The sequence below is a fragment of the Phaseolus vulgaris genome, chromosome 4, assembly GCF_000499845.2.
Source record: "Phaseolus vulgaris cultivar G19833 chromosome 4, P. vulgaris v2.0, whole genome shotgun sequence".
In the NCBI taxonomy this organism is placed as follows: Eukaryota; Viridiplantae; Streptophyta; class Magnoliopsida; order Fabales; family Fabaceae; genus Phaseolus; species Phaseolus vulgaris.
The window spans coordinates 5,319,171-5,387,779 of record NC_023756.2 but is presented as its reverse complement, the minus strand read 5'-3'; the positions used below and the strand labels follow the sequence as shown (position 1 = coordinate 5,387,779).

Sequence of the window (68,609 nt, the reverse complement as noted above, 5' to 3'; positions counted from 1 at the left end):
TATTTTTTCCTATTTAAATTTTATTAAATTTGTAAGACTTTAGTAAAATGTAATTTTTAAATAGTTAAAGAATATAAAGTGAATAAAATAAGTTATAGACACTTTATTTTATTTTAAATTTTTATAATTTTTTTTCTTAGATAATCAAATTACTATTGTACTTTGCTAGTAGAATAAACTCCGAAAAAGTAGCAAGATGAAGAACCAATAAAGTCTTCCTCTATTTAAGGAAATAAAGTTTCTCACGCGAAATGAGTTTGCTTAAACGACCCATATTTGGTGATGAGATGATGTTGATGATGAACATGTGATGATGTTTATACATGAGAATAGTATATTGATATGCATATGTGGTATGGTTATTAATAATGATTAAATGTATGTTAGTATTTGATATACATTGTGTTTTATATTGTATGTGATATATGTATGATATGATATCCTTTTAAGGATATATTGCCTTTTATGATTCTGACCCCTATGAGTGTGTTGCTCTTTGTGGTGTGTTATAGCCCTTTATAGGTGTGTGGTAACGAATACCTCAAATGATATTGTGACCCTAATGATTATAATATTGAGCACACAATTCACTAGAGAAAGAAAATATCCTATGCATAATTAATTATTCAATCATCGATAAGACAATAGGTGGTGAGAAGTTGAAGGAGATTTTGTCTTAACACTTTTTTATAACATATGCAAAGAATCACCCTAACATAAGAAACTTTGGTTGTTTTTTATCAATGGTATTTTCGATGGGTCAAATGTTAGTCTCTGCTAAGATGATAAGTGTCATATTTCAGTAATATTTTACATTAAAAGACAGACACTAATGAATATTTATTGATAAAATAACTATAATTTAACCCTTAATTTATGAATTTAAACCTTTTTTACATATTTTGTGATTATAATATGAATAAGAACGATTTATTCTCAAATTTGTGTTAAAGAGCTAAAGGAGAAAAGACAAGATGAAAAGGGAAAGTTGGAATGCTCAAAACTCGCCTAACCATATCACTTTAGAGGAACTCGCCCAAGCGAGCCCAATCTCGCCCAAGCGAGATCACTCCAAAGAAGTTGGGCTTTTTCTCGTCCAACTTGCCCAAGCAAGCTATAGCTCGCCTAAGCAAGAAGTCACTTAGCTAAAGCCCAACTAGGTTAAATATGAGGCGTGAGATACAACCCTAGACATCATTGAAATCATTGGGAGAATAAAAGAAGATAGAAAATCCTAAAGGAGACAACTGTTAAGGAGAAACATCAAAGATATAATATTATCATGTTTTTCAAAATACAAAAGAGTGAGAAGGATGAACCACAATCTCAATTTTCCCAATTGAATCAACAACTTTTTACTTTGCTTTATTTACACTCTTGCAATCTCATACACAATAAATTTCCAATAAAATTTATTATAATTTTTTCTATTTAGTGAATATTATACTTGAGAATTCAACTATTCCTTGTGGGTTCGATATACGTCCTTAGAGACAAATTTATTACTTTTGACACAGTACACTTGCCGTAAAATAGTCATCATAAGATAATCTTAATATGATTCTTCTGAAAGACATTAAGTGTGACAAATTACACTATATTTCATTAAGATATAGTTTAAGATTCTTATATTCTTGGATGGACATGATTCAATAGTAATTTGTTGTGTTAGTTGTATAGTGTGATGCGATTGATATATGTATATGTATGATGATTTTTAAAACAATTAGTTCTCTCTTAGGTGTGTGAATTACTATAATTATACTTATTATTATTATTATAAAAGGGAATGGCCTTCTGGAACCAAATTCGCCCAACAATTAATGCTCTTGGGTTTTCTAAATTATGAATTTTTCCCAACAAGCATAGGACTCACCCAACAAATTTGCATAATTATACATATTTTGTGGAATTCTAAAATTGGTCCAAGTGACCCAAAAGGGTTTTTAGAACCTTTTCTACTTGTTTTTGAAGATTAACACCCCTACTCAAATCACTTGATCCTATTCAAATTTCTACAACTACTCATATAAGTATACATACTAATTCAGACAATTCAAACAAGTAGATGTCCACACCAACAAGTCAGATATCAACATAAACTCATACATATATCAATAATAACCATAATTTTATCAATACATCTTAATCAATCTAAACAAGCTCAATTAATGTAGTAAACAATACTCACAAACTCCAAACATCAATATAATTTCATAATACCTATCAATTTAAACAATATGTAATTCAATAACACTTAATTCCTATAAGAAATTTCAACTAAGTTACCTAGTCACTTCCACATTCAGAACTTCTAACCCATGTTACTATTGAGACTCAAGTCTAACTTTCCTTTTCTGATTGGATCGTTGAGTACCTAATATGAGCTCCAATTCCAAAAAAAATAAATATACAAAGACTGTTGATTTTGGCTTAATCCCAAGTCCCACATCGGTGGGTTCATTGTTTGGGAAGGAGGTTTGAGGGTTATAAATTAAACTCTCCTCCTTCACTGTTGAATATCCCAATTTGTAATATCTTCTCTCATAATAATAAAAGGGAGTTGTTTTTGCTGTGCTCGGAGATTAGGCTAAACAGGCCGAACTCCGTTAACAATTTTCGGGTGTGTTTTTCCTCTTTATCTCTTTTATTATTCCGCTTTATTTATTCAATATTATTTGTCGGGTAGCTCTGTTAGGGTTTTGTTTTAGTGGGAAAATTACCCGTTTTTCCCAACAAGTGGTATCAGAGCCGAAGGTTCGCCTTGGGTTGTTTGAAATTATTTGTAATATTGAATATTATATTTTGAGTTTGTAATGGCAAATCAAGAAGAAGAAGCCAAGGATGTATCCAGAGTGTCGGACTCCTCTTCATCATGGTCGAGGTTCCCGGTGTCCACCTTGAAATTGGCGGTGGAAATATTTGATGGCACTGGACATTTTGGCATGTGGCAAGGAGAGGTCTTTGACTCTCTTTTTCAGCAGGGTCTTGATATTGCTATTGAAGGAGAGAAACCAAAAGAGGTAGAGGAGAAAGATTGGAGCATCATCAACCGGTTGGCATGCAGAACTATTCGATCCTGCCTGTCCAGAGAGCAGAAGTACGCTGTAAAAAACGAGACTTCTGCACACAAACTGTGGAAGGCATTGGAGGACAATTTTCTGAAGAAGAGTGGTCAGAACAAACTCCTGATGAAGAAAAGGTTGTTCCGATTTGACTACCAACAAGGTACTACTATGAATGCACACATCACTATGTTTAATCAATTAGTAGCAGACCTGTTGAATTTAGATGTGAAGTTTGAGGGTGAGGATTTGGCTTTGATGTTGTTATCATCTCTTCCTGATGAATTTGAACATTTGGAGACTACGCTCCTTCACGGGAAGGAGAATGTGTCGTTAGATGCTGTTTGTTCTGCTTTATATAGTCATGAATTGAGAAAGCAGGATAAGATGAAAACCAAATCAACGACATCAGAAGAAGCACTGGTGGCAAGAGGTCGTCAGCAAAGCCAAACAAAGGAGAGAAGAGGGATGTCTAAATCTAAAGGTCGAGCCGTTGCCAAAGATGAGTGTGCTTTCTGTCATGAGAAAGGACACTGGAAGAAAGACTGTCCAAAACTGCAGAAGAAATAGAAGGTTCCGCAAGATGCAAATGTTGCAGAATGCAAAAGTGATGTGGAATCAGATATCTCTTTAATTGTCTCGCTTTCAGCATCATCGTATCCAGATGAGTGGATATTGGATTCAGGTTGTACTTATCATATGTGTCCCATTCGGGAATGGTTCTTTGATTTTCAAGAACTCGATGGCGGGGTTGTTTACATGGGTAATGATAATCCATGTAAGACAGTCGGGATAGGTTCAATCAAGCTGCGGAATCATGATGGATCCACCAGAATTTTGCGGGATGTACGGTACGTGCCAAAGTTGAAGAAGAATCTCATCTCATTGGGCGCTTTAGAATCTAAAGGCCTAGTTGTGACGATGCGAGATGGAATTCTTAAAGCAACTTCGGGAGCACTGGTGATGTTGAAAGGCGTGATGAAGAACAATTTGTATTACTATCAAGGTAGTACAGTGGTGGGGACAGTAACGGCAGCAACTTCTAGCTCTAAGAAGGATGCTGAGGCAACGAAGTTGTGGCATATGAGGTTGGGACATGCTGGAGAGAAATCCTTGCAAATTCTTACCAAGCAGGGATTGTTGAAAGGTACGAAGGCTTGCAAACTTGAATTTTGTGAGCATTGTGTTCTGGGAAAACAACGAAGAGTGAAGTTTGACACTGCAATTCACAATACCAAGGGTATTCTGGATTATGTGCATTCAGATGTGTGGGGACCTGCCAAGACTCCGTCAATCGGAGGTAGGCATTATTTTGTCACTTTTGTGGATGATTTTTCCAGGAGAGTTTGGGTGTTTACTATGAAGAACAAAAATGATGTGCTTGAAATTTTCCTTAAGTGGAAAGCTGAAGTTGAAACCAGACAGGAAGGAAGATTAAGGTTCTCCGAACAGACAATGGAGGAGAATACAAGAGTGATCCGTTCCTGAAGGTATGTCAAGATTGTGGCATAGTTCGGCACTTCACTGTTAGAAAAACACCACAGCAGAATGGGGTGTCAGAGCATATGAACAAGATACTTGTGGAGAAAGTTCGTTGTATGTTGTCTAATGCTGAGTTAGGCAGAGAGTTTTGGGCTGAGGCTGTGACATACGCTCAACATCTCGTCAATCGTTTGCCATCATCTGCTATAGATGGCAAAACCCCGTTAGAGGTATGGTCTGGAAAACCTGCAACTGATTATGATTCTTTGCATGTTTTTGGTTCTATTGCATATTATCATGTGATTGAATCAAAGTTGGATCCACGGGCAAAGAAGGCTCTTTTCATGGGCTTTAGTCCTGGAGTGAAGGGATACCGTTTGTGGTGTCTAGAGGCAAAGAAGACGATTATCAGCAGGGATGTTACCTTTGATGAATCTGCCATGTTAAAGAAGGTAAATCCAGAAGGAGCTGATAGTACTCCGCAACAGGTGGAGTGTGCCCGGAAGCAGGTGGAGTTTGAGCCGACAGTGGTGATCCCAACACGAAATACCACAAGTGACTCTCCTATGGCAGAAGAAGAGTCAGATGAGGAAGAGGTTCCTACCCAAGAATCTCAACAACAATCAGCGCCAATTGCAGTTAGAAGACAGAGACGAGATATTCAGAAGCCTGCTCGTTTCATGGATATGGTTGCCTATGCACTTCCAGTTGTTGATGACATTCCATCCACTTACCCAGAAGCCATTCTGAGTTCAGAGAGTGGTAATTGGGCGGGTGCGATGGAAAAGGAGATGCAGTCTTTGAAGAAGAACAAGACGTGGAAGTTGGCACAATTACCAAAAGGTAAGAAGGCAATTGGGTGCAAATGGGTATTTGCAAAGAAAGAAGAATTTTCTAATAAAGAAGATGTTCGCTACAAGGCAAGGTAATTACAAGGGCCAAGTTTGAATATTGTTTAGACTTGGTTAATATTTTGCACATTTGAAGTTGGCGCACGGAGGCGCAAATTTGAAGCACTGTAAAGTTTGTTTTTGTTATGTTTTGAGAAGATTTGTTTTAGGTGAGACTTGAAATTAAGCCAAGGTGGAGATTTGTTGATTTTGGCTTAATCCCAAGTCCCACATCGGTGGGTTCATTGTTTGGGAAGGAGGTTTGAGGGTTATAAATTAAACTCTCCTCCTTCACTGTTGAATATCCCAATTTGTAATATCTTCTCTCATAATAATAAAAGGGAGTTGTTTTTGCTGTGCTCGGAGAATAGGCTAAACAGGTCGAACTCCGTTAACAATTTTCAGGTGTGTTTTTCCTTTTTATCTATTTTATTATTCCGCTTTATTTATTCAATATTATTTGTCGGGTAGCTCTGTTAGGGTTTTGTTTTAGTGGGAAAATTACCCGTTTTTTCCAACAAAGACGACCTAACATGCACCACAAAGTTCTGATTAATGATCGAAAAACATCACTAAGATCCTAAACTAACATAGACTAAACCTATAATCAATCACATCACGTGTAATGCACTTCTATATAGATACATAGAAATATAGGTACATAGAAAGACGTAAAAACCAAGTCAAAGAAGAATGAGTAAAAATACACTTACTTTAATAAAAAAGTAATAGATGACATAGGAGAAAAAGAAAAAAAATCTTAAGAGAAATGATTGTTATATTAAAATAAAACATGATTTTTTTATTTACAAGAACTTTAATTTTAGTAATAAAATATTCATGTTGCATTCATTTAAAAAAAATCTCTTAAAACATATATATATATATATATATATATATATATATTTTAAATCAATTACGGAAACAAAGTTAGTAAAATAATATCCATAAAAATTTATTATAATTTTATTTTTATCTCCTATATGCATTTTCTTGTTAAATATGTATGGGATATTTTCTTTCCCTAACATGTAAATACATTTTCTAAAAAAAATTCAAAACTTAATTCACTTTGTTATTGAAAACGTTAAAAAAAAATCTTATTTATTGGTTGAGATACGATATATTTTATAAATCTCTAGGTATTGATTAAAACTTAAGTATTAGAAGGTGCAAATGAATATATATAATAAACCCATGTAGTTGTTGAAGATGGTTGCTGCCCCTTCAAGATTGTGTTTGATGAAGACTTGTATGTTGTGTTTGATGAAGACATTTATGTACTTTCCATGCTTTTGTGCTTTGCTTTAAGTATGTCTTAGTTAGTGCTTAGAGGTTGTCTAAGAGTAGCTTTTTGCTGAGTAACTCACCTCATAACCACTGGCCATGTGTTAAGAACAAGCATAAGTTTTCTAAAACTGTTTTTCACATGTTTTACACAAAAACACGTTTTACTGCATAAAAATAAATCTGTTCTTTTCTAAATAAACAGATTCATTTTGTTCACTGATGCCTTGGCTAAAGTCTTGTAAAAATTTGATTTTGTGCATCAGGAATTTTGACTAAGTCTTCTTCTTTTCAAAACGACTGAGTTTCAAATAGTTAAACCTTCTCTGTTTTCGTTTTGAAAAATAAATCTGTTCATCTGTAAATGAATAGATTCTTTTTCTCTCTGGTGCCATGACAAGCTTAAATGTTTTCAGTTTTATCTCTGCACCAGAATGGTTGACTAAATCTCCTCACTTAACAGATTCTCTAACTGCTTTTTGAAAATAAATCTGTTCATTTTATTTTCAATCTGTTCATTTTATAACAGCTTTAACTGTTTTTCAAAAATCTGTTATAAGCTGGCTTTCTATAAAATGCAAACTTGTTTTCTGAGTTTAATAATGATTAAAACAGTTCATACATTTGCAAAAAACTAGTTTTGACAGCAGAGAGTTAAGTGTTTTCAAGGATTAGCATTTGTTCTTCAAAGATTTCGAAAATCACAAAGTGCTTGTTCTTGGTTTGGTTCCAAAAGCTTGGTGTGAGGTGCAGCTACTGTTCTAGCAATCTTGCCTACTGGTTTAAGGCTGATCTTTGTTACCTCAATCAGGTGTAGTCGTTTCACTTCTTATTACTTGTAAAAGTTTGGTTGAATCCTCTTCTTGATTGGTGTTCTTGGAGAGTGGATGTGTGTGTGAGTGCTGAAATAGGTTTTTTCAGCAAGAGTACCTAAGTTCTTGTAGGTTTCAAGAACAGTGGGAAGTGTACTTGATTGTACTGTGTTTTAGTGATTTCCACCTGTTGTTGGTGAAGACTGGATGTAGCTCAGGTTGAGTGAACCAGTATAATTGCTTGTGTTCATTCTCTCTCTCTCTCTGCAATTTCGTTTCTGCATAATTGATAAAACAGCAAAGAAATAAATCTGTTCAATTGAAAATAAATCTGTTCTTTCTGGGCACTGTGCATACTGTTCTTTATTTCTGAAAAAGCTGTTGTAATCTGATAAGAACATACAGAATCTGCTAAAACCAGTGGAACAGATTGACTGTGATAGACTGATCAAGAAACTGTCAATATCATTAATTGAACCTTAAACAAATTGCTAAAAGTTGAAGCTTGCTGTTCTGTGATTAAGTGTTCTTAATTTCTGGAAAATTGCTTAATATCAAGAAGAACATTCATAGTCTGTTAAAGTCCACTGGAACAGCTTGTGTGCAAAGGTAACTCAATTAATTAGCATGCTATCAATTGAACCTTAATCAATTGCTTGAAATTGAAGCTTGCAGTTTCTGTGATTCACTGTTTTTTTCAAATATGATATTTGTGTGTGTGCTGCTGGAAATTCTCACCGCATAATCTTGTGATTAATCTTGCTGAATTAAAAGCGTTTCAAACAGAAAAACAGTGCTGAAATAAATCTGTTCATTTTCACATAAATCGATTTATTTTCTGTAAAACTGGGTTAAACACTGTTTCTGCGAAGACGTTTTAAAAGGTCAATTCACCCCCCCCCTCTTGAACTTTGGCACTATTAAACCCAACAGTAGTTACGTAGAGCATGCATACAGTACAAGAAAATAACTATTTAGTCACCGAATTTAGCGATCGAAAATGAGTGGTCGCAATTTGCGACTGAAATAGCCACTGAATACCCTCAGTCTCAAATCTGCAAGCGACCGAATAAATTTTTAGTGATGTTAGTTAGTTTAGCAACCGAATCAGCCACTGAACATGAGAGTGACATCGGTCTCTGCGATCCAGTGCGATGACTCTCTCTGTTAGGGTTCAACCGTTTCATTCTCTCTCACTCAATCCCTTATTAGTAGGGTTTCTGTTCGCGACATGCTCCACTTCTCCCGATTCAACTCCACGGTTAGGGTTTTGTTGTTCCGTGGTTCGCCTCCGCGATGCCGCGTAGTTCGAAGCACAAATCGAGTAAGCACAGTTCTCGGACGCGAGGGAACACTCTGACTCCAAGCGAGATTCCGACACGAAGGATCGGAGGAGCAAGGAGGAGAGTGGTAAAGTGAAGGCGTCGAAGGAGTCAGATTCCGGGGAGAAGCGAAGGCTGGATTTGAAGAAGGCACATGGAAATGGGGAGTACTTTGACGAGTACGTGTCGTCGTCGAAGCGGCACAAGGAAAGCAGCGAGGGAGACAGGTGGAATGGCGGCGAGGAGGGAACGAAGAAGTCGAAGGCAACGGGGGTAAGATAATTAGTATTGAGAACCCACCAATAGCACTAAGTTGTGAAGCTTTCATAATTTTAATTTAGTGGTAATGTAGTTGGAGCGGGCCATGATTTTATCCTCAAAGTTCAATCGATGATCCACTATGAAGAATTGCTTAACACTTGATACTTCAACACGGGAAGAAGTCGATTCTCTGAGAGGGTGATCAATCCTCATCCATGCCTTTTTCTTTTGCATCTGTAATTTTTTTTCAACTTGGATGTTAAAGCATTTTGTTGGATTTTAAGGTTATTTCTCTGTGAACGCATTCATGAATTTACTTCATTATTTCATAATTCTCTTTACTATTTAAATAAACAAAGTAGCAAAGTGGTTTGCATAAAACGTATCACTTGTTGATATCTCTGTTTTAAATTTCTCTAGGTTCAGGTGGATGAATCATATGTACCTGCTCTTCAAGATGAAGTAATGGAAGTTGAGCTTTTGCTTGCAGAATCAAGAAACAATCTTGCTTCCCAGGATGGTATATTCTATTTTAATGAGTAGAGTATGAAGAAATGCTATGTTGCTGAAAATATTTCCTCTGAATTTTGAACTTAGTTTTAAATCAAATAGTGGTTATTCTTAAATGAACTGAAACTGTTATTTATGATTCTATATTGTTTGATAGAGATTGTTTAGAAGTTTATTATAATTGATGTTGCATTGTAAGAAAACCAAACTTTTTATATTTGATATATTATCATTGATTGGAATTATTTTGTCTTTCTATAACGGGTTTCTCCTAGTCCACTTGGCTCAATTAGATAAATTTAATGGTTGATAAAGTTGTATTGACAGTGTCCTATATTCAGAGCATAACAATAGCTTTTGCTTTTAAACTTTTTATTGGGGAGATATATCTAATAGTAGTAGAGTGTTTACATTCATCAGGTAGTTTGGATTCTCAAACAACTTTCACTACAAGAAAAACTCAAATTACATACAGATTATTACATACGGATAAAAATTCGTATGTAAAGTGGGATTGCATACGGATAAAATGTCGCATGTAAATAAACATTACATACGGATTTTTCCGTATGTAAGCAAAATGTCGTTACATACGGATAAAATCCGTATGTAACTTTGGCGCCAAGAAGCGGGAAACATTACATACAGACCCAATCCGTATGTAAGTTATTTATAATTTTATTTAAAAACAAAAGTGTTACATACGAATGTTTTCCGTATGTAACTGATTTTAAAATTAAATAAAAAATAATAAAAATTATTACGTACGGATATTTCCGTATGTAAGTTATTAATGTGGATATTCGAATGGATAGAAGATATGTGCCATTTGATCCTTTTATCATTGCACATAATGTTTGACAAGTTTATTATGTACCATATCCAACATCACGCAGAGACAAATGTGGTTGGTGTGTTGCAATCAAAACGAAGCCCAGAGGTAGTATAGATTCTGATGATGTAGAAGTTGAAGTGCCATATCAAGTGGATGAAATGTCACATGTTAATGAAGTCATTGAAGTTCAAAGGGTTTCAGGATTACAAGATTTAGAGGCTGAGCTTGAAGAAGTTGACATAAACAATGCATCATCATTTCAATATCAGATAGATGAAGAAACAAATGAATGGGAAGAAGACAATGAAGAGGGAGAAAGTGAAGATGAATATGGAGATGACTTTAACATCTCTAGCTCTGAATAGACTTAGGAAGCTAATGTTAACAAATAATATTTATTGTAGGAACTAGTATTGTATTGTTGTTGTTAACATACTGTTTATTACTCCAATTAATTTGAGGTTTATGTTTGCTGATGAAATTTGTACATGTTTATTTCAATTTTTTTATTAAACTATATTCGGCATATTCTTCTTCATTGATAAACTTATATAACCTTCATTATCATTTCATGCCATATATATAGATGTCATCCAGAGATTCTGATCAACCATCACCGAGTAACAACAAAAAAAGGGAAAAAAATGTCATAAAATTGTTATCACGATTTAACAACCAAAATTCATCATCCAGTCAACCCAATACACCTATTTCTTCTTCAGTTCATGGATCTACCCCACCAGTAGCAGATGCTACCCAATCCACCCCACCAGTACAAGATGCTATTGCATCAACACCATCTCCACGTGTTGGTTATAATGCATCAACCCCACCAGATATTACACCATCCCATATACAAATCTTGGAGGGATGCACTCAGCTTCTGCAGCGAATAACTTAGAGGACGAGGTCTTCTCAGTTGGTGATCGCCCTCTGATTTAGCCTATTGGGGGAGGGTAAGAATATAACAAAATTAAATTTATATAATTTATTATTATTGTCTTATAATTTTGACTAACTTTGTTTAGGTATTTAGGTTTTATCCATAAAAAATTGTATCAAAGGCCATCACTGCCAGCATCAAGCAACAATTTGGTGAGCCATGGCCAACATGGGGGGCAATCCCAAAGGGTGAACGAGATATATTTTTTCAACGTTTTAAGGTACTTGTTTTTTTATTCCCTTTAAAATTTTTATATTTTACAATTTGGATTGATGATTCTTTTTGTTTTGCAGAGGAAGGTCACATGGAAGGTTGAGGACGAGGAAAAAGTTAAGAAAAATTTCCATACAAAAGCTTCTCACACCTTTTCACAAATGTTTAAAGATGCTAGCCAAGAAGGTAAACGACCAGAATGGATTGGCAATAATGTTTGGAACAACCTTCTTGAACAGTGGAACATGTCTGTGTATCGATCTAAATGTGATACAACTAAAAAGAATCGTTTGTCTGAAAAAGGTGGATGTTTGCACACTGGAGGATCTATTAGTGTTTATTAACACGCTATTCATATGGTATGATTTCCATATAATTTTTTTATATTAATTTTTGATTAATTATTATCTTCTTAATTTATGAAATGTTTTCTTTATACACAGAGGAGCTTGGCTGCTCGGTCCATGTTGATGAAGTGTTTCAACAAACACATATATGAAAGAGCACTGGAGATTTTGTTGATGATAGATCAAGGCGGACTCATGTTAGTTATTTTAAACTTTTTTTTTCATATACATTAATTAGTATGATAAAAAATATTTTTCATTTTAGTAGGAAGATTTTGAAAGTAGATTGTCTCAAGCCTTATCTGAGTCACAATCTACCTCAATATCTACTCCATTAGATCCTGTTGAGGAGGAAAGATTGAGAAGCCGTTGTTGGTTAGAAACTGTAGGTGGAAGGTACAAGGGACGAGTATATGGGGTTGGACGTGTTGATTGTCAGGACGATTGTGTTAGTCGTTACCTACAAGAAACACAACCATCTTCTAGTAATAAGAAGGCTGATTCATAAGAAATTGTTGAACTTAGGCAGCATATTGAACGCATGGATGCAAAGTTTCAAAACTTTCAAAATTTTATGATGCAATATCTACCACCTGAGGCAGCAGCTACAGCACAACAGTTTTTTCAGCACCCAAATACCCCGCCACCAACTCAACCGAATCAGCAGTCAAATGAAGTGCAACATCATAGTAATCATGATGAACAACAAATTCACCTGGTGAAGATTATAATAATTATTAGTTTCTCTAGAACTTTGTTTTAAAGAAAATAAATTTTAGATATTTGGAAATAGTAAGTATTGTATGCATGATTGTCAAACTCGCGAGTCAACTCGTTGACTCGTCCGAGTTCACGTTTCCACTTTGCCTTACCGAGTTAACTCGGTAGCAGACTCAGTTTTGAGGTAAACTCGGTGGACTCGGTGTGGAATCGGTAGACTCGGTGTGGAATCGGTAGACTCGGTGTGGACTCGCGACTCTGGTCCGAGTTGGCGAGTCCAGTTGGGTTTTTTTTAAAAAAAACAAAACTGTGTCGTTTTGAATGGAGGGCCTGAATGAAATAAAAAAACTTAGGTTTTTGCGTTTCGTTTTGTGTTTCCGTTCTGTTCTGTGGAGTCTGGCAGTGATAGATTGAGTTGTGAGTTGCAGTGGTGGTGGTCGCGTCGCGAGTTGCTACAGGTTGCTGTAGGGGGTGGTCGCGTCGCAAGTTGCTGCAGGTGGTGGCGTCGCGTTGCTACAGGTGGGGCGTCGCGGTGGTGCGTTGCGGTAGTCGCGTCGGAGTGTTCGTCGGACTCATGGGTTGTTACAGGTGGGGTGTCGCGGTGGTGCGTTGCGGTGGTCGCGTCAGAGTGTTCGTCGGACTTGTGGTTTGTTGCTGCTCATCATATAAGGTTAGAGTTGGGTGGTGTGAAATTAGGGTAGGAAAGGGAAGGGATTATTAGGGTTCTGTTTTTTTTGTCATTGGTTGCAGAATGAACTGTTTTTTAATTGAGAATAGTTGCTGATTGCCCTGCACTTTTGTTTTTTTGACAGAAATTGAATTTGGAGGAGAAATATTTTTGTTAAGAAATGTCTGGGAGTGGATCAAATTCAAGTGAGCTCAATAGAACTGCATCTTCTAATAGAAGTAAAAATGCTCCAGGAAATAGAACTGATGTTGGATGGAAGCATGAGATAGATATTAATGGAAATGGTAAAAAAGTGAAGTGTAGTTATTGTTCAAAGACTGTGAGTGGAGGAATATTTAGGTTCAAACATCATCTTGCTGGAACTAGGGAGGACTCTGAACCTTGTTGTTCTGTTCCAGAAGAAATAAGAGATTTAATGATAAAAATTATTGCAGAAGTTAAGCAAGCCTCTTTGAAAAAAAAGAAAGTTAAATATAATTGATGAAAACCAAGGATGTGAGGGGCTTGAAGAAAGACAACATATATTTGGTTCTAAAGGAAAAGAAAAAGTTGGTAGTAGGGGGCAGTTCAAGCTACCGTAAATCAAATGATGAAGAAAGGTTATAAAGAAGAAGTGGATGCTCAAGTTGCTGAATTTTTTTACACAAGTGCCATTCCGTTTAATGTAATTAAAAATCCAGCTTTTACAAAGATGTGTGAAATGATTGGAAAATATGGAGCTGGATATAAACCCCCATCTTATCATGATATTAGAGAAAAACTATTGAAGCAAGCAATTGACAAAACTGATTTAGTGCTTCAAGAATACAAGGAAGAGTGGAAGAAAATAGGTTGCACAATCATGTCTGATGGGTGGACAGATAAAAAGAGGTGTTATATTTGCAACTTCTTGGTAAATAGTCCTAAAGGGACTGTTTTTATGTATTCATTGGACACCTCAGACATATAAAAAACTGTAGATAAAGTTTTTAAGATGCTGGATGACGTTGTTGAATTAGTTGGAGAAGAAAATGTGGTGCAAGTGGTGACTGGTAATGCTGCAAATTTCAAGGCAGCTGGAGAGTTGTTGATGCAAAAAAGGGAGCATTTGTATTGGACCCCATGTGCTGCCCACTGCATTGATTTGATTTTTGAAGATTTTGAAAAGAAGTTGAAGGTCCATGAGCTTACTATCAAGAAAGGAAGAAAGATCATCACTTATATTTATGGCAGATCAATGCTAATTAGCATGTTGAAGAAGTTCACAAAAGAAAGAGACTTGATAAGACTGAGTGTAACTAGATTTGCCACCGCTTATTTAACTCTAGGTTGTCTTCATGAACTGAAAGCCTCATTATTGACCATGTTCAGTTATGAAGAATGGAAAACAAGTAAATTTGGAACTTCACAATAGGGGAAAAAGGTTGAAAATATGATATTAGACAACCGATTTTGGAAGAATATCTCCACGTGCCTCAAAGTTGCTGCCCCTCTTATGGTGGTCCTAAGATTGGTGGATTCAGATGCAAAACCTGCAATGGGTTTCATATATGAAGAGATGGATCGTGCAAAGGAGAAGATTAAGAACAATTTTAATCATATTAAGAAAAGGTAAAAATTTTATAGCTTTTCTCTTTAAAAATTTAATTACTCCTTCTTCTTCTATTACTTATATGATAGTTGGTTGGTTGGTATTGATTACTATTGAATGAATGTATGTAGCTATGAAGAAGTTTGGAAAATAATTGATGCGATAATCAACTTCATAGGCCTCTGCATGCAGCTGCATACTATCTCAATCCCCAATTCCATTATGAACCTGAGTTTAGATCTGACGATCCTGAGGTGAAAGAAGGCTTGTATACATCCATGAGAAGATTGGTTAAGGATGCTGCTGAAAGAAGGATAATTAATGTGCAACTTGTTGAGTATCATTTTGGTAGAGGAGCCTTTGCAATGGATGATGCAAAGGAAAGTAGAAAAACAATATTTCCTGGAGAATGGTGGGAGATGTTTGGGTATAGAACTCTAGAGTTGAAGAGGTTTGTTATCCGAATTCTAAGCTTGACTTGTAGCTCTTCTGGATGTGAGCGAAATTGAAGTTTTATATGGTAATTGAAGTTATTTATGATTTCTTTATTTAGTTTTATATGGTTAGTTACTAAATTTCCTATTTAATATAAGTTCATACAAAGAGAAGAAACCGTTTGCATCAGAAAAAGATGAATGATTTGGTGTATGTCATGTACAACTTGAAGTTGAGTAATAAGCAAATTAGAAAAACAGTTGCTCTTCCCTTTGATGATATTCAATCAGATGATGAATGGATAACTGAAGAGGGAGATAATATTGATGAGATTGATCAAGTTCAAGATGCAAATGTTCACTTAAATCCGGCAATAACAGTTCCAACTCTAGATGCATTTGATCTTGAAAATTTGACTTTTGATGTCAATGTGGATGAAGATGGAGATGATGATGAAGATGATGATGGAGATGATGATGGAGATGATGGAGGAGATGATATCATTAGAGGATTGGACATAGAAATTTGAATTTCTAATTATTTAATTTCTATGACTTGAATTGAACAATTTAACTTTTGTAGTATTAGTATGACCTTCTTTATTTGAGACTTTGAAGTTAGATGATTTGGTATATTATTAATTCTCATTCAGGACTAAATGTAGTTATTTACACTATTTATTTTAATATGAAAGTAGACTCTTACGAGTCTACGGAGCTCCCACGAGTCTACGTAGACTCGCGAGTTTGACAACCATGATTGTATGTATGGACAACTTTGAATGTGATGAATATTTGTCTTCTAAAAACTGGAATGTACTGAAATGTTGATGAATATATGCAGGTGTAGAATATGGGGTGCTTCTAAATACAAAAAATATAGGGTGCTTCCAAATACAAAAACTGATACTGATGTGTAGAATGTTACATACAAATTTATCCGTATGTAAGTTTGTCCGTTAATTACATACGGATTTTACATACGAATTTATCCGTATGTAATTACATACGGATCCAAAATCCATATGTAAGAATTACCTACGACAGTTTTACATACAGATTTTTGTCCGTATGTAATCAGTATGTAACTATGTTTTACATACGGATTTTGTGTATTATATACGGATTTTGGCTGTATGTAATTTGAGTTTTTCTTGTAATGTTTGAACAAAAGGATGATTTGGAACTGGAGATATTTGTCTTCAATCTCTCTGTTGCTGTTAGGGTGATATTTTAGCTAGATTTCATAGATTTTTTTATATTTTATGGTGCATGTTAATAATTTTTTACTTGAGTCTGTCATCTCAGATTTATATCACCTTGTTTAACATCAATTCAAATTGCATAACATTACTAGTTAGTTACATAACATCACGTGCTGTCAATTTGATGGATTTATTGATCATTGGGTAGAATATAAACAAAAGTTCTAATTTATGAAACAAAATATCTCCTTATTCTAAATTATAATCCCTTGAACTTTATTAAAATAATATAGTGTATATTATCATAACGACTGCCTATTGAACTAAGATGTGGTGGAATGAACTTAAAGATTAACAGAGCAATATAGAACCAAGAAAATGTTACTTAATTTTTTAAATTGAAATCTAGATTTAGAGAAAAATTAAATGAAAGATGTCTAAAGATGCTCTTAATTACCTACGTGGGTATTTTGACGTGGATGATTGAAGTGATTTAATAATTATTTATTTGACATGTCTTCGTTTTCCTAGATTAGGTTGACAATTGTCGTTTTTATTACATTAGCTAAAAATAACGGGAACAATTAGTTAAGGGTCCTGCACTAAAAGAGGAGGTTGGGGTACATTAATTTATGGGATAAAATTTAGGTGGTTTCCTTAATGATTTGTTACTTTTTATTAGTCTGGTAACACCCATTCAGTCTGGAAAAACCAAATTGTATCTTTTGTACACACTAAACATGTCACTAAATAATAATTCCAAATAAAATAAATTGACCAATTGACAATAATGAAAGTCATTTCACAAGGAGCAGACTCTTAAGTTCTGAAACACAAACCATAATAACTCTGATATTTTTTTTTTAATATTTTGTTTTTCAGAATGGATTTCTTTACAGCATCACAACATGGGATATCAAGCCTGGAAAAGTTGCATTGCTTGGAAGGCGAACATACTTCTCATTACCAATTTTCAATATTTCTATATGTTTCTTATTATTTGACTTTAGTTTGTATTAGTATTTGTCACTTTAGAAAACCATAAAAAATTGATTATTTTTTTAAGTAATACCTCTATTTTTTGGTTTCTCGTCTAAACTAAATGAATAACAATTTTACCATTTTATCACAATATAGAAAATATTCTATTATATAATTTGAAACTGGCAAGAGACAATATTACATATAAAAAAATATCATTTTTAAATAGGTATTAATAATAAATATAAAAATAGCCACTGAAACTGATTTGGTGACTATATCTATAAAGCTGCTTAGCGATCAAAACACAATCAATCGCTGTAATTAAAAGAAATATTTAGCCACTGAAATCAAATTGGTCGCTATAAGGGTCTTCATTTAGTCACCGAACTTAAATCAGTCGCTATAAGGGTCTCCATTCAGTCACTGAATTAGTAACTACAAGTTTTTTTTAATTAATTTTTTATTTATTTATTAGGGACCGGAAATGGTGGTCGCTATCACCTTCTATTTCAGCCACCGATTTAGCCACCGAAAATAGTGATCACTAATTTGGTTACTATATTTTGGTGACCAAATTTTCTGCGACTGATTTAGCCACCGAAATTTCAGTTGCAAATTTGCGACCACTTTATAATTCGGTCGCTAAATGTTTTGTGACTAGGGTTTTCGCTTCCATCTTTATTTGGTGGCCGTTTCGGTCGCAGATATGTTTAGCGACCAATTATAGTGTTTTTAGCGACCGAATTTGGTAGTCGCTAAAAGTGATTTTTTTTTTGTAGTGAGGGTCGTTACATAGAGTATGCAGTAACAGTCTAACACCCCTTCGTAAACTCATGGTTGGACCAGGAACAACCTTGAGTTTATTTCGAACCCGAAGAAAAGTGGCTCTTGACACATGTTTAGTGAGTAAATCAACAACTTGATAACATGCTAGAATGTGAAGGAGCTGAACTTGTTGGGTTTGGACACTATCTCTAACAAAGTGAAGATCTAACTCAAAGTGTTAGAGAGTGCATGAAAGGATTAACATTAAGGAGAACAACGCCCAAATTATTAGAGAAAACTATCTTGTTGGTTGTATGCGGTAAATGCATGATTACTGCATGTGAAAGAACCATCAACAACATGAATAAGAGAAGGAGGAACCTGAGACCCATCAAGAAATTTGGACATAAGTAAGTCGTCTATTGTGATAAGAACTTGTTGCTTCCACAACAAAAAAATTTCTTTGGACAATTTGAGAGAGATCGGTGTGGTGAAGAAATGGAGGGAAAAGGAAGAAGAAGAGGAGGAGGAGGAAGATGAAGAAGTCATGGAGAGTGTGGAGGTGGCGGAAGACATGTGAGAAGGAAAAGAAAAAGAGCTTTAAATACCATGTTAGATATCAGTGGGGAACATGAGAGAGAAAAGCTAAAGCTAATGTTTATGATTAAAACTTAAGTATGTGGATTACTCTTTGCAATGAAGTGGTTGATTAGGTTAAGGGTGTTGGTAACATTGCCAACAATTACATCATAGGCGTATTGCCTTAGATTTTCAAGGTATGTACTTGGTTTTGACTTTAAAAGGTTTGAACAAAATAAAGGGTTTGTGGTTCTTCTTCCAAAGAGATAAGAGATATTAAGAAGTTAGTTAAAGTCTAACTTATTCTTACAAAACCGATTTATAAAGTGATGATTATTTAACTTATACACTGTAAATTGACTTAATTTCTAGTTGATATACAATTTTCAACATGAGATTTACACTAAAAAGTGGGGTTCATAATGATAATAATGATGCATGGAGTATATGGACCAAACAAAGGGAACATTAAGAAAATAAACTAAGGATGGTCTAATGGTGAAATGAACCCTTTTGGTGTTTTCTTTTAATTTTTTTTTTCTTGGTCTCACTCTTAAGGATGATAAATGAGTCTGTTTATGTAGGTATTGTCCGAATTTATTTTGATTTTTACGATGAATCTTTACATTAACTAGATATGAGTATGTGTAATATCCGATTTTTTAAATTAGGTATGAGAATGAGAATAAATATGTACATATCTACCTCATTCGTATCTCCATACTCATCTTCATTCTCATACGTGTCGGCATTTTAATTTACTAACATATTTAGTTTGTTAGGTAACCTACAAAACTCATTAACTTTTGTTTGGTCCTTGGTTTCATAACTAATTCTCCAGTCATACATTTGATCATATTTACTATTTTCTAAAATTATTTGATCTTTATTCAATTATTAATTAATGCTCTCATTTGATATTTATTTATACAATTATAATTTAATATTTGATATTGGAAAAAATAATATGTGCATCATTTTGATATTAAAATGTTTTTGTTGTTGTGATCTTTTATGTTTTAATAAAAATAATTTAATTAATATTTAGAATAGTAAAATGGTAGATACATGTTCAAATACTAGTATATTTGTTCTCCATTAGAGATGAGGATGAGAAAAAAAAATCCATTAAGTATATGGGTGAGAATGAAAACAAATTTTTACTTTAAATATGATAATGGTAATGAATTTTAACTTCGGATAAGAACCCACCCTTTACATCCCTAGTTAGTCTTAGTTTAAGATATTAGTTAATGATTTTTATATAATTCAATTCAATGCATTTGTACTAATAGTTATCCAATTCTTTTAATAATAATAATGAGATAGATTACAATGTACTTAATGCTTTAATATGTTTCATGGTTGAAAATTAAATTAAATTAAATACAGATAAATCTACTCATTTGTTCCTTTTTAGTTAAACACATTATTTTTAGTCTTTATATTTACATATCTACAAATAATCTCATTTAGTCTTTATAGAGGTTATTACTAATTTTTTTTATCCCTATTACATTATAAATAAGATATAGATGATATTAAAGTTATATATATATATATATAATATATATAACTATATATTATAAAGACCGAAAGATATTCAATAAATATTTATAGGGACTAAAATTGATAATTAAAGGAAAGGTAAAACTTCTATAATTGTAAGAGCTATAAACCTTAAATATATATTCTTTAAATGTCGATCTCATAAAAAAGTTAATTAGGAATACATATTCGAATTTATTAAATGTAATAATTTTTTTTAATTTTTTAAATATATTTTGTTAAATTAGTAAGCATATTTTCGTAATTTATTAAAAATTTCTAAATTAGCTCTAAATGAATTTATTTAACAAAAGTTTAAACATTTAAATTTATATTTTACTTATATATTAAGTGTACTACCCAATCCAAAAAAATATGGATTATTAATATTAAGATAATATAATGGATATATCACATCCATGATAACTAATAGTTATTTCAATAAAAGTCGGGCTGTTAATATTATTTTATACTAATCCCTCCATATTAAAATAATGAATTAATATAATTACTTAAAAGATAAATATATATCATAAATATTGGATGATTCCTTATAATTCAGATCTATTTATATAGTGATAGTGTCACATGTAAAACTTTTACTATGTATAAATATAAATTAAAAAAATTACTTTTACTCATTTAATATTTGATATTCACTTATATGAAAGTAGATGGACTACCAATTTTTTATTTATTACAAATATTTTTTCCAAGTATTACAATAAAATACACATACAACATTGAAAATTAATCAAAAGTTTTTATGTAATTTTTAGTTACAATTTTGTTATATATAACCATATTATATCAGTTTGAAGCTAACAATTATTTAATAAATAATTCTCATCCCCATAAATATTATAGTATTTATTTATAAATCAAAACAATAAGTAATTTATTTAAAATAAATAAATTATTAAGTTTTTTCCTTACAAAAATTTAACCCGAATTTAATATAAAATTCTATTTATAAAAATAGGTCAATCTTAAAATTTAAATTAGACAAAAATTAAAATTCAATATTTTTTGTTTGAAAAATAAAATAAATAACAATTGAGATAAAATTAGTTTGAGATATTTATTTACAAAACAGTTAAATTTAAAGATTAAATAACACTAAATTAAAGTTTACAATTTCTGTTTAGATAAAAATAAAATTTTAAAGAGATGAATTTTATTTGTACATAAATAACTACTATAACTATTAAGAAAGATGATTTTTTTTATAACATGATTTTTCTACACATTTAGTTATCAATTATACCTTGTCAATATAATTTATTTTATTATTTTATCCTTTACATTTTGTAATTTCTTTTAAAATTTAATTAAATATTTACAATAAAATATTACGTACAATAAAATTATTTATTTCACAATTATTTTTATGAATATTTTTTTATAATTTTTTTTTAAATAATTACTATAAATTTTTTTGTTAACATATTAAAAAATTTATATAAGAGAGAATACATTTTTAATATTTCTTTTATAATTATCTTTATGGATATATATTTTTTATAATTTTTTTTAAATAATCATTTACCATCACATGAAAAAATATTATTAAACAAAAATATATTATTTTATAAAATTTAATATATATTTTTTTATTTTTTTTATCCATATGGATGACTAGATATAAAATATATTAATGAATGTAAAGTAAACTAATTTTATAAAATGAAATTAAATTTAAAGTTTATTTCTCCAAAATGATATTATTGTAATGTGAGTTTATTATTTTAGTAATTATTAAAATTATTAAGAAATGAAGTTTATATTTAAATATAAAATATATAATAATACTTATAAATTCATCATATATTAATTAAAAACATATTATAAATTTATAATATAATAATATTATATAAAAATATTAAAATAATACAGATTGGGATAAACATTCAAATCTTCCTTACACATTAAAACATTAAACTCATCTAAATAAGGAATCTAAATAAGGAAAATGATTCATGTACACTAAAATATTTATCAACACTCCATATATACTTTAAGAAAAAGGAAAGTTATAAGTTTATAAAATATATAATATGATAAGAAAAATGAAAAAGTATTTAGTATATATGAATATGCATTTATTAAATAAAGACAATGTTTCTTTAAATAAAGTTATCAATTTTTATTGCATGTTGTCCCGTGACTTAATTGTCATGTGAATTACGTGCAACAGTTTGATCACCAACTACTATTGTTCGTTAGTTTTTTTCTTTATTCAATCTTATCTATTTTGGCATATTACTCAAATTGTAGTAAATAAATAATCTTCATTCAGCCTTCATCAAGCACTTCCTCTGATTTCTAATCTTTCTCTCCTTGTTTTCGTTTTCTTCTTTGGTTCCATATTTCCAACACACCCAAAATCTCTGACTTTTGGATTGATTTGTTAGAGAGATTTGGGTTCTGTGTTACGAGCAATTTGGTGATCTGGGTTCTGTTGATCCTCTCTTTTGAGTTTCAAATTTTCAATCTTGATTGTTGTTTTCTTCTTTCTGGATTCTGGGGTGTCTTGAAATTTTTATTTTCAGGTTTGTATAACTGAGCACGCAAATATTTCTGTATTAATTGTTCCAAAGTTTGAATCTTTGCTTTAACTTGAAAAATGGGTGTATTTGGTTTCTGGCAGATCATTTGAGCTGGTTTTAAATTTCAAGGAAAAGAGAAAACTTGAAAGCTGAAAATGACAATTGTAAACCTAGAACCCAAGGCACAGAAGACAAAATCAAGGAGGAACAAAGCAGTTTCTGATGAAAAGGCACCTTTGTTACCTAAGACTCATGAAGCTGATTCTTCAGGGTTTGATGATTTCAACGGTGCTTCGTTTTCTGGGGCTGTTTTCAACTTGTCCACCACAGTTATTGGTGCTGGGATCATGGGGTTGCCTGCATGTGTGAAAAAATTGGGGATGGTGCCTGGTCTTATTGCTATAGCCTTAATTGCTTTGTTGACAGAGAAGTCAATTGGGTTCATGATTAGGATTTCCAGGGAAGGAAATCTTTCTTCTTATGCGAATCTAGTGGGGGATACATTTGGCAAATTTGGAAAAGCCCTGGTGCAGATATGTGTGGTAATCAACAACATTGGAATGCTGATCATTTACATGATTATTATCGGTAAAGACTATACTCTTAAGATTAATACATAAGATTTTATGAACTTAATTGGAATACTCAGATAAGGTAAATATTTATTTTTTTATACAGTGTTGTCATCTGATCATTAATTTTGCCCTTATCGTGTATGAAATTAATCTCATTTTATTTTGGTGGACTCGTTATCTACTTCATAGATTAAGATTTTAGTTGAACCTGAACACTTCAATCTGTTTAGATGAGAATTTTGGGTTGTGATTCAGCCTTGTGTTGTTTATATTGAAGGTGATGTGATTTCTGGAACATCTTCTGGCGGAGTTCATCATTCTGGTTTACTTGAAGAATGGTTTGGAGTTCACTTGTGGACAGGACGTTCATTTGTTCTTCTTGTTATAACACTTTTTGTGTTTGCACCTTTGTCCTGCTTCAAGCGAATTGGTGAGTGTTCTTCTTTCTTGGATTAAAGTGAAAAATTAAAAAAACATAATATTAGCACAATTTAGGGATTGACCACCAATTGTTGTGGTTGTGACAATGCTTAGGTGTTGTTAAAATGGCAGTTTTCATCTCAAATTACTCAAGTATTTATTTGATGTGTTGATAGTCAAGATGAATTAGCATTAAGGCTTGACATAAAATGGGAATACCTATTTGCTTCATTTCTATAACAAGAAACCCATGAAGATTTTTGTTCATGCTGTGTTTTTTGCAGATTCGTTGAGATACACTTCTGCATTATCATTTGGTTTAGCAGTTGTCTTTCTCGTCATTGCTGTGGGAATTTCAGTTTTTAAGATTGCTATTGGAGGCATTGGGATGCCTAGATTATTCCCTATCATCACTGATGTATCCTCAGTTTTTGAACTGTTCACAGTAACTCCTGTGGTTGTCACAGCCTATCTGTGCCACTTCAATGGTGAGAAAATTTCTCAGAACTTTGTCTTGAACTCTTTACCCTTGTTTTAATGTTTTTTTATTGAAAACAGACATATGTTTTTTTTTTTATCAGCAATAAATAAATAAAATTAAGAGGGATACTTCAGGGGTATCCCAACCCGTATACATCAACCACATAGTTACTCTCCCCTTTATGGCTTAGGGGAGACAACCGTTGTGTGGCAAAACCTGCTTAAAAAACTGTAAGCACAGAACAACAAACCAATTTGCATCATCATGACAGAGGACCTACACGGTTATGACAGCAACCTAAATAATTGCTACACAAAAGCAGCAGTACATTATACACCTTGGCATCCAAACACCGCTACACCACCTTGGCCTCACCTACACCCTTACCTACATCCACAACCTATACTTCCTACCTTTCACCTTTATTCCATTACCCTTCACAAAAGAAAAAAAAAAAAAAAAAAAAAACAGGCAGACATATGTAGATATAAGTTTGTCAATAGTTTGTGAAAAATATTGACTTCTTAGGTCATTCTGACAGTTCCTTTCATAAGCCTCACCCCAGTTCTTGTCCAACTAATTTGAAAAGAAAACTTCAATGAGTTTAAAGTGTTTGATAAATGCATGTTGATTTCTGCCTGGCTAAAGTTATTTTGGTTTGTTTCTGACTGTCCACCGTCATACAATACTAGAACAGTAGAGCCTTTTTGGTTTGAGAAATTACATTTTCTATTTTTTTTGTTCTCATTTGATTTCCTCTTTTTAAAAGTTTATACAAAAACAGAACTTTTTTTATTGTTTTTGTTTTCACTTTTTCTTGTATAAACTTTAGAAAACAGGAACAAAGTGTGAAACCGCAAACGTTTTCTCAACCCAAATAGATCCTAGAATCTCTCCATCTGGTTAATCATGTTCTTCATTGTGGTGTTAATAATATGATGAATGGTAGTATGCCTTTTGCATCATATGCTTGGTAGCTTAAAGTTGTGGTAGAAATTACTAGCAGATTCCTCAAGTGCTATTAGACACTTGCAAAAGTTTCAGTTATGTGGGAATGGAAGCATAACATGACTGCAGTTAGCTATGCTGATTTTACCTGTTTGCTTCATGGATATATAGCTTGATGTTTATTGTGTGTACTCTTCTTTTGCAGTACACCCCATAGACAATGAACTCGAGGACTCGTCACAGATACAAGGGGTTGTGCGTGCTTCCCTTACTCTATGTGCTTCAGTGTACTTACTGACAAGCTTCTTTGGGTTCCTCCTATTTGGTGAAGGAACTCTTGTTGACGTGCTTGCAAATTTTGACACTGATCTTGGGATTCCTTTTGGTTCTGTGCTTAATGATGCTGTTCGTGCTACCTATGCTGCACATCTTGTGCTTGTATTTCCAGTTGTCTTCTATGCAGTGCGGATCAACCTTGATGGGCTCCTATTTCCATCATCTAGGCCTTTGGTTCTAGATAACGTCAGATTTGCAATAATTTCTACGGGACTTATTGTTTTTTCCTTTTGGGGAGCAAATTTCATACCCAGCATTTGGGATATTTTCCAGTTCACTGGAGCAACAGCTGCAGCATGTTTAGCATTCATATTTCCAGCTGCCATCATCCTTAAGTGAGTTTGGTGCTAGATTTTTTCAGTTCAGTAGTGCATGTAGTTTTCAAAATGTTATATTTTATGCTGTTTTTAGATAACTATTAAGTACTCACAATGGAAGGGAGGAGAAAAATGAAAGTAAGGTACAGTTTAGATAAACTTTTCCATAAGCACAGTGAGGAAACAAATATGAAAAGGTAAAATAAATTGAGCTTTTCCCATATACACTTCAGCTTTTGAAGAAGTTAGATGAGAGAACTTACATAAAAGTGTAGTGAATAATTTCATTTTAGCTTAAGGGAGATTTTCAAATCATATTTTACTTTCTTATTTTCTTTTCCTGTGAGTGTGATGAAGAAGTTTATTCAAACAAGATCTAAATAAATATACATATTGGATTACTGTACTTGATTGTAGGGTTTTGTTCTTTAACCTGGAGAGGAAATAAATAGCCATGGAAGACGGCATTGAGCTAAACTGACAAATAGTAACATGATTTTAGTAGTTAGAATACCTAACATATCAAACAATAGAAAATGTTGGTAGTTCTGTTCTCCAGTAAAGGAATACCACTAAGCCAATATAGTTAATAGTCTATGCTAATAAGTTATGTGAAATTGCTGAAACTTTACCAAATGAGGAGTAACAATTTAACAATATTGAGGGTCATAATTCCCTTATGTGCAAGCAATTCTAGAATGAATCGTCCTAATGTCTGATAAGCACAAGCTTCACATTCAAATAAAGGCACTGTAAAGAGAGGCAAAATTCATGTTGGTTAAAAAGGATATAAAAATCCTGGATGAAGTTGTCTTGTGTATTTGATTGGTTCTGCTCTTTCTACTGATTAATTAACTCAATATTATCATTAAAAGTTTGTTTTCTTACTACAGGGATCGGTACAAAATTGCAACTAGAAGGGACAAGATTCTATCTGTCATTATGATAGTCCTTGCAGTCTTTGCAAATGTTGTGGCTATATACAGTGATGCATATGCCTTGATCAAGAGTAGTCTTAGCTCAATGCGATGGATTTCTTGAAAGTTTCTTTAGAAGTCCACACTTCTGATATGTTCATACTTGCAGATATAGGAGTGACAGGGTTATTGGCCAACTAGAAAATTGATGTTTTCTGAGAGGGTATAATGGGTTGATTGTAAGATAAAGAAGCAACCCTGTGTGCTGTTCTTCAAAATTGTAAAAGGCCTACAACATATTCATCCTCCTTTGTAATGTGCTCTATATGCTATTATAGTTCTAGAGGTTCTTCTTGATTGAGCCTCTTTAGTAGGCTTCACCAGTCTCATATATGTAAAATAGAATGTTAGCTGAATGACTCAAGGGACTTGCTATGAATAATGAAATAATGATTCAAGCATTGAAGGTGAGACAAATTCCCCCGAAATAGAACACTGGTTGCACTAGTCTTATTATTTTTCAGATGAATATTTTCCTAAACATACTAACTTGTGCATCTATTCATATTGATATCTTGTAAAGTGCATGACAATGGTATGTTGACATTTGACTAGCCATATAAAGTCTGTCTGAATACAAGACTAAATGAGTTTTTGAGAGCTTCTTTTCTTTATCCAAAATAAATCTATTCACTAGTCATTTTTTCACATTTTTTTTTATTAAAAACTATGAGGAAAGGTTGAGGAAGAAACATCCACAAAGAAAGGGAAAAGTGTAAAATCTAGAGCAAGATCAAAGATTCCAGTAGGAACCTGCACAAAAGAGATGATATATATTTGCTAAGGTATCCACAACCTGGTTAGCCTTTGAGAGTGAGAGAGCTTGACATTACTACACCAGCTTAAACCATGATATGACAAATCTGTTTAACCAGAGGTTAAGAGGGGTGAGTAATAAACATGATGGCACTTGAAAAATCATATTCATAGAAACAAGTGCCACAATTTTTTTTTGTCAGAATGACATCACAATTTTTTTTATATAACCTCAACTGCGAGATTTCCAACTAAAGAAATTTATTAAAATAAAAGAAAAAGGGATAAAGCCCTTGTATACGAAGACCACATAGTTTCTGTATATACGGAAAAAAAAATGTAAAAATATCAGCCCATTACATAAATAAAGATATTTAATAATATATAGAAATATTTAACATAAGTATCTAACAATATTTAACCCATCTTGTTACAATATAATAATTCTAACTCCTTGGAAAAAATTAGTAAAAATATTTGTTAATTGATCATTTGAATTATCAAACTCCATCTGGATATATCTTGATACAATCTTTTCTCAAATAAAATAACAAACAATCTCAATATGAAAAGGAGATTTGAGCTAATATGAAAGCAATCTAATTATCACATATAAGTGTCATTTGATTGACTTCTTCAAATTGTAATTCTTTAAGTAGCTGTTTAAGTCAAATAAATTCACAAGTAGTTAATGTCATAACTTTATATTATGATTCTACACTAGATTTCGTCACAACACTTTGTTTCTTGTTCTTCCAAGAGATCAAGTTATTACCAATGGAGACACAATATCCAAAAATGGATCTTTATCAGACGGAGATCTTGTCCAATCAACATCTAACAACATCTAAGTAACTAACGATTTTAGTATGGTTATTGTGATTTAGGGTTTAGGGTTTAGGGCACTTTTTCCAAGAGTCTTTGATGTACTTCAGTATATGAATGATTACATTTCAATAATTTTTAATTAAAAAATTGACTCACCACACTAACTACAAAGAAAATATTAGAGACAAGTAATTTCCAACATGTGTAGAGGTTCGTAGGTGATCTGATGATCCTCATACCATTTGAGAAATTCATTGAAAATAACATATTGTCCTTAGGTATCAAATGAAGGAGTACCATATGAGGTAGGACTCACAATAAACATTTGTGAGAGAGAAGTTTGGATAGCTGCAATAGAAAAGGCCATAGATAAAGATGAGAAAGAAGCATCTTAATGGAGAGAGAAAAACCTTAAAAATCAAACGGGCTCCTATCAACAAGACAAGGCCAGATCCAGAACAAGGACAACAAGGCGATCTTGTCGATGTGAAGTGGAGATGGTGACAACGACGGGGCAGCAAAGCAGTAGTGACAACGAAAAAAAAATCCTATGAGCAATAACTTCATTGGGAAATCAATAATTTCCCTTACTAGAGAGTTCAACTAACAACTTTTTCTTTTTCTTTTTGTGATGCTCTTTAAGCTTATCCAAAATGGAGTTAGGGGGGTGATCAAAGTTCATCCTTTGCTACAAGTTGTAGCTGAGTTAGTAAGAATCGTCTCTTACCTTGAATCAATTCCATTTCCTTTCTTGCAATTATGTTGTTCTTATCATGAAGAACAACTTATTTCTCCTTTTTTCGTAATCTTTCGTCTTAGAAGATCTAAGCCAAGACTTATTAGATTTCATTCTTAGACCACTCACACCTCACAATTTACCATATCTCATGACTTATTGCCTTTAACCTCACCAATCTTCTCCATAATTTTCAATAGATATACCATTACATTCTTAAACTTAACCCAACAAAGAAACCAACCAAAACACAAAATTTTAGCTATGACACTTTCACCTTTAAGAAATCAACCTTATGCAAACTATCTACTATCATACCTCTAATAATTCCAAAAATACCTCAAGAAGGCATCCTAACATTACCAAACCTTAGTAATATCTTAACCAAAATAAAACCATACCTATTATAAACTAAAATCATGCAAATAGTCATTATCTTAACCAAAACAAAACCATACCTAAACTGAATCTTGACCATTAAGAGTGGTTCTTCACGAGTTTGTTTATTGTTTTAAGTTGTTAAACTTAGAGTGGAATGCTCCACCTTTCCATGAATCCTCCTTTAGCTTCACTTAATTCGTCTAATATTTTATGTAATTCTAGTTACAACTTTTTGATATTTTATTCAAAGATAAGAAAATACAATTAAGTGATGATCACAAACTTCTTATTGTAGAGCAAATAAAAGGTACAAGATATTGTAAGTATCATCATGCATATAGTCATTAGCTAATAATTCCATTCCTTTAATGAATACAGTTCAAGAGGACATGGACCAAAGAAGGTTGAAATTTGAAGGTAAGTGAATGAATGTTAATTTTGTTTCTTTCGAAATTGAAACTAACTACTTTAAGCTAGTTTTGAAGGTTGATGTTACTAAGGATATCAATCTAAGACATTATATACCAAAAACTCCGATGAAAATCTAAAATAGGATATAAATGCTTTTGAACATGAGAAAAAAGTGATATATCCAAAAGTCAAGGATCCCTAATCAAATTCCTCAGTAGGAAGAAGGAAGTTAATAAGGATGTGCCATTATTTCTTAGATGTAATGATGTGTTTGATAGGCCAATTGATAAGGCTTTTAAGAAGGTTAAGAAAGCTCACTTCATTATAAGTCTAAGTTATCAAAGAAACTACAATTTCAATGAAAAACAAATAATACAAATGTCATTAAATCATGGACCTTTTCTTTATGCACCCCAATTTATTTCAAATTGGCCACTTTGTCCTTTCTATTTTATAACAACCATGATTTTCAAAGTTTTTTTGGTTGTACAATTTGAAAGTCTTTTTGAACTAGAAATTCAAAATAGTAATTTGTGTTGTAGTCTTGTTACATACTACATGTTTTGGAAGAACAAATGTAACCTTTCAAATCTTACAATCCGTAGTTAAAATGAAATGAGTTCCAAATTGTACAATATGGGGAAATCGCCTCAATTTGAAATAATATTATTAAATTTTAGTGAAGAGATTCATACAATACAACGATAAATTCTAGATTTAGTAGTCCAAAATTATTATTTTTCATTTTTTGGCTTGCTCAATGCAAAAATTTGTTTCTTTTATCAATGTCATTGTATGGTTTTTTATATAGAAGTGAGTGTTTTGCATATTTACAACATGCAAGTGTAGAATACAAAATTACATGAAAATTAAAGTTGAAAATAAGCATCAACATTTAAAATTAATGTATAAGATGTTTCTTGGAAGGGTTATAGTGACCACTGTAGTAAGAGGTGAAACCACAGTTTGAAAACAAAATTTTGCGAGTGTGGCGATGATGAAAATATTGAGAATGTATCGTTGATTATGAAGCTGTGAATTTGACCTATGGTCCACATATCAACACCAACCCTCTCCTAAAATAAGCCTTCTTTTATTGATCCACCAAATCAGTGGGTTAAAAAATCCCCTAATACTTTTTAGGATTAGAAGCAAAGTGGGTTTGACCCAATACAATATTAAAATAAGATTTCAATTAATTTCTAAATACTTTTCAAGATTTCATATATACTTTTCAAGATTTCATATGACTCCTTTAAATATTTTAAATTTCAATTTGATTCATAAATATTTTACATTAATTATAAATTAATTCTTAATTAATTTTATTATTTGCATATTAATTGTAAGGTTGAGACTCAAGCTAACTTGAATGGGCCGAACTCGATCTAGCTTGACTTGAACTCAGATAAGTGTGACTCAACCTTGCATGTCTTGAACCAATCCAACTCGATCTATTCTACCTTAAACTAATTTTGACCTAAACCGACTCAACCTGACATGAGTTAAACTTGACTTGAACTCGACCTAATCCAATCAAGGCTGACCTAAGCTCACCTTTATTTGATTCATCCTTATCTAGGCTAGATGCAACCCAACTTAAATTGGCTCAATCTAGAACTCATATTAACTTGAGCTCAAGCCAAGCTTAGCCCATGGACCCAACACATCCCAACATGACTTATGTTCGACGCAACCTAACCTAACCTAACTTGCATGAGTCCAGCTTGGCCCAACTTGACTTAGACACAAAGCGACCCAACCTTGCATGACTTGGACCAACCGACCTAACCTCTCCTGATTGGGACTCAACCTGACCTATGCTCGACCCGACTTAGTTTGACCTAGGCTCATATCAACTCATGCTAACCTTGGTCTGCCTTGACTCAACCTAGATGAGCCTGACTAACTTGAACCTAACTCAATTCGACTTAACCTAGATCAAACTTAATTTAACCTACCTTAAACTAAACCCATTTAAGCTCAACCAACTTGGCCCAATTTGGACTCAACCTAGCACTGATATGGACCCAACTCAACTCGATCTGACCTGGACTCAACCCAACTCGACCTATATTGGACTTGACATGATCCAAGTCCAATTCCACCAACTTGACATATAAACACAATGTGACCTTGTCTATATTGATTGATGATCAATCTTGCATAACTTAGGTCTAATTTAGCTTGACCTTTCCTAAGTTATATCTAACTGAGTCATACCTTACTTGAATATGATATAATATAATCTTTCATAACTTGAATTTACTTAGTAATGATAAATTTTTTTTCATATTGCTAGTAAAACAATTTTTTTATGGGAATAACTAAAAATTAGAGCAATTAATACTTTTTATTTTCACATGTATACAAATTTTTTTATTCTCATTTTCAAAAAAACGTTTTCTTTAAAGAAATTATTTATAGAACCTTTTTTTTAGACATATTGGTCCTATAAACTTTTTTTTTTTTATGTAGATCGTACCAATTTAACAAGATTCTCATCACATGTCGTTTTCAGGAGCTCATCATAGCTGCAGGTGCGTGTCACAAGGATCCACCATAGCTTCAAGTTTGTTTATAAAAGAAAATTCAAATTAACAATCCAAAAATATATAAAAAAAAAAAACGTGTCCTAGATTGTAGATAAAAAATTCATAATTATACTTTTAAATTATTTGTTTCATAAATTAATTAAAGATACTTTTCCCATTTATATAATCCATAAAAGTCTCCTAGATGAAAGTGTATGAAGGGGTATTTGACATTTCTCACTATATAAATGGAAAAGAAAACATAGAAGAAGGAAAAGCATAAGCTCGTGCTCAACTATAATATTAATTTATTATGACGTACAAATGTAAACTCACATGCAATTCATATTAAAAAATATTTTGGCATTTTCCTACAAAGCTATGACATGAGTTTTAAGGCTAAATTTGAAGTTTGAGATTCTTTAGCTTTATCAATTATTTAAAATTTAAAGTTGTTGGGATCTGAATTGAGAAAGAAAGTTACTTTTCAATTCATTCTTTTATAAGAACCAAAAAATTAATCTTCAATTGAAAATGTGATTCCTGTTAACTTAATTTTCATAAAAATACTTTTGCTATGAATCATACTTCTTTGGTGAAATTTAAGTTGTTTATTCCTTTTAATCATAAAGAGAGAGAAGAAATTTGCAAGCCATGGGAGAGGAAAAAGTAAAAATTGACCTTAAAAAACAAATTTTTTGAAAGTGTGTTATTTCTTTCACTATTATATTTAACTAAAGCATAGGTAAAACATGTTATATGTATATAAATTACATTTTGGAAAATTCTGTAGGAACTATTCCGTACATGTACTTTCTCTTTCACGGCCAACTGTTAAAGGTTATGAACTAAAAGAAACCATTTAGACCTTAAAATTTGCTCCACTCATTTCTCTCTTACTCAACTAAAAGAAACAGTGTCAAACTTACAAAGAGGTTATGAAATAGAAGACCAACATCCTAAGGTACAAAGCCTTTCAAATTTTGAATCTTTATTTTGCTCCAAACAATGTCTGGCTTCTGGGGTGTCTTGAATTATCACTGTTCAGTTTTGTGTCTCCGAGCTTTTGAATTGTACTGAAGTTTTTCATTCAAAGTTTGATGCTTTTCTTCAACTTGAAAAATGGGTGTTTTTGCTTTTGGAAAAAGATTAGTTAGCTGATTTTAAATTTTCATAAAAAAATTGAAAGGTGAAGATGAGGAGTGAAAGTGTTGCACCTGAGGCAGAGGAGCAAAAATCAAGAAGGAACAAGAGAGTTGTTGATGAGAATGCTCCTTTGATACCAAAGGTTCAGGGGAGTGATGCTGAAGGGTTTGATGAGTTTAATGGAGCTTCATTTTGTGGGGCAGTTTTCAACTTGTCCACCACAATTATTGGTGCTGGGATCATGGGATTGCCAGCATGTGTGAAAAAGTTGGGGATGGTGCCTGGTCTTCTTGCTATAATCTTAACAGGTTTATTGACAGAGAAGTCAATTGAGTTCATGATTAGGAACTCCAGGGCAGGGAATCTTTCCTCTTATGGGAGTCTCATGGGTGATGCGTTTGGGAAATATGGGAAAGCTTTGGTGCAGATATGTGTTATAGTCAACAACATTGGTGTGTTGATTGTTTACATGATTATAATTGGTAAGGACTTTATTCCTAAGTCAAATACATCAAATTTCAAAAGTGTTTTGGTGGAGTTGAAAAGCTATCATTGGTTTTGGTTGTCCTTCATTATCATTAATGTTGTCTGATTCAGTTTTGTGTTGTTCATGTTGAAGGGGATGTGATTTCTGGAACATCTTCTGGTGGAACTCACCATTCTGGTGTCCTTGAAGGATGGTTTGGAGTCCACTGGTGGACTGGCAGAACGTTTGTTGTTTCGTTTACAACAGTTGCTGTGTTTGCGCCTTTGGTCAGCTTTAAGAGAATTGGTGAGTGCTTTTCTGTGTCATTATTTGAAGTAAAAAAAATGACTGGTGAATTATTATTAGCAGTTCACTTGTTAAATTACAAATCTCTGAAAATGACTGGCCATAAACTGGGAAACAATGAGAGCAAAATAACTGAAGCCCTGTGATTCATGTTCATAAAGGAACTTTTTTTAAGTTCAAGTATTGACTACCAATGGTTGTGTTTGTTACAAATGCTATGGGGTTGCTAAAAAGGTTGTTGTTATTTCAAATGACTTAAGAACTCTTTGTTGGATTCCACCTTGTTTCAAACAATCTAAACAATAATAATGGCAATACATTCATCCCTTTTCATTAATCCAATCATATTGTAAGGCTTAAGATATGTTGGAAATCTAGAATACCTATTAATTGCATGCTAATAGTTCTTATTTCCACATTATCATATTTTCCACGGATTGAAAATATAGTTTTTATGGTAGAAATTTGGGGACAAAAAACTAAAATTGGGAGATCTGTGTGTTATTTTATTGTTGGGTATGCTACTATCCTACAGAAATAATGCCTTTATACACCATTATAGACATGACTACACTTTTATGACCATTTCATGGCTTTGGTGCTTCTTCATATACATCTTGATTTTCATTCCAACAAATTAAATCCTTTGAGCAATATATTTTGTGTTCAAGTTGAATGCTGGAATGATATCATAGGAGATTTCCTTTCATGCTATATCTAGGTTGGTTTTTTATTCAAATCCTATAAGAGTTTTTGTGCCCTCTCTGGTTGTTGCAGATTCTTTGAAATTCACATCTGCATTATCAGTTGGGCTAGCAGTAGTTTTTCTAGTAATTGCTGTTGGAATCTCAATCTTCAAGATCATAATTGGAGGCATTGGGATGCCCAGACTCTTCCCAATCATTACAGATCTGACATCAATTTTGGAACTGTTCACAGTAGTTCCTGTGCTTGTGACTGCCTATATCTGCCACTACAACGGTATGCAAATCTTTTTTAGGCCTTTGTGTAGATTTCATTTCCTTTTTTTTTTATTGTTTTTACTAAGATCATATATATATATATAAAATATATATATACATACATATATATAACTCTAACCCAGTTAGTAATTTGCTAAAAATGCTGTCAAACTGACAAGTTCAAATTTGAAAATAAAGTATCATTTTTATTTTTGTCTGTTTCTGGCAGCACACCATGACTTCAAATTACTTATTCTGTTTTAGTTCATTTTTGTCAGCAACATGATGAATGGCAATATATATTTTGCTTCCTATGCTTGTTTCTAGAAATAAGGCTACTCATGGTTAGATTATTTGAGTAAGTGGTTATTGTGATGATCCCCAGCTTGAAGTGATTTAGAAATGTGAAAGTGATTTCCTAAGAAGTAGGATTAGACAAGGTGAATTTTTCTGTAAAATTAGTTTCTATTTAATAATTTTCTTATCATGGTTATAGTTTCGAAGTAGCATGACATGGTTGCAGTTAGGTACCTAGATGTACCTGTTTGGTTCATGAAGATATAGTGTGATGGTTTTATTGCATGCACTCTATTTGCAGTTCACAGCATAGATAATGAACTTGAGGACTCTTCTCAGATGCATGGCGTTGTACGTACGTCCCTTGCTCTATGTGCTTCAGTGTACTTACTCACAAGCTTCTTTGGGTTCCTCCTATTTGGTGAAGGAACACTTGATGATGTGCTTGCAAATTTTGACACTGATCTTGGAATTCCTTTGGGTTCTGTGCTGAATGATGCAGTTCGTTTCAGCTATGCTGCACATCTTGTGCTTGTATTTCCAATTGTCTTCTATGGAATGCGTGTGAACCTAGATGGTCTCTTATTTCCATCATCTAGGCCTTTGAGTCAAGACAATTTCAGATTTGCATCAATTACTATCTCAGTTATTGGTGTTATCTTTCTGGGAGCAAATTTCATACCCAGCATTTGGGATATTTTCCAGTTTACTGGAGCAACAGCTGCTGTTTGTGTAGCATTCATATTTCCTGCTGCCATCATTCTTGGGTGAGTTTCATCTCCAAATTCTCTTATTTTCATCTCCATATTAGGAAATATAAATACATATTTGATTAGAATTTTACAATGAGGAAAAAACTAGCTAGGAATGATGGCATTAACCTACTTTATATGTTAATTGGTAAATAATACTTATCTGTTATAGAATTTAAGTTTAAAGTAAGTGATATTGCTTGTTTAGTTTTTAAAGTAAGTGGCTCACTTTAGAAGAGTAGGCTCTTTATTGAATTTTGTTGTTTATTTTGTTGTGTCTGACAGAAAGTTTCCAGTGCAAAAGAAAATGGTTTGATATATGCTTTTGCTGCAAACTAATTGACAACTATGGCTAAGTATTCATGTTTTGATTTCAGGGATCGACATAAGATAGCAACTAAAAAGGACAAGATTCTATCTGTCTTTATGATAGTTTTGGCTGTGTTGTCAAATGCAGTGGCTATATACAGTGATGCTTATGCCTTGATCAAGAAGAACAAAACTAATACATGAATTTTATTTTCTTGAAACTTTCATTGAAGTCCAAGTCTTGGTAACATGTTCAAAAGTGTGTAAAGGACATTTATCATTACAAAAAATAAAAATTGCTACTAGAGTTAATGATCTCCAAGTGAGTTTCCCTTTCTCTATTAATATGGTCTTCGAGTTTTTTTCTTCCTTCCATGTGGTTCCAAACGCGGTGTTGGAAGTAGGTTTTGAATGTTTTTTACACATCTAACGTGAAATTGAAACTGAAGATGGAAATTTAAAGTCAGATCAAACACATGCAAACACCAAGACAGTGAAACTAACATGCTACTAGAACATTAAAACGGTGTCACGTAATACTTTGGTATAAGATATAATAACAAGCTTTTTATAGAAAGATTATCGAGATCTCGCGTTCTATGTTTCAAGAACTAAATTAGTTTAAAGCAAAAAACATATGGGCACCTAAAACTTAGGATCACTGAGGATTTGGTCTTTCAGTATTTCAATAAAAACTGATAGAATTTTGACATGTGATTAATATTTTTTTTTTCAAAATTTCCCTCAGAGTTTATAAATAAATGCTGGTAACAAAACCCATTTTGAGTGAACAAATATTTATCATTGATAACTTTGTGATGTTAGTGATGCTTCTTTCTTCTTTGAAATCCTTCATCCCTAATAACCACATCTCACAAATGCAGCCCAACTATCAATCAGAGCTTAAGTCACCATTAAGCACGCAGAGATTACTCCTATCAAAATACTTGTTTAGTCACTCAAGACACCATTAAATCTACTTATATTTGTTTTATTATTGCAATATCAACGATGGTTAACCCCATGTGTATGTATGATCTTTTTTAATGCATCATTAAAATAATACAACTGTCAAACTCTTTCGAGAGGTTTAACATATGATTGGATTAGGTGTGTATGATAATCTTGTACAATATTTCTTATCTTAAACTTAAATTAACTCATTCAAAAGAAATAAGGAAAACTAATAAATGACGTTGTTACAAATGGCTTAAAACGATCTACTGTGAATGTTAAATAACTACTGTGCAGCAACTGATAAAATTATTTCTAGGGTTTTCTTTAATGGCAGAGTCAAATAGAAACATACTTTCCTTTTCCAATTATATGCACTTCGCTCTGAATTTATGCGCCTCAAAACTATAAAGAGAGAGAAGAAAGAAATAAATATAAATGGAGCAAAATCGTATAGGGCAGGAAGAAACAGCTGAAAAACTACATTGCAGTGGTACCATCGAAGTTAAATTATGCATGCTATTTGACAACAAAATGATTTGTCTACAACTACACAGAATGTTACAAAACTCTCATCCCAGCCTATGTAGTATGTACAACGTCTATCCTGTAGCAATCCCTACTTCATCTTTGGACAGAATATATACAGAAAATGAATTATACAATCACGGGTTACCAATATTGGGCACAAAAGGGACTAGCTTTTTCTGGTCCTTTCTCTTACCTAACGCACTTCTGTCCAATACCCGACCAAGAATCAAACGAGTATTCTGCAGAGATACCTCTCTGGTTGTCATCCCAGACTCGGTTGAACCAAGCTGTCCAGGTGTAAAAGCTGAGCTTAGTCCCGAACCAAAGCCATACTGTAGAGGGCCACTTCGGGCCTTGAATGAGGTTTGTGGAGCAAGCAACTTCTCTTCAGTTCCGCCATATCCGTTCTCAAATGAACCTTGTTCATATGGATGAGAACCGGTCAATGAGCTGCAACTTTGTAGAAGGGCTTCTAACACACTTAGTGCCTCCCAACACAAAGTGCTTTCCACCAATTGGGACACAATTGCATAGATATGTGGACTCTGGGTAGCGTCCATTGGTGTGTGCTGGAGGAGAGCTTTGAGCATGAGTAGAATGACACGTTGATACTCAACTGGTCCTTTTTCTAGTAGCCTTAGCAAGTGTCCAAAGGCCAAAGTTGAATGTTTTGGAAACCATTCATTACATAAAAGAGGTGAAACACAAGCCAGAAAATTATCAATACTCTTAATCTCTCCTCGAGAGTAAATCATAAATACAGTAGCTAATTCATCAAAAGATTTTGCTCGACACCAAATTGCTATATTGACAGCAACAGAGCATGCCTTCTGATATTGATGTTGGAGGGGTGAAACTGGACCTATCACTATGTCTTTACTAAGTTGAAGACAAAGCCAAGGGAGTAATCCTATGATGTGCATCAGGAGTCTTGTCTCAGCATCACCAAATATAGAATCGCATGAATGAACTGTTGTACGAGAGAGAACATCAATTGCAACACTGTGACTGACACTCGACATAAGTCCTTTAAGAACAAGGGGCTGAACCCCTTCAAAAGTTGGCAAACTCCCCTCTTGTAGAGGTTCGTAGCCACTTTTAGATTCTGTGCGCTGAAATTCTCCTAAATCACTACTATCAAGTTCATCTCTGGGCATACTTGAAAGGAGTACATTTTCTGTTGTCCGATCACGAAAAGATAAACGGTCAATCACATGAGAGAATAGCTCTAGAACCTGGCGGTAGACATGGACAAAATCAGTGTGCATCATCGCAACACATCCCCAAAACAGCTGTGGGTAGAGTATCACCTTCTCTGGCTCCATATTCTCGACCATAACTTGCAATGTCATCAAAATTTCCATAACAAATCCCAAAACTTGAGGTACTGGATTTCCCAGGCATCTATGGAGGCACCGAAGAAGTGATACACAAGAATCACTTGTTACACTTGGTCGAAGTGCACGGTAGATCTGATGTGATCGACAGGCAAGGTGTCTTGATGTACACTCCATAGCCCATGTAAGAGCTTCTTCTCCCCAAGTTTCCCGAAGATCTCCTTGGAAGAAGATAGCATCCACCATGCTCTGAACAAGGGCAGAAAGAAGTGCTGCACTTGGAAGCTCAGTTCTTACAACTGTTGGATCTTCATTCTCCCACATCATGCTTCCTCGCTTAGATTGTACATATTTAATTAAGCTCACAACTTGCTGTTTGTTCTCCCTATCATTATTTTCAACCTCATACTGTTCTAAGTGGCGTCCTGCTAGGGAATATAACAAATTAACAAGTAAATGCTGGCAATGCTCAAGTACAATGTCTTCTGAGCTATCCATTGAAACAAAGATAACGTGAAAGAGTAGAGGCAAGTATTGGCGGAAATCTTCATCATTTTCATATGCAATTTCAGCAAGAAGAATCAGTGCTATATCTGCATGCGTAAGTGAGTGCTGCTGATGGCCCTGTAAGGCTGATTGAAGTTCTTTTGCATTCACAGCATGCATAGCACTCCCACCATGCAGTCCATCTTCACCTGAGTTTGGAGTGTCAACAAGATAATCTCCACTGTCTCGTGAAACATGGCGGCTACGTAAACTCCCTGTTGAGCTTCTAACACCCATCAAGGGTCCTGACATATTAACCAGGGCTGGAAGGAGCTGTCCGGACCGCCCAGCGCTTACTGGGACAATGTTCAACTCTGGAGGCATTGGACTTAATGGACCTGATACACTCCGGCCTGTCATACCTGCTGTTCTCCAGCTCAAGCTCCCACTAACATTTCTTAGTGGACCATCTAAAGAACCTCTTACAAGCAATGGGGACATGTGTGGTTGGTTATCCATAACTGACGTCATTTGGGCCACAGCAGGACCTTGTGAGAATTCTAGCACAAAATTTGCATTGGCATCACCCTTACTTACAACTGGCTCCATGCTATCCTCTAGTAGTCGTTGAGACAATTGGAAAACTAGGTGATCTATAGTCCGTTGAGGGCATATTCGTGCTAAATAAAGACTTACCCGTTTTGCAACACTGAAGTATGTAGCAAATGCGCCACTTATTTCAGTTGATGCATTTGAATCACAATCTTCAATGCCTTTTGTTATCAAGAAATCTAAAACAGGGCTGATATTCTTATTTTTGCTAGCAATTGTGCTCCAAAGTTTCTCAATTTCATCGGGAAATTGGTCACCATGCCGCCATGTTACATAGTAGAGACTTTTCAGTAACCTTTCACTCCAGCCTTCTTTGAGTTTCCAGAAATTAAGGTTCTCAATCCATGGAGCCATGCATGTCAAGACCTGATGCTGTGCAATTATATCAACAGCATCTAACTGCCTCTGCATAATCTCCTCACAAAGAAGTTGGCTTAATTCAGGATGATCTTTGGCAAGCTTACAGGAAAGCTTGTATTGGAATTGTTGATAGGAATCAGGAAGATTACCAACAACGGCAGCTCGATAACTTCCTGAACCCTCAATGCCATCCTCAGCCCATTCACGAACAGAAAGCGTCTCCAGCATCTGAAGTGCATCGTCACGAATTTGTCTTGATGGGTCTACCACCTTGTAAAGGATCAGACTCAATAATCTTTGTATTTCACAGTTCGGTATCTCCTGGCGCATGTAGACCTCAGCCAGTACACTGAAGTATCCATCAGCTACAGAAGAATTAGAGTAGTAGCACTGCAGAGATCAATTAGGTTGGATAAGCTATAATGCCAGTATGACATTGTATAGATAAAATGAATAGGTTGTCAAAAATCAGAAGGGCACTGCTTACAGAAACTATATCTGAAAAAATTAACAAAAAAACTGCGTATGGAACAAAATCATATTTCCTCCCCATTCATGTTATTTGGCTTTCAAGTTTACAACTTTCCAAATATCAGGAAAAAAAAGCATACACAAGTGTAGAACTGGGCATGGTGTCGTATGGAGACCACATAAAAATAGGGTATTCTCCAGGCCAATGAAGACCAAAAGAGATGGCATGATTTAGTTTGGTGATAAATATAAGAGGCATTACAATTTATAATGGTGAGAGCTATGGGACTACGCTTATTTTGATTGAGGATGAAGTTGATTAAGCATAGACCTTTAAAAAAGTAAATTGAACAATTACTAGAGTGATTTAAAATCCAGTGTTCACCTTCCCATATGGTCCGTTTGCGCTGGTTTTAGTTGTAAGTTTCAATTTTTTTAAACTAAAACCAAATTTTAGTTTTGGGTGATTTTCAGTTTTAAATTATGTTTTATTTTCTATTTTATACTTCCAAAATATTTAGTTTATTACAAAACTCTCTATCCTGTTAAATACGATTATAATAGTTGTAATGGTGGCAGCAACATTAGTAGCAGTGACGTGGTGACAACAATGGCAAGATGGTAGCAGAGTTGGTGGAGGCAGTAACAATGTTATTGGTAGGTAGCAATGACCATCATGGTGCTTGCAGTGCAAGCAGAGAAAGTATGAATGTTGGTGGTAGTGATGATGGTATAGTGGTGGTGATGGTGACAGTGCTGAAAGTGACAGTGACAATTAAAAGGGTCATTGTCAAGAGTTGAGAATGTATTTTTTAAAACTAAACCAAATTCATAAATCCTTTCTTGTTTTTGAAAATCAATATAGAAGTGTTTCAAAATTGAGTTAAAAACCATTTCAGCTCAATTTTTTTTCCGAGCTGTTTTGTTTTAAAATTATTATTGGAAAACTAAAAACTTAACCATCTCAAATGAGTCCTTAGGTTTGTTGGTGTGCTTTATTTCTTCAAATAGTCATCAGGCCTTGGCTTATCATAGAAGAATGGCCCAGGTGGCACAGGCCATCACTTCACATCAAAGAGATATGGAGGGCTCCAATCCTGAGTTCATCTATTATATGCTAATAAATGGATAGTCTCTAATGTCACATTACCTTTCTTGACATTAATTAAGAAAAATACTTCCTGCGTAGTTCTATTTTCTAACAGCCTATCACTAAGAGAAATGCATAACACATTTTACTTTCCCACTCAAACTTTAACGTCCAGAAACTGCCTTCTTACACCAATTGGCAACTTGTTTTTAACATTTATTCAAAGCTTAGTTTGTGAGGTTATGCAGTGTTTGCCAAGCATGTTTATAGAACTTGATTCATTGATTGAGGAAGCATTGGTGTATTCTATACTCTAGTAGTTGAAAAGGAACAGTGGTTTTATTAATTTTTGTCACACACAATACATGATTCAATCTTTATAGGAGAACAACTATCCTTGAAACAGGAAATAAGGAAACTACGAGAAATAAAGGATTAGCGCACAATGTCAGTTTGCATATCCTAAAATATTTTTTATTTACATCACTAATACATATCTTCCAAATATTATCATTTTTTTATAAAAAAAAATCATATAAATATTTTCACAATCACAAATTTTCTAATGATTATATTTGAGAATAATACAAAGGAATTTGAAATTTAGAGAGTGTTGTTTCCTCCCTTAAGATCTCATATTTATAACTACTTTAGATAGACCGGATACAATGTATGTATCTATGTATATAAGTATGTATGTATATATATGTATGTATGTATATATGTATGTATATGTATATATGATTAGATAATCAATATTATTATTCTTCACCCTATCACTATTTATATATGATTAGATTTCATTGCTAAATCCTTAGTTGGATAATAATGTTTCCTAGCATGTAATGCACAATATAACATGGAAACATTACCTGATCAATACAGGAAGGAAACAAGTCCAAATTTGTAAGCAAAAGATTCTTCAATGCTAATTTCGCTAAAGAAACTCGGTGATGGCCACCCTTGTGCCTGTCACGACCAGCAGCTCCTCGACCACCTTCCCCCTGGTATTTGGTATATGATGGAGTTCTAGGATCAGCTGGTGAGAAACCAAATGGAGCCCTTGGTGTAGGCTCCAAAAACAAACCATTAATCCAAGATATCACCCGGCCACTCATTTTCCTTGCATTGTCATCAAAACATGGTCCGTACAAAAGTGATGCTATTGCATTCATGGATGCCCACTGGATTGCCTCAACCTGTTCATTCAACTCTTTGTCAAATGATATTTTATCCACAGAATCTTTTGATCTTGCATGTTGAGAAGACTTGTAACGATCAACTTCACGTCTATAATCACTGACACCATCTTGACCCCATGCGCTGCCTGTATCATCACACCAGGAGAGAAGAAGATCAAAGAGTCGCTTTCTAGTTCTAACATCAAATTTCTCAGATTTTGAATCAACAAATTCAGGGGCTAATGATCTTAGAACACAAGCAAGTGCATAGCGGAATGGTTGCATGTCTTGAAAACTTTCAGGAGTTGTTGAGATTAGTCTTGTTGTCTCATCAATGAATTTAAGATAATGCAGGCGGAACACTGGCTTCCGTGCTAGCATGCCAGGCCATATATTTTCTGCAACAGTACGATAAATATTTGCAATGTGGACACGCAGCTCTTCCCGGCGAGCCTTTTGACTCTAAGAATAAAATGTACATATATATTGTAAGTGTCAAATACTAATTCAACAATCCAGGAGAAGAAACATCTGAAACAATAGTGCGAGAATTTCACAACATAAATATGAATCATTGTCTGTAACATTGTTTGAATATGCTAGAAAGGTTTTAAGAACTCAAAACTCTTTATTTAATTTCTTTCACTATCATACTGTTCTTATCATTCATAATTTATGATAACTACCTACTTCCAAGTCCTCAAAAGCGGGGATAGAAATAAAACAAATTTCACACATCCAAAACTATACCTTCCACTTTGGTTTTCCTTCTGTCTCAGATGAAACCTCATCAATAAAAGATGAAAGTTCGCTGAACATGATTTCACATGCTTCCAAATGTGAGCGGCCAAGAGCCATGGTCGCTGCATGCTATATCAGAAACCTTGTCAGCAATAACAAAGACAACAAAAGTGATGGGTAAAAAAATTGGCAGGAAAAATTTAAATGCCTTTATATACGAAATTGCTGTAATTAACATTCAATAATCTTCATACTACCTCTTCCACATAGCAAAGGACTCAAAACTAGCAAATATAAAGAGACTCTTTGTGAAACCACACAAAAACGATATTCAACTGGAACAAATGCAAGAAATGGAATTAAATTTCTAACTTTAATCTTATCTACCAAAATACAAACATTATGCACCAACCAAAAATCAAATAAGAACATGATTTCATTTAGCATATAATGGGAATAAATCAAAACAGTTTTTGTCAGGGAAATGCACAAAATAGATAGAACTATAAAAGAAGAAATATAAAAGACTATAAAAGAAAACAATGAGATCACAAGACAGGTTAAATGAAGGAATAGTAATTGATATTTAAAAGTAAAACGTTTTTAAACCTGTCACCACAACATTGTATTTATAAGTAAAATAAACATTATGAAAGAGTGCCCTTCAGCCTGCATAACTTGCATCTGACTTTATCTTGAATTTCTTCATTCAAATTACAGATTCGATTGGTTTTTCTTGCCATTCAATCACTTAAGGAACTACAAATAGTTTCATATGAAAAGGCAAATTATTTTTAAAACGACAAAGAACAAAAATATTCTCAGAGTGTTCTTTAATAATTTTGGTTTTGAAAACATTGAAATAAATACAAAACAATACATCAAGTACACATGCAACTCTTCATCCTTTGACATTGAGTGCTTGAGAAGATAGACTAAATGACAAGTTAAGTGAGGCACTCTTACAACATGAGCATCAGATCCAGATTTTAGTGAAGGGAAAATTAGATGGTAAAGATCTTTGGTAGACTCTCGAGCAGCTGGTGGACATGAACAGACAAACATGGCATACATAAGCCACTGGTCCAATTTATTATCAATATCCTGCGACTGATGAGCTTTTCCACCCAATTCAGCAGGTGTGATATGAGTAAGACGTTGCATGACCTCTTTCCTGCCCAAATTTGAGTGATATAACTAAGTTTTAGATAAAATTAAAACAGACAATGAAGAGGGGGAGGGGGGAGCAAAGCACGTGAGTAAAAATATTTTTTCCCTCTTTTTCACAATAACAATAAATCACTCAATGAAACTTCTCGTAAAAGATATTATTTGATCTTCAGTAATCAGGGATATTCTCCATTACTAGGTTACCTAATTATAATGATTATATATAAAGGATTTACAAGCTGATTGAACACACAATTCAAAACAATAGAAAAACTCTTTATGGTATTAGAGCTAAGTTTTCCTTGTTGTCTTTTTTTATCCACATCGTAATGTACATGAAGCACCGACCAGCAAACCACTGCAATCCTCCATTTACCACCAGTGAGCACTCTTTTCTACAAAGAGCACACTTTTAGGCATCATTTGGCACTATAACTCTATGGCTTCTTCTGATTTGGCTTCCACTCAATCTCTCGTGACTTCACCAACATACCATTGATCCTATGCGAAAATGCTACTGATGAAATTACTAAGACCTTGCATTGTTAGCCTGGCAGGTCAAGTACTAAAAATACCAAAATAAATAGAATGAATATTTTAAGTTTATATAAATAAATGCCTTTTCTGACTAGATGTTGCAGGCTACATAAATCAAGTGACACCTTTGTGTTCCGTCAAAAAGCAAAAGCTACATTATTGTCCATGCCTTGTTTTACCTTTTACATGTGTTGTTTATATCTTTGCTTCCCTTCGAGGTGGCAATATTTCTTGTATTAACTTTTGGGAAGAAAACTGGATACGACTAAGATTGTAAAAGAATGCCTGTTCAGGGAAATTTCCTCCCATGTCTCTATCTTCCAGTTTTGTACATAGCTCTCTTGCCATAATTTTTATAGCATTCAATGTTCCATTTTTCTTAAAGTCACTTTTCTCATACTTTAAATTTGAATGACAGAGAATTGTTTGAGTTGGAGCTCTATTGGATTTCATCAACTCCCGTCATTTGTATTGTAAATGGATCAAAGGATTTGGACACTTGGTCCTTTTAAGGTGTTTTCATTCAACATACTTAGCGTCAATTACTAATTGTAGTCTTGCTACCATGCTTCATTCTCTGCTGTCTTTTGAACCAACTCTCATGCTTCATTCACCGTCTAACTTTCTATGCATGTCATAAAATTAAAGATTTCTTATTATTTTCCATCAACTAGCAATGGGGTTATAGATTTTTATTTTCTTGCAAGACCTCTTTTGATGTTAAAAATATATTTACTTCTTAAAATTTGAATTTAGGCTTAATTCAACTCCCGTAGAACTGGCTCAGAAGGTGAGAATTGCCTCCTATTTAAATACTCATGTCAGGCTTTTTCTTCTAACCAAGATGGAATGTGGAGTTTTTCCAGTACACTTTGCACGCCCAACACTATTAGGTCCTAGTACATGGATAATATGGTGGGTGACCCTTTCAAATAAATCTAATATTAACCGTCTAAATGCAATTTCTTCTTCTTGAACAAGGGGATAAAGATGTTATGATACCATTTTAAGAAAGTTGAATAATCCTAATGTGGGATCTCAAACACACCCACTCATGACTCTCTCAAGCTTGACTAAGATACTCTAAATATCTTTGATACCAAGTTTAACTCTAGGGAAGAGAAAAGCACTAGGATGAAACCGTGTGTTTGTGGGACAGCACAGATGTGTTTGTTTATATTGAGAAAAAGAAACCAATAGAATAAATAGAGGAGATTTGATATCCCATAATAACAAAGATATGATACGGGATTAAATAAATAAAAAAGTTCTTAATAATACATATATAACCTAGATATTCCTATTATATGATCAACTCCTTATTTCATTATTCACCTGATTATATAGGATCAGCTCCCATGTTTCTAGGATGATAACAGTTTACTAATATAATTTTAGACTTTCCTATTATTTAACAGATCTTTCATTACTCTGAGGGCTTGTAAATTTAATTATAATTTATCTACGATGTAATATTTAATAACAATTATGATTTATCTAAGATTTTATTATCTTATCCTTTTCAGAAATAAGAACTTCAAAATTAAAGTTAAGTTTATTTGGTAATTTTCTGTGTTTAGGTTAAAATTTATTTTAAAGTTGGAATATAATACAGAAAGAGAGTAGAACAAAATATCAGAAAATTAACTTTACAAAAAACTTCCTTTATAATGTTTTCTTCATGGAGAAACAACTACTTTAAGATAAACCCAAAATATGTTAGGTTAAATACTACCTAAACTGTTAACAGGTGTCTGATAACTGATATCTCCTATATTTTGTGTATATGAAACATGAGTCTGAAGAGGACTCTAGCCTTGTTTATCAAAGGAATAACTTGCCAACATAAGCATTTTGGTTACCCATTCTACACTTCAATAGAGATTCGTGGAAAGCTCCCTTCTCTTGTTAGGTCAAATGTTTTATTGAAGTGAAAGATAGAAGTAAATAATTCAAATGATATCATTCAAGTTCACAAGCCACATCCAGATGTGTGGTTTGTGGTCCTGGATCAGAATTGGTTCCTCGTGCCTTCCTACAATGTTCTGCTACTGCCTATATACAAAATAGGGCAGTAGTTTTGGTACAAGGGGAAAGGCTAAATTTTCACGGCAATGTACATCTATGCTACTATCTTGGCCTTTAGTTGGGGCGTAATGCTTATATATTTAAGGATGTATCATTGGCAAAGAAGCTGATTTGAAGCAAGATTAAATGAATGACTTCTATTCAGTGTAAGGTTACTTGCTCTATTGAATTTTCTCATTGTCTGTTATTCATTCTCCCATTTCTTTGGAGGATTCTTTGTCTTCCAAATTCCTTCTACTTTCTTGTATTTCAGTATTGTTCACATCTTTTATTGTAAAGAAAAAATATAGGGTTCCCTTATATTAATTTATTCAGTTCCTACCCTAGGCAAAGGGATTTGATAATTGATATAGGAGTATTGTAGGATCTGTCAAAGGGTGGATAAATTTAATGTGTTCTTGTCTCCTTAACCAAAAGACCAGTCTCCTTCTGGTTTCTATCTGGATCTCTATGCGCATTATTTTCCACTAAATATATTTAGTTCTATAGAGTTTGGACTTCAGTCAAGACAGAAGAAGGTAAACAAAACAGAAACTTACTTTGCTTCCTGAACAGAGCTTGGACAAAGTTCGGCAGCATATTTGACTAGCTCACTAAGACACCGAGCCCACCTGTTCTTGTCAGGGCTCTCAAATATTATAGATTGAAGTGTCACTTCCGGAGGGATGGCATCAGGTTCTCGTTTCAAATCAAATGGTCGCCCTGAATCCCAATAGCAGTTCTGAACAATCTCATCCTGCAATGCCAATGTATTTAATCTTTAAGGCGACCAAAGCTTAATATGACAAGATACAACTCAAAATTGAACAAATAGAAAATGCATAAAATAAAAGCTTAGCTGATAACAAGACAAAATATCATTCTGACAAAATTGAGCTATAAAAATAATAAGGCAAAAGTGTACCCCATGTTCTTCCAGAACATCAATAATAAATATTGGTTCAGCTTCATATTTTAACATAAGATTTGATTGCTCATGTATCCTCAGGTCCCGAATATCATTCCTCAATGCACGAACACAACGCAATAACTCTAATGCTGTATGCCTAATTTGACTATCAACGGAACTAAGGAATATGAGGCCAACTGCGTCAATTTCGGATGCACGAAACTCAATTGCTTCGCCTGATTGTTGAATGGAAGACTTTCTCAATCTCTCAGTTTCATGCCCTAGAGATTTTGCATCTGCATCAAGTAGTATCCTATCATCTATTAGACAAGATCTCCAAAAGCGCATGAGTTCCAACAGGCGTCCTAATGATGTTTGAATGAGAAGAGGAAATTCATCAGGAAGTTTTAATATGAAATTGGCCATTCCCTTCATTACTGCAAAACGACGATGGGGTAGGTACTTCACAATTCGGTTTAGTACTTGCACTGCTTCTTCTCGAACACCGGGGTCAATACTTATGCCATGTTGTGGTATTATTTCAGTAATTTTATCAGTTCGCCCAACTTCTTCTATTAGATTTGGGATGCACTTCAGCACAGATCGGAATAGATACCCTTGAGACTTTTCCTTCGTTACAGCATCTACAAAAAATATCCCAAGGCTTGAAGTGTGAACCATGCATAGTGTCAATATACCTTCTGCTAATTTTAAATGTTAATTTAATTATGAAGAATGGGTGGCACAATTTAATTGGCTAGTAAGGATTTGACTCTAAAAATTTGATCATATGCACTTCATATACCATATCAAGAAATCAACTCTTTTAAAAGTTTCAGCAGTTCAATATGTGCTGTATATACATTTAAATGTTAATCAAATAAATATTGAGACGTTATTGTTAATTGCAATGTATAATAATATATTTTTTATTAATGCTAAATATACTTAATGCCGCCATCTTCATCCTTTCATATATTTTTTACAAAACTAATCTATCAAACAATACTTTTGAATGCACAAAGAAACTTATTTGTACACCATAAAACAAGTTAAAAAATTTCAGTATACATAAAATATGATCAAAGCAAAATTCTTTATAAAATAAATCCACAAGTCATTACTTAGTTAACAAATATGTTTTCCACAAAAATATTGAGGTTTGATTCAGCTTCTACACAGTTATTCTTATATACTAAAACACATTCAATCCAGCTAGCATATAATAGAAGTAATTACCTATTGTGGTCCGTGATGATGTCAAAAGTGCTTGACTATAAGTTTTATGGCATGACCTTAATATAGATTCAATTGCAGCTTTCACTTTTGGAATATAGTGGCCAATGTCAGGACCTGCTCATTCAACAAAACTGTCAGAGTTTTACTGCAGAAATAAAGCTATAAACATGTACTCCAATTAAACAATACCATGTACAATTATTCTACGCATATGATTAAATAACCTTTAAATATATCCAAACCAAAATGCTTACTTGAAGGTGACATAACAATGGCAAGCAATGCCCGAAGACCAATAACCTTTGCTTCACTGGGACTGTCTTGCTTGAGTAATTCTAGTATCATATGATTCATGGTAAAGTCAAGGTTATGTTCAGCTATAGTTACACAGAATTCAACCAATTTATCATGTTGAACATCCTGAGTAAGCAATCCTTTTCTTAGAACTGCTAAAAGTTGTGAAGTTACACTGTCTAAGTTGTCCCATATCCGATTTGGGGCCTGGTTTGCCGCATGGACACTCAAGTAAAATCTTAAGACGCGATGAAGACAATCTAAAGCCATGAATCGATGACTCTTATCCTGCATGACCAACCAGAGAATGGATTCCCAATATAGTTTAAAAACATAGAAAAAAAACTAAAGAACAGAAATAATGAAAGTACTATGAGCTCTAGTTGGCCACTTGTACATATTAGGAGTTAAAGAGTAGCAAAAAACTATCTGTGTTTTCATTAGGGAAAGAAAAGGACACTTTACGCACCCTTCTCTGACTTTCCTATTCCTTGGACTAAATGCATTTCAGGACACCCTAAACAAGGATGATGGCAGACGGATTAGGAATATTTACAATACATGTGTAAAGTAATAAAGTATTAATATGGATTGTATCATTTTGGTAAATAAAAAGTCTTGAGTTTAGAGGTTATCCATTGGTATATCACATGATATTTGGCTTGTCTATTTGAATATCTAAATGTAGTTATAAACTTTAGTAGATGACAATGAATTAATGAATGAGATGATTTTCCATCAGCTATTCCTCTCTTCTTCTCTCACTCAACAGATTCTCTCTTGCACTTGGCTGCCCCCCTTTTCAGTATTGTTATGCTTGTCTTGTAACTACGGCATAGAGAGTTACTTGAAAGAGACATAGGGGGAAGAAAACAGAAACTCTGATTCTAATTTCTTAATTTTAAACAAGTACAAGAACTTACTTTACAAAGAACTCTATCACCCTATAAATAATTACAGAAATAAAATAACAACTCTTTGTATCCCTACAATATCTTAATATCAATTACTACAGAGTCTTATAATATCTTCTTGTAACTCAAAAGAGCTAAATCTTATAAATAAGGATCAATGATTTGGGTATGATAAATACAGTATCTAATAATATCTTCTCCTAACTCGAGCTAATTTCTATAAATAAGGATCAACAATTTGTGTATAATAAATACAAAAGTGTACGGTTAGCATGGCCACTTAATTATACTACTTAATTTTGTCAATACAAGCAAACATTATACTCAGGATTCAGAGAATATGACAGCTAAGTAGCCAATCCCATATAGCAGCACAGAGCTGTCCACCCAAAAAACACTAGCATTATGACCTTTGTTGCGAAGTCTAAAATACAACATACATATTATTTATTCTTGAAAAGTGGACTTAAAGTCTAACTTAACCTCAAAAACCGACTTGTATAGTGAGATTTACACTCATGTATATACTGTAATTTGGTTTTATCTCTAGTCGATGTGGGATCTCAAACACATCCTCTCACACCAAGGACTGGATATCTCGAGCATGGGCTAGATATTTGTTGGTAGTTTACTAGCGACCTGACAATGGGTGGCACGATAAGCCCGACAAAGTCTTTTCACATATTGATTGGCCTTACGAGTAGATGACAGAAAAGCACTTCACGGGCATAGCTATTTTTTGGTCCTAACTTAATTTATTGATGGTCAAAAAACACAACTTAGTTGAAACACCAACTACTAAAATTGTGTAAAGGAGCTTAGCTATGGAAGCTTATGAAGTTCTACAGCTACAGTCCTTTCTTCACGAGCTTCAAATAAGCATTCCCACACCAGTCATCTAATGTGACAATCAAAGCACCATTGCTTTGAGTCACAGTCCTCTTCTGCATTCCATGACGAAACATATGGAGTTGTTGCACTTTCTTTCTATGTGAAAAAGTTCTCGACAAGTCTCTAGTTGTCTCTTATGTGCATGCTCAAGCTCAAGTTGCTAATATTCTAACTAAGCCCCTTGCCATAACTCAGTTCAATCATCTCAAAGCCAAACTCAGGGTTGAGTTCTTCACAATCCTTAGTTTGGGGTGAAGTAATAGGGTATTAGAGTTCTCCTTTGTTATGTAAGCTTATTGGCTTTGCCACACCAGAATAGTTGGTTGTCTTTAATTGTTTATCTTTGTAAGCTGATTGGTTGTTGCCACATCGAGTAGGATGAGCTACTTGATGTGGTACTTAAGCCTTGAGGCTCTCCTACTTGGTGGACTAGTCTTTTGGGTTGAACTCTCGTCTTAAATAGACTTTATTGAAAAACTAGTATGGGCTTCGTGTTGTACCTAGTTTCTAGATATGACCTATTATTCTCTTTTTCCTCTCATTCATTGTATTTGAACTATCAATGTCATTATAAATGAGAACCTAAGAGAGGGGAATCAAGCTCTCTAATTCACTTTCTATTCTTTTGTATTCATCTAAAGTTGGTATCAGAATCTATCATGGCAAAGTTTGTTGGGCCTAGCAAGGTTTGTGGGGCCTATCGTGTCACCCGTTATCAGGTCACTATCAGACCACCCACAAATATCTATTCCCATAGACGTAGCAGGTGTAATTAAGATCTTATATCAACTAAAGATAAAACCAATTTACAGTATATAAGTAGGCTAGACTACACCTTACAAGCCAGTTTTGTGAGAATGAGTAAAACGTAAACTCACTTTCTAATAGTGCTCAAGTCCTAACAGTCAACTGATCATTAATTAGTCAGCTACTCATTAGTTCACTAGTTACTCACTAGTTCACTAGTTACTCACTAGTTCACTAGTTACTCACTAGTTCACTAGGTACTCACTAGTTCACTAGGTACTCATCAGTCAGTTACTCATCAGTCAGTTACTCATCAGTCAGTTACTCATCAGTCAGTTACTCATCAGTCAGTTACTCATCAGTCAGCTACTCAACAGTCAGCTACTCAACAGTCAGCTACTCAACAGTCAGCTACTCAACAGTCAGCTACTCAACAGTCAGCTACTCAACAGTCAGCTACTCAACAGTCAGCTACTCAACAGTCAGCTACTCAACAGTCAGCTACTCAACAGTCAGCTACTCAACAGTCAGCTACTCAACAGTCAGCTACTCAACAGTCAGCTACTCAACAGTCAGCTACTCAACAGTCAGTTACTCAACAGTCAGTTACTCAACAGTCAGTTACTCAACAGTAAGCTACTCAACAGTCAGCTACTCAACAGTCAGCTACTCAACAGTCAGTTACTCAACAGTCAGTTACTCATGAGTCAGTTACTCATTAGGCAGATACTCATTAGGCAAATACTCATTAGGCAGAAACTCTTGTAACTTCTTTTGTACTCTATATAAATTGGTCTCATTGTTTGAGATTAGATTACAAATAATATAGAAAAACTTCATACAAACTTTTTTCTTATTAGATTATAAATTTTCCACACTCATTAGTATGAGTTGGATTGCTAGTATAGATAAACAATCAACTTTTTTGAGTTTTCTCTCACTTCAAATATGAATATATGAGCCATGTGCTGCAATTTACTCATTGAAGGAAACTTTGCATGATGATACACTACATTGAATTAAATAAAACCTTAATCTTAAAAAAGTAAATTTAACATAAGGATCCCTATACAAACACAGAGAGAGTAAGCAAAGTCTTAGAAAGTGAACTTTAAGTTTAACTAAACCTCTCACAAAACTGGCTTGTAAAGTGAGTTTTGAACTCACTTATATACTATAATTTGATCATATCTCTAGTCAATGAGGAATTTCTAACGCAACCCTCACGCGAAGAACTAGATATCTCAAGCGTAGAACTAGATATTTGTGGGTGACATAGTGACCAAATAGCAGGTAGTACAATAGACCTAAAAAACTCACTAAAAAATATACTATGATACCATTTTAGAAAATGGACCTTAAGACAAAAAGTTTAGCAATCATGAGTAATACTTAGCTGAAACATGAGCATTTTACAATGCATAGTATATTGTTTGCCTTGCCACAGTTCAAATGTAATCAAAGAATGTGCGAATTGAATTTAAACATACCCTGAGAAGTTTGTAGAGTTGATCCATGTGAGGACTTAAGTTGTTGTGAAATATTTGAGGATCACCAAGACATAAAAGAAGAGTTACGAGTGGATACCCAACCTAGATGACAACATGAAATAAAATCTTAAGAAAAACTAACATTAGAAAACAAGGAAAAATAATGAAATTGGTAAAGAGAACAGCTTACCGCAATGTGTTTGCTTTGTTTATCCATCCAATGCATGAGTTGAACTCTTATACGTCCAACAGCTTCATACCATAATGTAAGTGCAGGTTCAACACCAGAAGGTGGCCATTGACTTTTACCACCATCTGCAAGAGGTGCTAGAATGTTTGAAAGCATATTGCATAGGGCATGATGAAGCTCACTTTTCCGTTTATGAGGAGCACGGTTTAAAGGATTTGCTTTTGCAACAAAGGAAGCTGATGCATTTAATCCACCCTCTGTTTTAACCTGTGATGGAGCTTATATTTAAACAATACTAGTACCATTTAATACTTTACATGAAATATTTAATTTTTACACATACCCCAAGCTTCAGGTAGCGCATCCCATTAATGATACTTAGTGTCTCACTTCTAGCAGTACTAGTATCAATTCGACGGGTGTTGAGTTCCATGAAAAAACGCTCAGTAACAGAACTAAACCTATAAAAACAAGAAGAGGAATACCATGAAATAATAAAACATTTTTTTTGTTGAGAAACAAAAGCAATACAATTATGGCTAACATCTATATTATCAGCCATGGCTAACTGAACGATAGTAAACAGGACTGAAGCAGAATCACCCAACAGCATCGTCCCTATCCCACCAGAACTGAACCAGAATCACTCATCAAATTTTAAAATTTAACACAACCAAAGTTAATCATCTCAAATTTACAAAGCTTTAATATTTAGGGAGACAGAATTCCACCTGAAATGGAGAACTGAAGTATACAATTCATTTTTCTAAATTGGTAATTTACTAGATTCTAAAAATATCTCCATACACTTTTTGTTGTGGTACTGCAACTAACGCAACAAATGAATATGAGGTCCTGATAGAACATTAGTTATCTCAATACAGAGTCACAAATAAAATATATTCTAACAAGGAAAGCCAGCACTAAGCACACAAGGAGATACATCTCAAGAGAATTTGAGTGCCAGTGATTTGCTTTTTGTATAGAATCTATCCATTGCCTTGTCTTATTCAAAAATTAGTATTAAGGCATAAACTAAGAAATCAGAGAAAAATGATAAAAGGCATAAGGCACCAACCAAGAATTAAATCACAAGATAATTGAATTTCTCCTATAGCACCAATAGCCTACATTTGTCAGGACTGAGAACAATACATACCCTTAAAAGGCACAAGACAGCATGAACCTTAAAACTCCTAAAGAAGAAAACTACACATTAAAAAAATTAAGATCAATAAGATTTCAACATATAAGTTATCTATATAACCCATCAGGCCCAATAGAATTGTGTATGTGACTGATATGAATAAGTATTCATTAAAAATATGTGTTAACAACATAATTGTCAAATAATTTTCAATCATACTGGATAAATTTTAAATACAACCCTGAGAAATCAGATATACCTGATACGGGACAGAGCACCTAAGAGTTGAGCAACTAAGTCCAAAAGAAGCCCCCTCAAATCAACCAGTGAGGGATATTCAACTTGGCTAACGACCCTGAAACAAGAGTTCACTAAGTTCACACCAAAGTTCATAAAAGAATAAGAGAATTAAAAAGTTTATGGAAACCTAATTATTAATCTTTATACTTTGCTACTAAGACACCATATTCTAGTCTGAATTATAATAGATGTAACAACATTTGCAAAGTATTCCAATATGTAATTTTGGGTATAAATGAGTAGTTATTCATGAACTATTCAGACCCTACTCGTTAATTACTCATTCAAGCCATGTTTAGCAAAATAAGCAAACTCAAACTTGATAATGGGCTTGAATATTTAAATGAATGGAGTTCAAGCTTTAAAATCTCAATACAAAGGGCTCTCGAACAGTTCATTCATTTATACATAACATATAAATATGTGTCTGTATATATATATGTATATATATATGCATATACATATTACATAAACAATATAATTTTATGTGTATATATATATCATATATGTATATATATTATATGCACATACATATTACATAAACAATATAATTTTCATGTGTATATATATGTATGTATATATATTATATGCATATATATATTATATACATATATATATTACATAAACAATATATTTTTTATGAAAACAGTTTTACATATATTATACTATTTATAAACAATATAATAACTTTTATAAAAGTACTTTATATTTACTATTTATCACTTAATGTTAAAGTAAAAATAATTAAGTTATATATGAGCTAAAACGGTGAACTCAAACTTATTTTTGCAAGCCCAAATCAAGCTTTCAATTAAGCTCATTTAAACAAATGAGTTAAGCTTGAATATCCAATTCTTTTCACAGGCCAAACTCAAGCTTCAAATGCTCAGCTCGGTTCAATTCATTTACACTTCTATCTATAATTCAGCTTAACTATATTAAAACACATCCAATGTTGAGCATTCCAAAAATCAAATCGAAAAAAAGAGATGCTTGAGATTCTAAAATTATTAGACATAACACACCACATGGACATTTCAGTTGTGTTTACTTTATGTTAGGATTCAATTGCAAGTCATGGGATTTGAATCCCACATTTGATGTATGGGATTATAGTCTGGGGTGTATAAGGTCTTCGGCTCTCCAACTATAAATAGCTAGCTTTCGTGGTGTGCTTCTCTCAGGGTTTTATCAATTGATATTAGGGCCTTCCACCATGTTTGTGCAAACACATGGTGATAATGGCATTGCAATGTTGACATGGAACCGGTCAAAAGACTAGTGCACAACCATACCTTTTTTCCATTCCAGCACTCCAATCCAAACCCTACCTTTGTAGGAAAGAAGGCCTCCTATTTTCTTATTGATACAAGGATAGATGTAAATGAGGATTGTCAACTACTTGCTTGTGTAATAATAAGTACTAGTCCAAGGGGCTTATCTTCTTATAGCATCTCCTATACCAAAGAGGAACCACTTCCTTTGCTTTGAATTAATCATATCATTCATCAATAGAGGCCTAATGAACTTGAGAGACCTACAAGCAAAAACCCTTGTCCTTTGATAGTGGTTGGTGCAAAGTTGTTCTAGGAAATCTCTTTTTATTCTTGCAATGATGACTTCAAAGAGTACCGTGGAACTTGTCAAGGTACAACTTTCAGAAGAGTAAACAGCACTCTTCCTAGAACTTTAGGGAGATGAAGCCCTTTCAACTCTAGGTTCCCCTTTTCCTTTTCATGCGAGTTTGCATAGGTGCTACAACTGAGGAGTGTAGTCAGATGTAAGGATCCAATGCAAGATATTGGACTTGCATAATGGCTATCCAACTACATGTAATGGATAAACAAGTAAAGTAATAGTGGATCAATGCTATCACTATACATATCTATGTCGTATTCAGTGTAAAATATCGGAGACCCCCAAAAACCTTTATGAAATTAACGAATGGCATAAGCATAACGTCAGCGGCGACAAACAGTAGCAGCAAGCGACAGTGGGATTGAACAACAAAGGAGATGTTGCTGGAATGTGGATAATGTATTAGGTTAAATTATAATGTTTGCATTGGGTCAAGTATAGCCCAACCTTTAAACAAAATTAACATTTAAGGCTAATTACCCAACAAAAGAATAAGAAAAGAGAAAACATTAGGGCTTCTCATATGTAAGAAATTTGGGTTTCTCTCATGCGTCGTTGCGTTGCACATTTGCCTCCTTTGTTTTCGGATGGGTGTTGCATGCCTTTCCGCCTTTTTCTCCATCTTCGTTCTGCCAACATTATGTGATGCAAAAAGTAGCCGCCATGAGAAACATGCATCGCCACCACAATGTTGAGGCGACAAGTAGTAAATCCACCACCGGTTTCCACCATGGTGCTGCCATAACAGATTTTCGATTACACTGGTTGTATTATTAAAAAAATGTCTTCCAACACCAAATCAACCTACAAAATAGATTCTCTCATCTTTTCTAACCATATTGTTAGTATTGAGTCACCAATTGCTCCTACATCAAAAAATGTCTTCCAACACCAAATCAACCTACAAAATAGATTCTCCCATCTTTTCTAACCATATTGTTAGTATTGAGTCACCAATTGCTCCTACATCACCGGCTGATCTAGCAACATTTGAAGACTTTATCTAATGGTGTGTGACACGTCAAACCACTAGTAATACTACTTCAGTGACACCCACAAGTAATTCATCTGCTTGTCTCTCACAAACTCCTTTTGGTTCTTGGGTTTGGGTTTGTAACTCTAGTGCAATTGATTACATATCTATTCATTGTTCCGTTGTCTCCTGATTTAGTACTACTGCCAATTTTTCTTTTATAATTGTTGACAATTGATAATGGTTCACAAACAAAAGCTTGCAGCATTGATACTACCACTGATTTTAAATATTTTGTTACCATTATTGATCATTCTTTTTAGATGTACTTGGATTTGGTTAACTGAGAATCAATCAAAAGTGTTTTCTGCATTTCAAACATTTTTAAATGAAATCAAAACACAATTTGATATATCCATGCGTGCTTTTTATAATGACAGTGTTGGTGAATTTTCGTCTAACCAATTTCCAACAGTTCATGCAACCCAATGGTATCTTTCATCAAACTTCATGTCCTCATACTCCTCAACAAAAGGAAGGACCCCAATGCAAAAACAGACATCTAATTGAAACCATGGTAGTTAGAATAGAACGATTCAAATAGCGATTCGTTACAAAATTCCTCATCCGCGATACATATTTTTTTGTCAATTGTTTTTTAGTTCGAATTGTAACTTGAGTCGGGTGAATCAAATGTGAATCGTGTGATTCGGGATTCAGTTCTGTCATAGACGATTAGTGAGCAAGAAACAAAAACTGAAAAATCACGAAGAAACGAGGTGGAGAAGAAACTCAGCGTAGAGGAAGTTCAGTGTAGAAAATGGAGTTTAGCAGAAAAGATGAATTGCGAAGAAGAGTGGAGAAAAAAATCAAAGAATAAAAATGAAGACAAACAGTGAAAAGATAGTAGGAGAAGATGATCAATAAGAAAGGAGTAGATGAACAGTGAGAAGGGAGAAGATGAATAGTTAAAGAGGGCGTGAATAGCTTTCTCATTTTTTCCACTAATAGTTTTCATCTTTTTTATGCTTTCATGATACCAACTTATTTGTAACAACAATATTTTATGTTATTTTTTATATTCTTTTTTATAAAAACTTAATATGATCTCTTATGAAAATATTAATTACTATTTAAATTAATATATAAGTGTTATTATATTTTTTTTATATATATAATTAATTTTTATTTAACAATTTTTATTTTCTTTCTTTTTGTAAAAGCTTCACAATATTATTTTAATTATATTCCTTTCTATAAAAATTAATGATTTTTTAAGGATTTTTTATTTGTATTTTAAATTATTAAAGTCATGTATCTTACTGTTTATAATAAGATTCGATTCACAATTCAAATAACATAAAAAACTATTCACAATTCGAATCTCGATTCACTAACTATAATTGAAACTACTTGGACACTTCTTTTTCACAATCAGTAGTGGGTATCTACGGATTAGATACCATGATATTCGTACCCTCCCCATTAAAGCAGGTAATTAAAATACTTGTACTCATTACCAACAAGAATCGATTAAAGATATTCATTTAGTATACTTTACAGATTTTACCTATGGATATTCATAAGTATGAATTTTTCTTTTTTTTGTCATCCCTATCCAACACCATCTCCCATATCGAATCTTGTCTCATCTAAAAAAGACTAGTCTATTGCTATTTGAAAAGGTACACATTTTAATCATAACTCATTTCCCCACTATACAAACCTCAGTTATCATAGACTTTCCCTTATACAAGATACTTGTTTTCCCTTGTTATATTCTATTCCTATTCTTAAGTCTCCAAGTGAAGCTTTATCTCACCCAGAGATGAGATGTGTGCCCTTCAAAGTAGCGGTACATAGGAGTTGGTTCCTCTTCCAATTGTCAAATCAATTGTTAGGTGTTGATGGTTGTATTGTATATTCTTAAATCAAGACCTAATGGTAAACATCAATCGCTATAAATCTCAACTTGTCGCTAAAGGATACACACAAATCTATTACTGAGATTATATTGACACTTTCTCTCATGTTACCAAAATGACATATCTAACTTCAATTTTCCATTACAATTATTCACCACTTGGCACAACTATAGATAAGGTCTTTGATGAAGAAGTCTACATGGAGCAACCTCCTAGATTAGTTGCTCAAGGGGAGTCATCTAATATGGTATGTCTTCTATACAAATTTCTATATGGTCTCAAGCAATCACCCTGTGCATGGTTTAAGCATTTCCATATTGTCATTCAGCAATTTGGAATCATACGAAGTGATGCTAATCATTCTTTATTCTATCATCATTCTTCTCTCCATCGTTGCACTATGTTGATATGACATTGACGGGTGGCGTGTCACTTACAATGAATTTGTGATGAAAGGACTAAAATCACATAATTGCAATACTTGAAAGACCCAATTGATGCAATTGAAACTTGAAATCTTAAAGTCAAACATTTGTGATACTTAGAAGGCCCAATAGATACTTGGGAGACTAAAATCACAAGTTTATGGTACCTAGGGAACCAAAAGTGCAATTAATCCTAAAAAGAAGAAGGAACTCTTCAAACTGATCAAGGACACTGCAGAACTGATAGATCCCTGAGTGAATGTGTCATTTATCTTAGGCTAGTGTTTTAGAATGACTCCAACTATCAATAATTACTATCTTAATGCTCAGAAAACTCCCCAGAAGCAATGGTTAACAATCATTGGAGAGAAACATAAGTTTATGTATCTGACTTTTCTTTCTTTTCATACTACCAAAGCATTCTACATAAACATGAGCACCAATGTAGCAAAAGCTTAAACCTGTTGAGAATTTAGAATGACACAATATTGAATATTGTAAGTCTTAAGCAATTAAGAACCTAAGAATGACATTCACATTATGAACTGAAAAAAATGGAAAAGTAATTCATAGGAGAACCCTATATTTTATAATTTAGACATCACCAATGGTCCAATTACTTTATTAAAATATATTTTTGTGAACTATGAACATACTACAGTGCTTGTATTACCATCTACAACAGAAATACCTGTCAGCATTTATTAACCAGTCGAAAACAAAATTTTCTAGCCCAGACCACAGTTTCTCTGTAAGAACAGACAAATGGCAGCAATAAGTAAAAAAAATATCAATAATAAATGTGAATCATATGTTCAAAACAAAAGAAACACAATAACATATACATAATACAAACCAGTAAGTCCTTCTTGTGGACAACACTCCACAAAGCGTATGCATGCTGAGCAAAAAATGCACTCCACTGCAAGCTGAAATCAACAAAAAACATGCTATCATAAACCTCCAAACAAGCTGACCACTGTTCTCAAAACAAAACCAAAGCAAATGTGCCAAAACTCAAAATTATACAAGCATTCATTAACCTATCAAAATTCTTGCACACAAACCTTTCTTTGGAATGTTGATGCATCATTCGCACCCTTGGGAGATTCACTACAACAGTAAAAAAATTAATCATTTCAGTGAGTCATTTAACTACAACAGGCTTGGAAATGTGCAAGTATAAGAAAAGTTTCACATCATAAACCAAAGACTAAAGTACACTTTTGGTCTCTTGTACATTGTTTTTGTTTTAGTCTGGTACCTTAAGTTTAAAGATTTTCACTTTGGTCTTTTAAAGTGTCTATGTCAGACCAAGAGCCGCTCCACCAGTCCACACACACAAACACTTACTTGGTGACAGGTGCCAAGGTGAGTGTGATAGATGTTACATCACAGGCATGTTTTCCATGTCAAGCAAAATTAATATCATTACTGTAAAAGACTGTCAGAATGACCTATACAGTCTCAGCGAGACACTTCAAAAGACCAAAACGAAAAACTTTTTAAACCAAGTGAAATCAAAATGAAACCAAAAACTTAAGATGAAGAACAAAAACGTTATTTTAACCTAAACTGAACTATACATTGTTTATCCGTTTATGCCTTGAAAGTGTAAAACTTAATCAAATGAATTTCCAGACACACCCTAACTCGGTGACACATGGTAAAGTCTGAAAGTGTTTGCATTGCAGTTTGAAGCTTTTCAAATGGAGACGCACACACTCTCCAATGCACAAACTAAAAGAAATAAGTTTCTCCATAAATATTTTGGGTAAATTTTTCCATAAACACTTCTAGGAAAATGAAAAGAAAAGTGAAATAAATTTCACCATAAACATTTTGGGTAAATGTTTCCATAAACACTTCTAGGAGAAAGAAAAGAAAAGGTGAAATAAGTTTCTCCATAAAATTACTCCAGGCATGAGTTAAAATTTGAGCTTCTACAAATTAGTTTACAAATTATACACATAAGTTAATTTTTCTTCTTATTTTATTCACCTACAAGGACTTATGGAGAACCTCATTTAAGCATACTCTTTGTCGATTAACATAAATGTAGTTTACGATGAACTTAACTTTTATCCAAACATAGTGTGAGAGACGTCGGCGTAAAACCCATTTGGTCACGGACACCTTAGAACCAAAGTGAAACTTTTTAAACTTAAGTTATCAAAGGAAGAGCTTAAGTGCATTTCAGCCTAAACAAAACTACACCAGCTAAATTAAAAAAACACACTGAAAGCAAAATAACAAAGGGCAAATTAATTAAGATGAACTGAAAAACAAAAAGAGGAAGAGCTAATTAACCAAACCTCTCCCTCCATTTCAGCAAAGCTTCCAACAGAGGAACAGGAGTGTGGCGCGCGACCATTGCGAGGGAATCGAGGACCTGCTCGTAGGCCGGATCAGATGGTCGCAAGTATTGCCCATCCTACGGTGAATCCCCATGACAGCCGTTAATCGAAACCACGAAATTGGAAAAGTTGGTTTCAGAGCAAAAAGAGGTGTTGATGCAAATACCTGTGCTTGAGCGGTTTCGATACGACGCCGTGCGAGAGGGAGGAAGCGCTGAAGCAGAGCGTCGACGATCAACTTGGCAGCACTCCCTGCCTTCATTTCAATCGATTAGAGGAAGAAAAGGACCATTCGATTTTCTTCCGATTCTGAATCACATCCCAATTGAGATTGCGACCAGAAACAAAGAAAGAAGGAGAATTGAAGAAAGAGGAAATTGAAAAGGTGAATTTGAGAAAAGGGTTTGAGGGTTCAAAAATGAGGATCTGAATTCTGAAAACAGAAGAAGGTAATGGTTTCTGTGACGTGACCATCGCGGTGAGCTTACGCAAAAACCATATTATTATAATTATTATTATTAGATTTCATGAAGAGGTGAGATATTGTTTCGTTTTAAATAAATAAATAATTAAATTAAATTAAATTAAAATTGGATAAATCATATATAACAAAAATAGCTATTAAGTCTTATTATTAATATCAATAAGTAGTATTAATAATTAATAATTAGAAATTAGTAATATTATAACATTTACTTAAATATCTTTAATTCAAATAATTTTAATTTTGAATTCTATTCATGTTGTTGTCTGTTCGATTCAACATCTACTTCGAAAGCTATATAAACTCGTAATTTTGGTTGTGATATCATTTCAATTCATTCTAAAACAAATAAAAAATATTTATATCAGAATGATAAGTTTAGTTTAGGATTTATTAATATTTTTGTTATTGAATTAGGATTGTATAAAAAATATTGCATTGGTGATATTATTTTTTATTATAAAATTTTCAAAAGGTTATATTATAGTTTTATCTGTTAATTTGCTTTTTATATTTCTTTTGGTTTTTAAAATTTTAAAAGTTTAATTTAGTTCTTTAAATTTTTAAAATTGTTAGATCTCTTAAAATAGAGTTTTTCTTATGTGAGAAGTCATTATTTATAAGAGTTTTTTCTTTTTAATGAAAACTAGTAAGTAATTCAGTTTTCAAAGAGAACCTCTAGAGCTTAAAAGTTGAATGAAAACTCAAACTATAAGAAATCAAACTTTGTTAAATTGTGTTTTTTTTTTCAAAAATCATGTAATTCAGTTTGATTGACTTTTTTTATCAAAATCAAACTCCATAATACATAATAATAGTAATAATAATAATAATAATAATACTTATTATTAAATATAATTTATTTAGTTATTTGAAGTTGGTTATGATTCAATGTATATATTAAACATATTTTGATATTTGTTAATTAGAAATATTTGATATGTTGTTCCTTTCAAAAATATAGTATTATGTGTTTTTTTACTTTTCCATTCTCTAAATTTTTAATTAATGTAGTACAAATTGGCTTTTAAGTATGACTATTTTATTGTAAATGTAATCGAGTAATGTTTGAAAATAACTAATATGCAATATTATTTTCTTTACATATAGAATTAGGAGGGGTTTTTATTACTTTTAAGTATACTCCAAATTTTATCCTAACACTTCTCGAGTTCTTGGTAATTATGATTATCTTCAGTCAAAAGAGGGAGTGTACCTGCAAAATATTCTTTAATGTTTAAGTCTGTTCAATATTCGGAGTAATAATTGTTCGAAAAAGAAAATGTACTTTTTCTCATATGATGTTCATGTATTTATAGAGTCCTTGCAGAGCATTGTTCATACTCAGCCAGATTATCTCATCTTTTTAGGTTAATTACTGGAAATAAAGATTAATTACTGAATATGATCTTGACTTTAACTATGTTTGGGAACTAATCATCCAAGACCTTGATTTCGACCTATGGTCTCGGCCATTCTGTTTTAAAATTCTCTTATTAGTAATGTTTTTAAATATGTAGCAAAATTATTTTAAAATGATAAAAAACAAAAACAACTCAAACAATAGAAGTTTTGTTTGTTATGATTTAGATTGAATAAATAATTTTAACCAAACCAAATCTGCCATAAACATCCTAGTAAGTAACTTGTGCATTCTATTGTCAATAAGTTATACTTATTTTTTAAATACTTATCAATAGTATAAGTTTTCATTTGGAAACATTACAATAACTATGTTAATAAAAAAAATAACAATTATTATTATTGTTTACTTGATTAAAAGTCAACAACTTATGTTGGTAGGAAAAAATAAAAAACCTTAACATTATTTTCAGAGATTTTGATTAAATGTTTTCCAACAAAGTAAAAAATATGAAAGAATGATTTTGGTATTTCATAGGACTACGCAAAAACTTATTAATGTTTCTACTATGTTTTGCAAAGAATGTTCTCTCATCTTACCACTAAGAGAATCGTACAAGAAATGTCAACATAAAAAATCTCTCAAAGAATGTGTCAAGGCTACTTTATGCCAATGACCTCTCTGAAAGAACTATATGTCACATCTACATGGACCATCCATCTTGTACAATCCTAACTTTTACTCAAGATGAGATCAAAGTTATCTAAACTAAGCTTAATAAATCATGATGAGTATCAAAATATTTCTTCAAGAAGAAGTTTGCATTAAATGTTGTAGTAAGAAACATTTATTGTAACCCTCATTGTATATGTTACGCAACTTGAAGAACGAAGAACTTCTTAAAACTCACAATCACTAGTAAAGATTTGTAATGACTATCTTTCAAAACCTTTATAAATATAAGTGACCTTGAAGAAGTTCTTGGACTTATTCCTTTTAGCTCACAAATGAACTACCAACTTTATAGATATCAAAAATATCAAAAAACTTACAATCTAGCATGTTGATATAACACTTAAGTGTTCTTTAGCAACTTAAAAGAGTGAAACCTAAACCTTGTATTCATCTTATAAATATTGATGATGAGTTTTTTGACATCATCACAAACATAAATATAATAGCAAATGCCTCCATAAACAAAATGGGTTTTGTGAAGGCCAATGCATGTTGGATTCCTAAAGATAAAAAAGTATGTACTAACGCACCAGATGATCTAGTACATTATTCTATTACACCTAAAGTTGGACCAAGCCATAAAGAAGAGATCCAATTATCACAAATATTAATGACTATCTTCCACCAATAAATAGGGGTAATCCCCTCTCCTAATATGAGCAAATGTTGCTTACACGTTTAGATAGACTTGCTACTGAACAACAATCTCGTCATGAATTTGTTGCTACTGAACAACAATCCTGTCATGAATTTTGTGCAACTCGATTTCAGCATATGGACAATAAAATTGAAGAAATTTATAATGGACTTGTTAAGCTTCAATTTAATAAGGGAAACTAATAACTTTATTTGTATCATTTTCTAAATCATTTTTATTTCATACAATTTTTTTCTACAACTGCCAAACAATTTAAATATTTCGTACCATATATTTATTTCCCTCTCATATATAATTTGGTAAATTCAAAGGGGAGAAATATTTATGTATGCAAAAAAGTCTTATTTGTGCAAGATATTATTATCGGCTCATGCATAATCATTCAATACTCACTATGTATTGTGTCAAATCGTATTATTTGATGAACTCAACTGTTCAATGAAGATAATTATAAATATCGTGAGGAGAAATGTTTTATGAGGACATAGAGTATATTTTATTTAGTTTGTACTGACTAGGATGAATATTGTTAGTTTTTGGCACCTTGATTTGATCTTGTTTTTCTACTAATGCTCCACTTCATTTATGTTATAAAGTATGCTTATCTTAAACACTTCTTCTATCTTCAAGATTTCATCTTCTTTCTAATGACTTCATTTGTCTTTTATTATTTCTATTTTAATTTATTAAAATGATAAATTGATTAATTAAAATTCACTTACAAATAATTCTAACATATTGATTTGATGATTTAGTTTGTTAAAACTCTAAGCTTTTATTTTATGATGATTAAAGTAGTTTAATCAGTCAAAATAACTCAGATTGAGATTTTGTATATGTCTTTCTGCCATTCGAAACAAAACACAAAGAAGTGCGAAAATCATTTTAAGATTTTTTTTAAAAGTACATTTTTCTTAGAGAGAATCATTGTTGAGCAAAATTACTTTGGCTTTAGATTTTTATTTAGACAAATTGTGATTGATATGTTGGACGAAGCAAGAAAGCATCATTTTTCATCATTATGCTTATCTCTTATCTAGTTCACTTTTTTCTAAATTTTTTTCTACTAGGTATCTATGTTAGGTTGTGTAACTTGGATAAAGTTTCCAGGTTGATCTTGTGATAGGGTGTTACGAGACGTTAAATTAAGTCTTGTAACGTTCAAGACTTAGGTTCTTGTGTGCTTTTCTTTCTATGTTTTGTTGAGTGTATGTAAGAAAGTATATAATGTGATACCTGACCGGTGTGGTTGAGCAACTAGATCTAACTCTTATGAAAGAGTGAACCAATATAACTTTTGGTGTATTCTTCTCTCTTTCTCTCCTTGTATTGCATAAAGTATCTTGTATATTGATATTTCTTAATCTATAAATCTACATTTAATCTTATTCAAGATAATTTGTTCAATCAATTCAATAATAGTTTCATCATATATTTTTAGAAAT

At 33.2% G+C, this 68,609-nt stretch overlaps 3 protein-coding genes and 1 pseudogene across 5 annotated transcripts; 3 read left to right on the top strand and 1 right to left on the bottom strand.

Annotated features, from left to right (window-relative positions):
- Positions 1 to 13,465: 13,465 nt before the first annotated feature.
- Positions 13,466 to 15,909, top strand: LOC137836970 (uncharacterized; annotated as a pseudogene).
- A 6,706-nt stretch (positions 15,910 to 22,615) lies between these two features.
- Positions 22,616 to 27,526, top strand: LOC137837052 (amino acid transporter AVT6A-like). The gene is made up of 6 exons (XM_068645909.1): positions 22,616 to 23,012; positions 23,111 to 23,597; positions 23,862 to 24,014; positions 24,289 to 24,492; positions 25,639 to 26,104; positions 26,980 to 27,526. The coding sequence occupies exons 2-6, from the start codon at positions 23,165 to 23,167 to the stop codon at positions 27,125 to 27,127; spliced, it is 1,404 nt and encodes a 467-aa protein (XP_068502010.1). The 5' UTR covers positions 22,616 to 23,012; positions 23,111 to 23,164; the 3' UTR covers positions 27,128 to 27,526.
- A 6,009-nt stretch (positions 27,527 to 33,535) lies between these two features.
- LOC137837051 (amino acid transporter AVT6A-like) lies at positions 33,536 to 37,269 on the top strand. Its single transcript, XM_068645908.1, has 6 exons — positions 33,536 to 33,673; positions 33,899 to 34,337; positions 34,475 to 34,627; positions 35,405 to 35,608; positions 36,188 to 36,653; positions 37,016 to 37,269. Exons 2-6 carry the CDS (start codon positions 33,905 to 33,907, stop codon positions 37,149 to 37,151), a joined length of 1,392 nt encoding a protein of 463 aa, XP_068502009.1. The 5' UTR covers positions 33,536 to 33,673; positions 33,899 to 33,904; the 3' UTR covers positions 37,152 to 37,269.
- Positions 37,270 to 38,355: 1,086 nt separating this feature from the next.
- On the bottom strand, positions 38,356 to 64,441 carry LOC137837050 (uncharacterized). 3 transcript variants are annotated; one of them, XM_068645905.1, is made up of 17 exons: positions 64,091 to 64,441; positions 63,883 to 64,001; positions 62,635 to 62,680; positions 62,424 to 62,496; positions 62,259 to 62,316; positions 56,566 to 56,661; positions 55,503 to 55,620; positions 55,160 to 55,426; positions 54,970 to 55,071; positions 50,888 to 51,215; positions 50,634 to 50,747; positions 49,410 to 50,038; positions 49,045 to 49,241; positions 45,677 to 45,884; positions 44,720 to 44,839; positions 43,661 to 44,431; positions 38,356 to 41,617 (listed from the first exon to the last, which is right to left on the bottom strand). In XM_068645905.1, exons 1-17 carry the CDS (start codon positions 64,184 to 64,186, stop codon positions 38,567 to 38,569), a joined length of 6,393 nt encoding a protein of 2,130 aa, XP_068502006.1. In that variant the 5' UTR covers positions 64,187 to 64,441; the 3' UTR covers positions 38,356 to 38,566. The 3 variants fall into 3 exon arrangements, with proteins under 3 accessions (XP_068502006.1, XP_068502007.1, XP_068502008.1); XM_068645906.1 differs by having other exon boundaries at positions 62,635 to 63,703; positions 64,091 to 64,401; XM_068645907.1 differs by lacking the exons at positions 62,259 to 62,316; positions 62,424 to 62,496; positions 62,635 to 62,680; positions 63,883 to 64,001; positions 64,091 to 64,441 and adding an exon at positions 56,319 to 56,368 and having other exon boundaries at positions 56,566 to 56,630.
- Between the last annotated feature and the right edge of the window lie 4,168 nt (positions 64,442 to 68,609).

Coding starts and splice junctions, on each gene's coding strand:
- LOC137837052 (XM_068645909.1), top strand. CDS start 23,165: ATGACAATTGTAAACCTAGAACCCAAGGCACAGAAGACAAAATCAAGG. Junction 24,015..24,288: donor GTCCTGCTTCAAGCGAATTG/GTGAGTGTTCTT, acceptor TGTTTTTTGCAG/ATTCGTTGAGATACACTTCT. Junction 24,493..25,638: donor CTATCTGTGCCACTTCAATG/GTGAGAAAATTT, acceptor CTTCTTTTGCAG/TACACCCCATAGACAATGAA.
- LOC137837051 (XM_068645908.1), top strand. CDS start 33,905: ATGAGGAGTGAAAGTGTTGCACCTGAGGCAGAGGAGCAAAAATCAAGA. Junction 34,338..34,474: donor TGTTTACATGATTATAATTG/GTAAGGACTTTA, acceptor TTCATGTTGAAG/GGGATGTGATTTCTGGAACA. Junction 35,609..36,187: donor CTATATCTGCCACTACAACG/GTATGCAAATCT, acceptor CTCTATTTGCAG/TTCACAGCATAGATAATGAA.
- LOC137837050 (XM_068645905.1), bottom strand. CDS start 64,186: ATGAAGGCAGGGAGTGCTGCCAAGTTGATCGTCGACGCTCTGCTTCAG. Junction 50,748..50,887: donor CATTGTTATGTCACCTTCAA/GTAAGCATTTTG, acceptor TTGAATGAGCAG/GTCCTGACATTGGCCACTAT. Junction 41,618..43,660: donor TTCCTTCCTGTATTGATCAG/GTAATGTTTCCA, acceptor TGATCTCTGCAG/TGCTACTACTCTAATTCTTC.